A 60,948-nucleotide genomic window follows, 5' to 3' on the forward strand; every position below is an offset into this window, starting at 1 on the left:
AGCTGATGTTTACTAATGTAGGCTACCTTGAGATATATACTGTCCTACAAAGCTAATTTGTATCATGAAAGTTGACCTGAATCTGACTATTTGACATCATACTAACTTCACCATGAACTAGGCTACTGTATTATATCATATATAAAAAAATCTGTAGGTAAAAACAGCATTAGAAAAGTGGAGGAACTAGATAACAGCAGTGCCTGCCCTGTACCCATTCCCCTGTGAAACATTTTAGTTTTATCCCAGTATACGTAAGCGGGCAGTGCCAGGCTAGTATGCAGTGGTCACCGTTCAGAAAAAGTATTTCTTAAACTCAAAAAGAAAATGTGTAATCTCGCCAGACTTAATTGAGGTGCAATACTCAAAAAAAACCTAACCCTTTTGAAAAGGTGTCCCCAAATACCTTTATTTATTAATAATAATAATAGTAATAATAATAATAATAATAATAATAATAATAATAATAATAATAATAATAATAATAATAATAATAATAATCCATACAGATATCAAGGTGCATTTTATTAGATGAAGATCCAATGATATACAGTCAACATCACCATCCTCCTTTACAAAAAGACATTAAAATTCAAACATTTTCAGTAAAAAAGTAGTATTGTACAGCCAATGTGGGGTACCAGAGAGAAAGCATGACATGACCTAAATCATATTCATTCATCATCGTATGGATCATAGATAAAACACAAAACATTAACACTATTTACAGTCTGTAACACGGAGGTTGACATGAATGGTAATCCTCTTGGTGAATACAGTTAATAGAATAGAATATATTCATATATTAAGATCTTTTTGTTTACAAAATCATAATGCATTATATATATAATCACAGAGAAAGGCTATCCACAACCTTGGCTTTCAGCTATACACACACCACCTTGTTTTACAACACTTTGCCAAAGGAAAAACAAGGTTTCTTTGTTTGGTCAATTTATTGTTGATGGGTGGGTTCTTTGGTTGTGCTGGATTTAATGTTTAAACCCCCAGGTTTGGATGTTGGAGAGCATTGAACACGACTTGCCATATACAGGGCGGCTTCTCGAGCAACAAGGCAACTAATTTTTACTTTTCTCAACCCGGATCGCATTTGCTTTAATGCCAGTGCAGGAGGATCTCACAGCTCAAGTAGAATGAGATTAGATGTTGTATTACAGCACAAAGGTGTCAATGCAACTCTTTAACACACAAAATGTTCTTTTTCAACAAAAAAAAAGTGATGAGGAGAACACTTGATTTTTACTTCATGCATGTGTAGACATTGCATTTCCACAGGATCGATGCAGCTGTTATGGATTTTCTCATTCGAATAGAACAGCAACACATCAAGCCCATTAAGTAGGATCCTGGCCTTAGCAAAAAGAAAAAGTTAGCATCAAGGTAACTGAGCAATGCTTCCCATTAACGTTACCATGGATATTTCCCAAGTGTCTTTAACTCGAAGTGCCCATGAGGCATGAGGAACATGAAGTGATCTGACTAGGCAAAATATGAAAATGGAAAATGATATAAAACTGGGGCCAAAATTTAGAAGATATTAAGTTGGTGCATTAAGGAACAACAGACTAATAAGTATTTAGTACATTGTTGCATAACGTTGCCCAGTAGTGTTATCATGTTTTGTGAGGACCAGCTGGAGAAGATCAGTGTAACAGCAGTTAAACGTCAGTCATCCCAGACTGAAAGAGAGCCTAATAGTGATAGGGATTACCATTTTATACATAATGCATCTACAGTACTCAACTCTGTGGTTGTGTATATACCTCGTAGCTTCAGAAAAAGTAACACTTCTTCTTTCTTTTGCTATTTGCATTTTCCCTCGGCCCATGAAACCAGCCATGCATGACCATTTGTTTGTCCGTTTCTTCAAGTCAAACTGTTATATTAGCACTAAAGAAGGAGCTGAGTGTTTGTCTTGCTGATCACCAGCTGCAGAGCATCATCACCTCTGCTCAAACCATCTACAACGGCAGAAAGATGCTCACAGTGCTTTGCAAAAAACCTTTGGGAAATCCCAGCCAAAGTTGTTCACCTGAGACACGCTTATGTTGTGTAATTCTATCTGGTCAAGTAACAAAGGTGGACGCAGCGGCGCATCCTGGCGACACCATACATACACGGGACAGATCGGCGTATCGCTTTACGCCGCTCGTTGTATCAAAGGATGAATTTTACTTTTTCTAAACAGGGGGAGCTGTTTTGCTGCTGCGAGGGCAAATTCCTGCCAGGCTTTAGGGACAAGCTGGTGGCTGTCTGCCTATCTGTTTCTCTCTCTCTCTCTTTCTGCCCACCCTGAGCTGCATTGCTGGCAATACACAGAGTGGATCCAGGCCAAAATCCATCATAGCCACTGCATAACTGGATCGGGATCTTCCTCTCACCACCGGGTGGAGTGAGTGGCCTGGTGGGCGGCAATCCCTGCAGCCACCCCCAATCTCCCTCCCTCCCACCTCCCTCTCTCCCTCTCTCCCACCCTCCCTCTCTCCCTCCCTCCCTCGCCACAACCCAACAACACCCATGTGCTCGGGCTTCTGTGCCAAGCCTCAGCACCAGGCCTCATCACTGGTACAGCTGGCACAGCCCAGGTCAGCTGTATTTGCTATAATCATCTTAAGTCATCTCATTGAAGCTGGGGACGGAGTGAATGCCCGTTAGCTCTTCATCCAATGCCAATGAACCATGCCAGGCCGGACCAACTGGCCTCCTGCTGGCTAAATTTACAGAGTGATTTTCCCAGCAAGTATGGAGGAAGGCTTGTCACTGTTTTTTAAAGAGCTATGGAATCGTGTTTCAGTAAAAACAACAAAAAAACTCAAAGAGACGTCATGTCTTGCCTGCCTGTCACCTAGTCCTGCTAGCTGCGTACAAGCCTGCCTAGTCTGTCTCTCTGTCAAGCTGGGATGTCTGGGACCTTGATGTGTGTGTGTGTGTGTGTGTGTGTGTGTGTGTGTGTGTGTGTGTGTGTGTGTGTGTGTGTGTGTGTGTGTGTGTGTGTGCCATTGTGCATGCGTGCGTGCGTGTGTGTGTATTTGAGTGTGTGTACATCAAGCGGTGTGGTCGGGAGGGGACGGGCAGAGAGTTACAGAGGTTAATGGTAAATCAGCCAAACCAAAGTCAGACACTCACCCACCAAAAACACAACCCCCCTCCCTCCCTCCCTCGCTGCCTCCCTCCATTTGTCCAGTCAACCAGCCCATACCCTCCCCTCCCCTCTGCGGCGGCGGTGTCCCAGCTGCTCATCTGTCAGTCCCAGCCGTTGTCCTTGATCATGTGGGCTAGCTCGATGATGAACTTGCCCTCTTTATACTTCTGGCTGCTCTCAAAGGCATGCTCCTGGAGGGCGTGGCAGAGAGACAGGAGACACGGCATTACATTCAACGCTCAGATGGACAGTGAATAACCAACATGTTTATGCATTTGACAAACAGCAGGAAAAGGGTACACATTATTAGCAGCATTACAACAACAAAAAAAGACCTGCTCATGCCAGTGGCTCCAGCTGTATAGGAAAATCCTTGACTCAGTCCTGGCCTCACTGTCTCTGCTACTGGTTATGTAACTGTCAGTCACTAAACACTGCAGAGGAGCCTGCAGGACCCAAACTCTGACCGGACTGGATATTTACACCTTGTGCTGGCAGTATAACGTGTCTGTCTGTAACCACTAAGGAACAACAACACCCTAAGAAGCTCAGAGGTTGAGCCTCACAATAGCCAACACACATTTAGAGTCAGCTCTCACTCTGCATGCTGTAACATGTGTCTCTACTGTTGGATCTGTAATCAATTCATAAGAAATGCCAGAACAAGAGTCTGTGCGTCAAGGAAGCTTATTAGCTGTGTAAATATGCTTAAAAAGCTAACTTTCCTTAATCTTAATGGTGAGTTAAGTGTTATTTCATTTAAAAAGATGTTAAGGTCAAGAGTGGAATGAGTTAGAAGTGTGTATGTTTTTGATTACAACAGATGTCTCTTGTCATGTGATCACGCTCAGCTGCGGCGGCTGCTCTTTGCTAATCCCACCTCAGCTTGTTCCACTTCCACCTCCCCGTCACCAAATTTGGATTGGATTTTTCTCTGGCCCCAGTTAGAGACAATGACAACAAGCAGTGCAAAAGCCAAGCCCCAAACTTAGAAAGGTCTCTTTGGGAAGGTTAAATCACCAAATACGTGCCTGTTTCTCTATGATGCATTTTGTATTTACACAAAAAAAGAAACACAGCCTTGACTCTGGGAATCATTTTGATTCTTTTTTTGGAAAACCTGTTCAATAACCTTTTCCCTTTTCCCAAAAACAGTGTCACAAAGGAAGGCTGATACAACTGTTCCTTTCACTGTGGATTGCCTCTCCCTTGTTTTGTCTTTTGGCTATTTCGGTTCGGAGCTGAAGAGCGTCATCAGATCCCTCAGTTTAGAAGTGCAGTAGGTCAAGTCTCCAAACAGGACTTTGACGACTGCAGAAAACCAATACAGCTGCATCGGATATTAATGTCAGCCCTCCATTAAGTCCTATCTAGTGTCCCTGTGCTTGTGAATGCATGTGACCTCTGTTTTCTCCACCTTGTGGGGTCCTAACAGGAATAGAAACAACCCAGAAAAGTATCTACTTTTGAAGTGGGTTCACCAGGTGTTCTCAAGGGGTTATAGGGTGAGTAGTGTGTGTGTGTGTGTGTGTGTGTGTGTGTGTGTGTGTGTGTGTGTGTGTGTGTGTGTTAACCCCCTAAGGATACACTCAGGTGCCCTTTAGTGTAAACTCTCACTTCCATGCTGACAGGGTGACAGCTGCACATGCTGCTTGGCTCTAATTGATATATGAAGACAGCTAACATGTGTGGATCCTGTTTGGTTCACCCTGACATGGGACCTTTAATACTACCTGTACTAAATACATCCTGTACATTTGCTTAGACATGCTGTATCACAGCTTTGCAAAGACCCCAACTGTTTAGCTTGAATATTAAGGTTTTTCAGTTCAGAAAAACTCACAAGAAGTTGCTCAAAGCTAAGTGCGTATTCTTTGTTGACCCAATGAGGAATCAATGTAATTAGAATAACCCTGTCGGTGCATCTACATGAGGTAAGCCTTAGGTGATCACGCACCGATTTCATACCTACTGCTGCTGTAAGTTTAGCAGTAGAATCAACAACTGAAACATTTTGTGCGATTTTTCTGAGCCCCTGCGCCAGTGTCGGGGGGCAACAGCAGTTTGTAAACATTGCCATAGAGTGAAATACAGAGAGATTTTTGTGGAGCTGATACGCTTAATCACCTTAGTGTCAACTAATTTGGCAATAGCTTGAACGTAACCAACATTCATATACGTATATATATATATACGTATATATATATATATATATATATATATATATATATATATATATACACACACACGAAAAAGTTACTGTAGCTTTAATAAAAACAAAGATGTATTCCTCTGGTTACCATCTGTTCTGGGAAATCAGTTTCATGATTAATTTAGGACAACTGCTCTGACCCTGAGAAGGAGAGGAGGTCCAAAATATAATTAGGGTGCAAACAAAATTAGGGGGCGCTATAATAACAACCACCCAGTTTGTCGTCCACCCAACCTTGGACTCATGTTTTTGCTAGCTGCTGTGCAGTGCATCACATCAGCCAAGGACACTTACATATTTCCAGCCCAGGGTCGTCTTGCAGTTCTCACAGTAGATATCTGCCACAGCATGCAGCCCCGTGAGCAGGACTCTCTCCTCCGCTGGCCCACACCCCACGTTCACCCTGAGAGAGAGGGAAATGGGTTTTTTTATAGAGCAAGGAAGCATGAGCAAAGACAGAGAGAGAGAGAGAGAGAGAGAGAGAGAGAGAGTGAGAGAGAGAGAGAGAAAAAGTTAGACGTTCATATTGTGCAAGTTGCTCAAGTTGCACGTACTGTACAATGTGCTTGGAGTGAGTCACTACCTCCCGCCTGCTCTCGCACAGTGCATATTGATAGGGCGCCGGGCCGCCGAGCATAGATTCAAGCAGCCTAATTTTCACACTCAATTCAGATGATAATGACAGCGCTCTGAGGCACAGATTGGCTCTGTCTACTGGGACTTCAAACACAAACACAACTACAATGTGGAACGACATGCATTATTAACCAGAGAGCATGTTAGATCGTTTGTCTCCTGTCTAAGTCTGGCATGCAAGACTTGTTTTTTCCCAAAGAGCCGACTGGAAAGCGTCACATGCGAACAATCGGGTTGAAATGCGTGTTAAGACAGAATACTCACACTGAGTTGAACAGGTAGGCTCTCCCTTGGCTGCCCTGGAACGACTGGGGAGACAAGATGAGACAAAGATGAAAAGGCTGAAACAAGAATCTACCCTTATAGTGTAATGACTTCATAAAATGTTAAAAGCATGGAATTATATTGCCATTGTGCTTCAGGAAAATAAGCCTTTCCTTATTTTAAAAAAGGCCAACGTGTTCTGATCTGAGACATGCTTTTACTTTAACAGAAGCTCTTATTTTGAAACCAGTTGAGAAAACTATTTTAATACCTGCTTTTATATGGTGCACAGTCTCCCAAAAACATCCCACAAGCTACCGACAACATCCCAGTTGGCCAATGCCTGAATAGCTTCACTCCTAAAAATGCACGGATTTTTTTACAGGCCTTTATTTCCCACAACACGAAAGCTGCCATTAAAGAGACGCATTACACAGATCTATGCAGTGCAGCTTTGTTACGGCCTTTGTGCACAGGTGAGCGGTGCATTCATAATATCCAATTCAGTAACCGGCTTATAACTATAATCCTCACACAGGCAATAGTGTGCCGGCGGCTGACACAGAGGTACAGGTGTTCAGCCTGTTGTTTATTTTTTATCATTCCTCATCTGTCTCTTATTTTAAAGAAACTTCAACGCATGCCCTTCTAATTGCTGATGACAATCGTAAATAATGTCCTGTAATATTTACTGTGCTACAAACTGAAAGAGACAAAAACTATACAGTTCATGGCTTCATGGTTTCTAAAGGGAAACTTCAGCTGAAATGAAACAAAACATTGAACTCCAGTCAGCTTTTCTCTTTCAGTCTGTTATAATGAGCCGCCTGAATGCAAGTCCTATCCTAACGGTTTCCAGGGGCAACCCCTGTGCTTTAAGATAAGATGAGTGAAGTCAATGGAGCAGAGAGCCGGTTTGGCCGCCGGTTACCTTGGAGATGAGCTCGTCGTGGTTGGCCAGGTGAGCTCGGCAGTGGATGCAGCTGTAGGTTCGGTGGCAGCTGGGCAGGTACGCCTGGAAGGTCTTGGAGCGCGTCATCCGGACCATGGGCGGGGTTGGCGGGCGGTGCAAGAAGGGACTGCCAGCCCAGGTCGGCTCACAGGGGAAGCACCGCAACACACAGGTGAGGGCCGTGGTGGGTGTGGGTTGGGAGGCGAACACCTGAGCACAGGGAGGATTGCAGAGGGTGGCTAATGGTTACATGGCTGTGTAACGGCTGCTTCCTCAAACTGGTGTTGTAAACTGAGCCACAGGTGTATAATTGCTGATGGGATTACTGCCTGCCCTCCAACTTGATGGTCTGTGAAACTCTCAAAAAGTTGTGATGTAACGAAACATCATGCATTATTCAAGAGACTGCGCTCCAGGCTGAGTCACTATAAACTTCACATTTTGGTTTCAAGCTGAAAACAACGAGGAAACTCTGCTGTAGGAGATGAGATTCAAACATGGTTATAAGGCTTTCACCAGATCCAACAAGAGGCCAAAATGAGTCCTAGCTGGTCGAGAGGACAGCCAACAAAGCAGGGGCAGACAAAAAATGGATGGGGTTACTTTTTTGATAAATAGCTTCTTCTAGCATCTTCATCCGCTTATCCAGGATTGGGTCGCAGAGGAGCCCAAACTTCCCTTTCCAGGGCCACATCAACCAGCTCTGACTGGGGGATTCCAAGGCTTTCTCATGTCAACAAGGAGTTATAATCTCTCCATCTAGTCCTGGGTCTTCCCCAAGGCCTCCTCCCAGCTGGTCGTGCCAAGAACACCTCCCTAGGGAGGCGCCCAGGGGGCATCCTTACCAAATGTCCAAACTACCTCTACTGGCTCCTTTCTACGCAAAGGAGCAGTGGCTCTACTCCGAGTCTCTCATGGATGACTGAGCTGAGATCTCTAAGAGAGACGCCAGCCACCCTCCTGAGAAAACACATTTTGGCCGCTTGTAACAACGATCTAGTTCTTTCAGTCAAGACCCAGCCTTCATGGCCATAGGTGAGGATAGGAATAAAGATTGACCGGTAGATTGAGAGCTTTGCCTTCCGGCACAACACTCCTTCCGTCACAATGGTGTAGAAAAAGGGGTAAAAAGTCACCCCCACTGCTCCAATGCTCCGGCCGTTTTCCAGTTCCATTGTCCACTCACTCGCGAACAAGACTCCTGAGGTACTTGAATTCCTTTACTTGGGGTGAGGACCCCCGGTTACCTGCCGAGAACCATGGCCTCAGATTTAGAGGTGCTGATCCTCATCCCAGTAGCTTCACACTCGGCTGCCAACCGATCTGTCTGCAAAGTGCTGATGGTCACAGACCAATGATGCCCTGAGGACCACATCATCTGCAAAAAGCAGTGATCACATCCTCAACCCACCAAACTACAACCCCTTCTACACACAAATACACTTCCAAATCCTGTCCATGAATATCACAAACTGATAATTGTGACTGATAATTAGCTTTGCTTCAGTAATTGCTAAACATTGCTAAATATGTAGCTATTAAGATGAGTTATCTATCCGTTGTTTCAGGACTAATTAGAAATTATTAGTTCCCTAAAGTTCTTAGCTAAGGAGATGACTGGCAGCAAAGTTATCATTTCTGCTGAGTGCATGTTAGCATGCTGTCAGAAGCATTTAGTTCAAAGCATGGCCTCACAGAGCTGCTAGCATGGCTGTAGACTAATGGTCTTGGTCTGAGCCACATTTTCTTGCCTCTCAAATATGAGGATTTGCAGTTTACTGTATATCATTCTTACTGAATATCTTTCGCTTTCTAACTGTTGCTAAGATCATTTTAGATGTCACTTTGGACTTTGCATTTTTCTGGCATTTTATAGACCAAACAATCAACTAATTAATTAAGAAATGACATGTCAGAAAACTGTTATGAAAATAATAATTTGTTGTCGCTGTCATCTGTGGTCAAACCATTATGCCCAAACTCCACTTCAGTGCAGGACACACAAGCAGCAGAGCTAGATCACTATCTGCGTTTAAATCTACGAGGCTTCATTTATAATCTGCTTAGCCTAGTACAACTGCGAGGATCGTGCTCTGCTTGCTCTGGGATATCCAAATAAACCAAGTGCCTTAAAATACTTCTGTGAGCTGGCCTGGGAACCTTCCCAAAAAACTTGGGGGCCAGGAGTATGTTTAGATCTACTGTACAGGAGAAACAAAATGGTTCAAGGGGGACCTGTGCTCTCCACCTTGTGGAGCAGTTACAATATTTGTGGTTTTATTGCTAAATGCAACTTTAATTATGAATTCAGCACTGAGGCTCAGACAAAAATCTAATTTAGTTTTATTCCCCGGTGTCTCACTAAATCACGATAGGCTAATTGTATTGTCTACCTGCATTTTCAGCTACGTTTCCTATCCTACTATAAATCCTAATGTTTTTAATTACGTTTCTTACCTAATAAAACTAATATTTTCTACAGGACTTTGACTCTATTTGATTATGTGATAACTTCGCTAACTTTGGGTTTAACGAGTGATTTCATCACCTTCACATGATGACGCCCCATTCTGTCTCCTCTCCTTCCTGTCTGTCTTTACTGAACCATCTGGAAAAACTAATAAAATACTGAATGGGAGCAGGAGGCCTCTGTCACTTGAGGACAAACAAGAGAGGGAGGCCGCTTTACTTTACTGCTCTGCAATATGATTGTTTTTAGTGTAGGACAGAGGCTGATAAAGGCTCCAGTGCCTGATGGGAATGACTGAGGGGTGGGGGGGTATACATAAATCAGGCAGAGAGACTTGCCCTTGTTTTCCCTCCGCTGACACGGTGCCAGCGGCGTAGGATTGGGGCACAAAGACACGCTCAGTACAGTTGTCAGAGTTGACCCCTGACACAAACACACACACACACACACACACACACACACACACACACACACACACACACACACACACACACACACACACACACACACACACACACACACACACACACACACACACACACACACACACACACACACACACACACACACACACACACACACACACACACACACACACACACACGGATTGGTGTTTAACCCAAGGCTTGTTTTATCGTACCGGTCAATTCAGGAATGAGGACAAGGAAGAAGTTAAGTCATCTGAGGTTTGTTCAAAATATTAAGTCCTGTCATGCAGAATTGACACATAGACATATTGTTTATCCAATTAGAGTCATTTGCCTCTTGATCCTGTAATATTTGGCTGAGATGTTATCTTGTTTGTTTTTTATTTTTTATTATTTGAAATGTTGTATGAACTGAACAATTATTCAATTAATCCTCTCTTAAATCAGTTTTGGTCCAAGCTGCCTGATTATAGCTCAGCAATAAGGTATATTAGGTATTGTAGGTAATCTAGGAATGTAAGCACCAATCTTAAGCTTCCCATTTAATTACATCAAATTTAAGCTACTTCTTCTAAGCCTCGACCGTTGCACTAAGTGCAAGTCATTCAGTATAACAGTTGCAGCTACATGTCTACAATGTGAGTGCATGGATGGGGAATCCGTACATAAAAGCTGTCATGTTTACTCTAACCATCTGCCGCAGAAGATGCTCTGTGGGATGCCGTAGCATTTAACTAATGTATATGGCATTGTAATGTCATTACTAAATATAGACATTAAACGGTAGTGACGGATCATAGTGTAGCACTGTAGCAGCATGTTACACATATGAGTGGGGTGAGTTGTGCCAGGGGGGATGTAGTGCCACCACTTGTTTCAAGAAAACCATAGAAAAATTGGTCATGTGACCACATATTTTTGAAGAGCCATCCATTTGACTCATCTTGTAAAGAAGGGAGACACATGGAATGAGATGTAAGCACATTTAAGCTCAAGCTGTTTTTTTGCCCTTCAAAGTAAAATTTCTATGATCAAGGTTTTTTTGATTATTGTGTCTGAACAATTATAGATACGTTTGAAAACATTTGACACGTTTTGGTGCTTTAGTATGCTACACTATGAGTCTATACAGTTAGCACGATGGTAACCCTAAACTGCTGCATCATGCTAGTTTTTCCAAAATGCTGGGGTTGGGGTGATTTGTGCCAAAGGGCCTGGGGTTATTTGTGCCAGTGGCATGGTTGTACATGCTGGTCACCAAAAATAAAGTGATTGTGTACAGTAGATCAGAAAAGACTGACATAATTGATGAGAGTTCAGATGGCCAGAATGATGATGATTATGATGATGGTGAAAAGTATCTGTCTGCTGGTTACTTTCTCAGTGACCTTTCCAGGTAAAACCACCTAGACCTGCTAGTCCTTGTTTAAGAAAATGTACCTTCAATCTTTGTAAAATATTTACTTTAAATAAACTGAGTAATTTTCTAATGGATTTGTCTTGCTTGTATATAGCATTACAGTTTATGAGATATATATCAATTGCACAATTTACCCCAACATATTCTCGCTAAAGACACAACTTACCCCACACCAAGGTCAAGTAGTGCCAAAAGACCACTTTTTTTCCGAAAGCTATATTTCTTGTTTATTTCAGATCCAAAGTTATTGTTGCCAGGGATGCACCACATCCTGAAATATACGTACATATTTTAGTTGGAGACATTACTGTCAAGGCCTCACTTTAAAGGGGACATATTATGCAAAAACTCGGGTTTAAATGTATATTTCCGAGGTCTACTAGAAAAGGTTTTAATGGTTTATTGTTCAAAAAACCCACTAGTTTTCTACCATTACCCATTTCTTCATCGCCTTTTCCAGCCTCTTCTGCTCTCTATCTCAAAAGGTTGGTTTTGACATCTACACCCCTTCGCAAAAATCCTAGTCTGCTCTGACTGGTCAGATCTACATGGGCATGCATGCACTGCCCTGCTCATTTACTCTATACCAGGGGTCACCAACCTTGTTGAACTTGAGGGCTACTTCATGGGTACTGAGTCATACGAAGGGCACCCAGTTTGATACACTCTTCTGAAATAACAAATTTGCTCAGTTTGCCTTTAGTTATATCTTATTATTAATGATTAGTGATACTCATCTATGTGAAGACACTGATCATGTTAAAGATTTCTCACAATGAGTATCAACAATGACGGGAATGTGGGAAACAGCTTATTATGCTATTTTTAGAACAGGCCTGCGGGCGCCTCATATGGTCCTTGCGGGCTACCTGGTGCCCGCGGGCACTGTGTTGGTGACCCCTGCTCTATACCAACCTATATGGGCATGGCACACGCCCAGCTGTCAGTTTTGTTTACTTTTGGCCAATGCAGCATGGAGATCGATGTTACCATGTTTAGCTTCATTTCTACAGCAAATGTCAGCACACTTACCATTTCTAAACCAAAAGCTTTACAACTGAACCTGGTCAGGCAGGAGTCTGAGCTGAAAACTGTGAAAATTGCATCAAGATTTCTGGTTTCCCTGACATTATCGTCAGGTAAATACAGTTTAAATGTGTCACAGTCAATAACAGAATATAAGCTAAGTATTTATGCAAAAACCTCCTAACTTGTAACATACAACGTTTTATGTGTGTCTCTACAGGTTAAATTGGAGAATGATCTACAACCCAGTGGAGTGAAAAAGCTTTGGTTGTGAAGCCATGATGAGGTAACATGTAAACATGTACAGTAATGAGGCAGGAAAGGAATGTATCATGTCAAGATTCACTGGAAAGGCATTATCTTTTGTAAAAAAAAAAGTATAGAAATAATTAGCCAGAGCTGCAAATTATCTGACACCCTATCAATATCTAATAGATAATGTATCATTTGTATTGTGATCACTCATTTATAATAAAGTTTTACTTTTAATAAAAAATGTTATTGTGTTGCTAACTGTCACTGTTTGCTTCGTGTAGTAAAGGATTACTTGAAACTCACATTTTCATAGTCAGGATGTTGGACTAGTTTTCTGACCGATCTACATGCATTGACTTATACGATTTTTAATTCAACCCTTTATCTCTCTGAAAATTTCTTATAAAACAGTATCATTACATTTTAAAAAGACCAAAACCATACTTAAAAATAAAGCAGTTTATTCATAGCCAGTGAAATGGAAATATAAAGTGTACATATCAAACAGAAGCAAAGCCATAACTTGTATGTAACTGTCCAGTTGTTGCTGGTGGGCCCTGAAGAAGACCACCTGTCCCACCCAGTGAACAGTCTCCTCTGATGGAACAGATAGTGTGGTCCGTCAGGTCACTCATATCTGTAAAACATGACACATTCAATGTTATATCATGTAGCCTATAGCTGACATATCATACATCTGTAGTTATGGCAAAGCTACTAACTAATGAAAATATATTTTTTCTTCGATTATTAAATAAGATAGGCTAGTACTAATAGATTCAGTATAGCCCTTGCTCAAGAAGCAACGAGTTCTGAGTGATACTGTGTGCTTTTTGAAATATGGACAGGAAACAAACAGCAGCAGAGGCAACTTACAGTAGGCTATTCTTCCTGTCTATTATAGTGTACATAAACACTGGAGATGTAATAGGCCTACTGATGCATGTACCACAACTGCTTGCATAACTACACACTGTCAACAACAAACAAATACTATTCAGTTTCCAACACACCATACAGTTTCCCCGTCTGTTTTTCACACAGGAGCTGTCACGGACAGACTCACAGATCTAAACGTTAGCATAAAGCTAACGATTAAGCTAGCGGACGCTAACGCTAACTACTTAACCCAGCGGCATCTCGTTTCAGTCGGCGTTGGTTATTATAGGAGGGATAAATTAAAGCACATTATACACATTGAACTCATAAACGGACAGATTTGTTTCTAAATAGGACTACTTACGTTTCCAGAGGAGAGATGGTGTCTCTCAGTCTTCCAGGCACAATCTCCTCCACACTCCAGTATAACGGCAGATCAAACTAGATTGCCAACCTTTGCTGGGCATAGCCTAACAAAAAATGAAGTAAATCCATTCAGCCCTAGTCTGCTTCGAGGCTGGGGTGTGATGGTAGCTTGAGGATGAGCTAACACTGCAGCTTGCTTCTGCTCTGTTGTTGCATTAGCAGGTGCAGTTCCAGGTGTGTGTGGTTACCAATGGGGCGTCTTGATTTGCCAGTCAACTGCCGAGTTTCTGGCGAGCTTTCCCGTGGGAGTATTTATGTTAATGAAAACCGACCAATTTCGTCATCAGTCGGTGTTTTTTGGAACAGACCTTCAAATCCCCCCTTTTTCGAAATAAGCATCCCAGAAGAAACTGACATATTTGTCTTTTTGAAGCTTGTGTGTGCTGGTAGGGACCCCAATAACCTAAAAAGTGTGCCCAAACACCGGCAATGTTTGGTTTTTCATAATATGTCCCCTTTAAAGTCACTTTGAGTAAAAAGTGGCACAACTCACACGAGTCTCCCCTACTTGTGATTGAAAATACAACCATTAGTTCCTCCATCTCAGTTGTAGCGTCTTGCTGTTATCTTGGCAAGCTGCATATTTCTAGGGTTTTATGGAATGTTCGTCGGACAAAACAAGACATTTGAAAACCGTGGCAACTCGTGACAAGCCCTTATTGAATCTTTGTCCACATTTTATAGACCAAAAATGGACCGATTAAGAGAGAAAATTATAAGCAAAGGAACTGATGATCAAAACGTGTGTCAGTCGCAGCCCCATGTTATTGTTTTTAATTTTGCAGGCATAAAATCAACTCATCTGGACACGATATTTCTTTGACACATGACATGCAGCCCAACATGATGCCAAAACCAAAAGGGTCTTTTGGTTGATTTCTGACACACTTTTCTGAAAAAACTTGATGAGGAAAGTAGGGAAGGAAAGGGCATTAGAGAAATATTCAAAAGACAGCAGGTTCAGATAAAACAGTTGAAGTCTGGACTGTGGGGCTGTCTGGCATTTTAGAATAATCAGGACGACAATCATCTTGGTGGGTGGACATGCTTGAAAATCGTTCTGCAAGGAATCATTGTTTGTGAGGGAAGAGGATGCTGATGCGCAGCAAAAGGCTGACACAGACAGAACAGTCAATCCAGGGCTGGACAAACATCGAAAAAACACAAAAATAACTATTTTACAGCCAAAAAAGTGCACAATGAACAGATGACGAGAGGGACTGATCACAGGAGTCCAGACGGCCTCCAAAAACATTTCCAAAACTGACACCTCGGGACGAAGACTGTCCGCATAACTGTCACTGTGGCTCTCGCCCTGTTTTGTATACATATTTTCTCTGCTGCCACTCAAGGTCTGTTCACCAGTTGTGCCGTGGGTTGTTTGAGGTCACTGAGCTTTCAATCCTGGTCATTTCTGGGTGTCATCACAATGGGCTACGAGCCGCGAGTCCCAGCAGCCAAAAAGGGCCCTTGTATCCCAACAAAAAAACCTTTGTTATGTAACCCACTGATGCTGCCGCTGCTGATGTTGTATCTGACAGTGAAGGAGAGAGCAGGGGAAAGGCAGAGGCGGTGGAGGAGATACGGGGGGTAGGATGGTGTGTGTGTGTGTGTGTGTGTGGTGGGGGGGGAGGGTCAGACAGGGACAGGGAGATGGTGAGATGAGCAGAGGAAGGAAAACAAGGGAAGACGAAGCGGTGTGTGGATGAGATGCGTGTACTTTCCTGCCCACGAGTGGCACCGACACCATTGCTGTACTTCATACTCTCATCCTGCTCTCCATTCACCCAGGCCAACAGCATACAGCATCATGACATCAGTGACTGGAGGAGGAGAAGATAAACTCAGCTCTCCTCCAATCCCCCATATCGAATCTCACAGATGAAGCGATGCTCCTGCATCCCAGGTGTGTGTGTGTGTGTGTGTGTGTGTGTGTGTGTGTGTGTGTATCGTTACTGTTGTTTGATCTGAACCTCTCTCTGTATATGCACTATGAACTGTAGACTTGAGACTATCCTGCTTGTTCACATTCTGCGCGGCTATCAGATGATGATAAAGAGTGATAGCTGTTGTCTAAAGTGACAAAAAGGAGTCTCAGACCTGTGAAACACATTGTACACATCCTATGTTTATGTTCACAAGGCCTGTCTGTGAAGGATCACCTTTCATGGCCTCTCTGAACACCATGTTTCGATCCCTGTGTATCGCCCCTCACATGATCAATAAGTATCTTTGTGTAAACTAATGACAATAGATCACGAACAGGGCTAATGTTGGGACTTGAAAAAAGAATTCTTAAACTGAGTGTCCATATAGACTCACGTGGACTTTGTTTAGTATATATTTTTCTTTTTTTTGGGGGGGGGGGGGGGGCGGAGGGGCCGCATTTTAACATGATGTAGCTGACTTGTATGGGAGGGTATGACAGTAGGGCCCATCACCTGGAGTAACACACCAGTAAGTAAGTACACCACAAAGGGAAGGATTAAGGTGTGTGTGTGTGTGTGTGTGTGTGTGTGTGTGTGTGTGTGTGTGTGTGTGTGTGTGTGTGTGTGTGTGTGTGTGTGTGTGTGTGTGTGTGTGTGTGTGTGTGTGTGTGTGTGTGTGTGTGTGTGTGTGTGTGATTATTGCAATGAATCAGGCCGCACTTGATCTGGTCAGAACTTTAGCCACCACATGGGACACGGGGATGCCTCCTCAGCTCAGCAATGCTGATGCACGCTCACACATGCACGCGCGCCAGACACACACACGCACGCACACACGCACACACACACACACACACACACACACACACACTGTAAAAGCTTTAACATCTGCGATAAATTGGACAGACAAGTCGATGAGAATCAGGTGACGTGATCAGACTATCCGATCACATGAGCTCATTACTTGATAACCCGCATTGATCACCACCGCTGACGTGCAGCCCATACATCATGGCCAAGCGCGCGCACGGGGGGGTGATGGCGCATACGTGCAGGACAGCCACCACAAACAGCATGTGTCCTAATAATAACCACTAGATAATACAGCACCACTGCAGAGTGGACACTCAGCATCCCATTCACTAAGGAAACATAAGTCTAAGGCATTTTTTTTTAAAGTGACTATCATGTTATTCATGTTGGCAGTACACGAAAACAATAAACTTGCCTTTTTTAATTTTCAATTATAGCATGTTGACTTGCAATATGGGCTAAAAGTTGCCTTGGTAAGAAAGTAGGCCTATTGGACAGGATGTATAACACTAGGCTATGTCAAAACAGAAATCAGCTTCAGTATGATAACAGTGCGTAACAACAACAAATGCACCACGGTGGAAAATAACGCAGAGGAAAAATCATTTTACCTTTGAGGGGAAGAAAAAACTGAACTCCACGTAGCCTAGAAAATGTCGCACCTCCTCGTTTTCCTCGTAGAAGTGCCAATCCTAAACCCCCTTTCGCATTCTTTCCAAGGCAAATTTCCTCTTCTCTTCTGGCCCTGGTAAGTCCTGCAGAGACGCAATGTTTTGACGCGCAACGATGCCGAGCAGAGTTTAGAAGAGGCAGAGAGAGTGATGATGCAGCCAGCCGGGGCGAGAGGGTAACTGCCACACACTTCCGTGTTCGCGGGAAAACCGTCACATAAATAAGCGGCTTCTCTTATTGAATAGGACACAGTCAGTTTTTCCAGTTTTATTTCATATTATTTAATTGATGTTGTTTGATTTGACGTTTAGCAGAACTATTGAGAAACAGTGAAAGTATTTATTACCACGTCGCAATGTCAAAACAACGTTTCGCGCATGCTCAGTATTAGTTTACCGACAGAGGTATAACAATATAACTATATAGCCTGGATCTCGCTTAAGACACATCCTACTAGCATGTATTTATCTGTTTTGAATTCCATATTCATTACTATTATCTAGAGCTAGATAAAGCAGTTGTGTCGTAGTAGGCCTACGTATTTGCATTTTTACGCACAGATGCTAGCAACATTTTCTACAGTTGCAACTATCACAACAATTAAAAAAATAAAAATAAATTAAAAAACTACCACAACAATGTCAACAAGTAGGCTATACTATTAACACGACGGTGATTGGCGAATATTGCGTAGGCCGTGAACTCTCTTGAAGGCTCAGTTGAAGATCTTTGGCAAAATCACACTGGCCTGATCTTATAGTAGGCTCGTTCGACCTGTCGCCGTCTTGCTAAGACCTGCGCAATTATGACGCTCGTCTTGCTGAGCGCACTGCATTATGGTTAGACTTTTTGTCCCACTTGCACCCGTGGCTGGCTGCGGCTCGGCTGCTTGAGACTTTGAAGTCCCGCGGTATCAAGACGGACACAGACACTGGAGCAAGTCGCTGCAGTTGCTCCCCACGGGCTGCGGGAGCGAAATGTCTGATGGGAAACGTCTTGCTGACAGGCGGAGCTGAGCGCTAATTGGGAGTTTAAACCTCGTGCCTTTGATGCGTTTCCCCAATTGGTTAGGCAAAAGTCTGACATCACCGCTCAAAATTAAATTACGATCCATTCTTTTTGATTTTAATTTATGTTTAATCATTAGGCCGCCACAATATGCATTTAAGCAGAAATGTACTTAATCAGAGTTAAACCTCTGAACCCTTGACATAGAAATAATTTGGATGTGTAACTCTCCTGTATAGATATATTTAAAAGTGAACACAAACTTGAGTCACATAAGATCTTGGTGAAGTGATTTTTATACCATTAAGATTAAATCATAGGCTTATTTCAAGTGATCTAAATGGTCTGGGAATTGTATTTTACATGTAGTGTCGCAAAGCCAGACCAAACCTACAACAAGTAGTTTGTTTGTTACACATCATAATACAGTTCATCATATCCATCTCTACAATAATAATAAGGGATCTTTTCTTAGACCTTCTTTATTTAGGCCGATCATATTCGTTATGTGAAGGGAGAAATACTAAACCTCCTTTATTTGGATTTGTAAATTATTCTTGTAAATTATTCTTTATCACTTAAAAGTAGGTGTTCTAGTAAAGTAACAAGAAAGATAAAGATGTGTGGGGAATGGGGATATTAGCTTATATCTCGTTTCTTGTTTTGAAAATGCCCCTCGCTTTTAAAGTGTTTACTCGTCTTTGTGTTGTGTTCTGCTTCTAATCGGTTGTAGCATGTGTGACTCTCCTGCGAATATGTTTCTAATAGGCCTTCAAAATAAAACTAGAAAACGAACTGCATCCGCAACAAGGACGCTACTTCCGACTCGGAGCTGTCCGGCTTCAGTCAGGCATTTTCGTCACTCCCCCGACTGCACTCGGCTACTCTCGTCTACTTTCCAGACGAGCTGAAAGTTAGGTCGAACGAGCCTAATAGGTCCATGCCTGTGACAAGCCTGTGACTTGATGAATAAATGACAGCCGTTTCAGCCAATCAGCAAGCCGATGTGGCATAGCAACACTGAGCTGACGGTAGAAGCAAGTAACCAATTATCTCACTGGAATCTCACATTGTTAACTAAATTCAAGAATGTAAGAAAATAACATGAAGCAGGGTAAGAGCCCAAAGACCTGACCGTCAAAAATGTCGGTGCTGGTGTTTTACGTAACAAAAAACGTCCAGTATCCTTAACTTTTCCACTAATGGAGAAAAGTTCATATCCTTCCAGTCTACAGCGCCACCTCCTGTCTGTAGGTCTATCTAGCCTACCAAATATTTTTGGCATAGGCCTATTAGTTTCCCAAAGTGGCACATTTTGGTATAGTATACACTGCAAGTATATAGCAATTGTGTAATTGTTTATTTACAATGATAGAAGATTAACTCTTTAATAAACTAAAAGAAAATCAAATTACAAACACCACGTGTGGAAGGTTTAGGCATTCACACAAAGTGTCACAGCATATTCATACACATGAGCTTGATACATTAATTAAGGCATGCAGTACAAATCTAGACTTAGTACAGCACAGTAATCAAAATAGAGAAGATCAACTCATGTCAACTCACCTGTAGTGTGGTTGGTAGATCACAAGGCTTTCCCTCAAATGATAATGATTTTGGATTTGGATGTACAAAGTGTTACCAAAACAATGTAAAAGTATTGGTCCTAATTGAACTAACACCTCTGCAGATTTCACAATATACAATACCTTTCACCAATACTACATTCATGGCAGACCTTCACTGCGTGGTCACAAGTTTGGATTAGAAAATGTCAGTGTTATAATAATCCTAATCATCTTTACACTTTAAAACTGTGGCACCCACAGTGAGGACTTGTCAGGGAAACGCTGTCATTAATACAGTAACTCAAATTGAAGTGACTGCCATAGAGCAATTTTTTTTTATACATTTTTCCAATGTATTGCCAATACACACATTCAACACATTCATATATCCCACATATGAAGTCAATTGCTGTTTATGATCAAGTAAAAACAAATAAAAAAATATATAAAAAAGATCAATTTCATATTTTGTGCAAATTTTCTATCACCAATACGTTTATGCAATCAATAATTTTCATGTTAGCGATTGATTCAGATAAAAATCTAGGGTCCTCACCACATAATTACAAATAAACACACAACACAGCAATGCAACGTACAACCCATAGTCTTGGGGAACGTATAAAACTACTCATCATGGATGTAGCAGCGGAAGACTGTCTGCACCTTGTTATTTAAAAAAAAGTTCTGGCTGAATCAGGCACATATAGATCGATCAGTGTATAATTGCATGTGTTGCCAGTGATTGTCAGATTGTCAGAAAGCAAAAAAATAAATAAAGAAAATCTGACCTGGAAACAACGTAAAGCTGCTGATGAATTAACTTGACATCACAACATCAAACTGCATCTGCCAGTGTTTTTTTTTCTACTAGAACAACATTTTTAACTAAAATATATTCATGCCAGGAAAAGTAAAAAAAAAAAAAAAAAAAGGGGGGTAGATATCTGAGGTAGATTTTGGCAGGTCACTGGGGCTTACAATAAATGCCGTTCCGGTCCATGTATTCTTTAAGACTGGTGGGAAAATCTGTCATCACTCCCGTGGCTCCCAGGTCAAATGCCCTCTGGAAGTCCTCCTCGTCGTTCAGCACCCAAATGTACACCTGAAACCAGATGCAGGACAGTTAACAAACACACACACACACACACACACACACACACACACACACACACACACACACACACACACACACACACACACACACACACACACACACACACACACACACACACACACACACACACACACACACACACACACACACACACACACACACACACACACACACACACACACACACACACACACACACACACACACACACACGGCTCAAGAATGCTTCTGTAGTGCTTAACTCTAATTGTTAGCAGCCAGCCACTTTAGTCTATTTTTGAACGGAGTGGGGCCCTCGGATATTTCCCAGTGACAGCTCTTATAAATTTAGCATTGCACTGTGACTACAACAAACAACTCTCAGCATGCAGACTGGCTCGTAAAGATAATACACGTAAAGCAAATTCAACTTGACACAATCTGTATGCTCTTCCTACATTGGATACAGTGTTATATGCACAGACAAAAAACACTTTATTGGTAAACAGTTATGTAGCTTAGAGAAAGAGTACAAATAAAATAATCACTATGATCAATTTAGATCTACTACATATTCAATCATATGCATGTTGAGGCTTTTTTCCCCATTTGTGATGACTACGCCAAAGCTTTACCTGTATTCCCCTGGCAGTCAGATGCTTAAACAGAGCTTTCCTCATCAGTAAACTGAAAAGGAAACACATACTGAGAAAGTGCATGTGCAGCAAAGGTAGAGAGAAGTTTAGAAGTACAACTGTAAAAGCTTTACATTAATCACAGGCACATAGTACTGCTGTGTGAAAAAATGCTCCCGGTGTCGCTGTTCAACAAAGTATTAACAATTCTCAAAACCACAAATGTATAGTGAGTTGTTTTTTTATATTCTTAGTTGTTGGTTTATGTTTATTGTGTAACTTGTGTTTGTTTGTTGTTTGTATGTGTTACTGTACTGCTGCCTGTCTTTCCCAGGACACTCTTGAAAAAGAGATTTTTAATCTCAATGTGGTATTTTTCTGGTTAGAAAAAGGTTACACAAATAAAATAAAATAAAATAAAAAGCTTAAAAGAAATGAAATAAATACATTACCACAAGAGGGATTTCAAACAGTCAGACAAATGAGGGACTTACGTGTCCGCCAGCCAGGTGATGATTCGCTGAGACCGAGTTAAACTGTCTGGATCCTTAACTCTGGAGAAAAAATAAAAAACACACAAAAAGTTTAGTTTACACTTGATAAAAACAGATATACTTGACCAAAGCTATTTGTCAAGTATATCTGAACAGAACCATTTTTTGACTAAACTAATTTTTGAAAAAAAATAAAGGAAAATCAATAACTGAAGTAGCACAAATGAAACAAAAATATGTTTCATCACACTTGTCAAGCACATTAAGCACAGGATAATGATACATGTATTTACAAAAAGAGTGTTGGGGGGAGTGGGATTGTATTAAGCAACTATTTAGGACAACATACAGGCCTTAATTGAACTGTAGAAAAATAAATCTATTACTGAATAAATGTCTGCCAAGTATAAACTGCTCTGTGACCTTTGATCCTTACTCTGTGGGTAAAGGGTGTGAAGCTTTTTTCTTAATGACTCAGTTAGTTAGTGAGGTCGTCTTTCAAACGACACAGACGACACACTGATGAATATAGTGTAATGGAACCTTTAAGTTCAGTTTCTTCAAATAATAAAGTCAGGCAATAAAGAAAAGGTGAAGCCATTAATAGTTTTTGAAAACTAAGAATGGAGATCAAATTTGAACAGTTTTCAGATTGTTTTGATTTGTATTTGGATTGTGAATGTATACTTTTTAGGTAAGATTTTAGACGAGTAACAAGTTACTCTCGGACTTGAGCCACAGTAAAAAAAAATATATATTTCCTAAACCGTTTGGTGTGTTTATTTATTTTTTGTTTACTTTGAACCTAGTTTGTACAATCGTTTGCATGTGTGTGACTGTGTGTACCTACTTGGTGATAATCGAGGGCATGGGGATCTCAAGAAACTGCTCCTTGAGGGGAACAAAGGGCAGGAGGCCGGTGTAGAAGAGGCCTAAAAGCTGTAATACACGGGGTAGGCTGAACAACACTGGAATACGAGGGTTCTGCAAAACACAAACAGACATGCTGGATTAGGGGTCAACTCTTAAAAAAATAGAACATTTTATTGACAGGAAATTGATCAGAATTTGAGTCCTGTTTTTAAGTGTGTGGTACCTTATCGAATGGAAATCTATTGCCCACTGCATAGAGCTTTAAACTGAATGTTAACATACCTCTTTGTGACACTTCTTTACAATCTGGTTGCTGGAGTTCCCCCAGACGGTCAGATCCTCTCTGTCGTACTTCACCACCAGCTCAGAGACCTGCAAGGATTAAAGAGTGGTTATTACAGAAACTCCATATACTGTAATACACATGGTACAGGAATTAGAAGTGTTACATTGTAACTTAATATTGCTTATTGCCAATACATTCTTGAAGAGTGAGGAACAAAAACAGGCCTCACAGTTTTAAAGTTACAACCACATTTGGAGAGAATCTAGCCGTCTTGAAAATGATGGATCTTAGTTTCCATGTTTGCCTGTTTAAGTGCACCATTTATCACGCAATGAAGTAACCACTTATCCTGACAGACATACTCATAAGAAATTACACCTTAAAAAAAGAAAATAGAGAAAAACACTGTTTTACAAAAGAAAAGAGGAGAAGACACAAACCCACACACACACCTTCTTGATGAGTGTGTCATTGTTGACCTTGATGTCAATGTTGACGGGGGTATTTGGAAATGCATCAAAAACGTCCCTGAGCAGAGGGATGTGTTTGTCCTCTCCTCCTTCGCAGAAACACTCTGCAGACAAGGACGAGTCAAAGGTTAGATGATGGGAAGAGGGGTGGGAGTGGGGGGGGGGGGGGGGCACAGTGGCCCCGAGTGTGTTCATCATTTAAACTGTGGCTCTGTGGCGCACTTGCCAACAGCTTGTAAACTAAACTATCTGTGAAAACTAAGTCAACTAAATACATTCACTGCATACAGTAGATCTTTGTTCTTTTACATTATGTTTCCCATGAAATAAACCATTGTGTTAGTGAATGGGTCAACTTCACATGAACATGTCACATACATGCATCACTTAAAAACCCTATGGAGCACAATGAGCGCTGAGGTTGCTGATATGCTTCAATTCGTGGTGTTAACTCTGTTTGTAATTACACCAATCATGGGTATGTGACCCCCCCCCCCCCCATCTCTCTCCTAAGTTAACAAGGTTAAGACAACATACACTCCTTTCAACTGTCTGTATAGTATGTATCAGATCAACCTTCACCAGCCTGGATTCAAGGCAGGACACTCCACTATCACTGTCTGTCTGCCCTCCTGCCAGTCACAGAGGAACATTTCAAACAACATTCAATAGATAAGCAGATCGCACTCAACCAAATTAGTCTTTTCCCTGTTCTGATGCCAAGGATGCAGCACACATCTCTGCATGTCTGACATCTCTTAGCCTGATCATCATCACCTGAAGCACATTTTTGACTAGATTGACCTGTTTTTACTTTTATGAAGGCTCCATTTGCTCTGTGAACTCCATTAAGCCTAGCTCATCCATCCACTATTCTCTGCTACTGCCAAAACAACGTGCTACTCCCTTCACTTCACGAGAGGCCATTGAAAGAAGCATTCAAAGCAGTTCTGCTCATTTCATGAAGTTGATTTGATTGCAAGAAGTCTGTGGGTTGCACCTAGGTACATGGTTGAATGCATGTATTGTCAGTTGCTTTGGAAGAAAGCCTCTGCTGAATAAATGTAACGCGATGCTTACCTCTCTGAAAAGTTACGCCCAGCTTACAGAGGTATGGAGGGAGCTCCTGCAAAAGAGCACAAAGCACTCGGTGGTTAACAAAGGCAAGACAAGGCAAGAAATACAGCCGGTAGTCAGAGCCTGTAAGGTCAGGTTGGGTCCAGAGGAGAAGTGATGAGTGTCACTGAGGGATCACATTAACGACGGTCAATAAAGAAGATACAGGAACCCAGCAAGGACACGTCAAAAAAAACTAGTTCATTTGGAAATCCTTGACGCTTCTTCTTACTACAAGGCCAAAGAGCAGGACTGTTTTAAAGTTTGGCTTGGCACTATTACATTTCTTTTATAGTTATATTTTTTTTCGTACTGCAGTGCATATTGCATTACACGTTTGCTCTCTTGCACCTTATGTTATGTCTGAATGTTGCATCATTCATTTATTCTGTTTGTTTTGCACAACTTGATTGTTTTTATTAATGTACTGTACTGCAAGGTTTACAGACGGATGGCAATAAAAGTCTCTGGTATCTCTCATCTGATCTTATCTCTTGGTGTTAGTTAGAAGACGTCAGTATAATTTCTGCTGATATTACATTTTGTCTTTTAGTTGTGATCTCTGACACACTTCATATATTAGAAGTGGGGTAGGTCAGGTAAGATGTGGAAAAAACGGCAGAAGTTCAAAACGTGACACATCATATGATATGGTTTAGACCTCACCTCACATGAAAGGCACATGAAAAAGGCACATAAAAGTATTTATTTTTTTAAAGATATTTTTTGGCATTTTCAAGCTTTAATTGACAGTACAGAGTTGAAATGGGGAGACAGAGACAGAGGGGGGATGACCTGCAGTAAAGGTCCACGGGTCGGACTTGAACCGGCGACCACTGCAACGAAGGCCGGAGCCAATATGGTACGCACTCTATCCACTACGCCACCGGAGCGCCCCAGTATCTACTTTTTTTAATCACAATCTTATTCACTTATCTGAATGATTTAAATAATCATTAACATTTTCCTTTTTGCCGGTTGCTTATAAAAAGGTGTGTGTGTTGGCGCAGCTGTTTCTCTGTCACATATAGAAATGGGATGACTCAGGAGACATTGCAGAGCCATAACTCACAGCGTAGTTGGTGTCAGAGATGTATGCGTTGACACCGGTGGACCTCAGCAAGTTGGCGTCATGTGAAACCACGACCTGTTCATCTTTTGTCAGGTGGCAGTCCACCTCCAGCATGTCAGTGCCCAGATTCACAGCGCTACAAGGACACAACACATAGTACACACACACACACACACACACACACACACACACACACACACACACACACACACACACACACACACACACACACACACACACACACACACACACACACACACACACACACACACACACACACACACACACACACACACACACACACACACACACACACACACTGCATTTAGCACTGTAAATGGGAGACTCCACTGATCAATAATATCACCACTGTCACCACCAGCAGCGACGATGTTAAGTTCATACAGTTGACTTCCCCATTCCCACGGTAATAAATCATTCTGATATAACAGCAGTGCAGCAGTACATCATCTGATACTTCGAGACTAAAGAGATTTGGTCACAAACTGACCAATATCATGCTCAAATGACACACACACTGACCACAATCACATTAACAGGTAGCAGTTCTGTTTTCACACTAACCCTAACCCAATTTTCAAAGAAAAGAGCTTTGTCATTGTGACTAAGCTAAGGTGTGTACTCACTGCTTGAAAGCCGCCATGGTGTTTTCCAGGTTTTCACCTGCTCCTGCAATGCAAAAAGTAAACACTTAGTGTGGCACAGATTTTTGGTTTTTAAGTGCATTATTGTGAGAACTGGAACATTGCTATGGCATTCTAGGGCTCCCCCGAGCTGTCAAGTGACTGTGTATGTAAGTTTATTTAACACACCTATGGCAGCATAGCAAACAGTAAACAAACAACTACAATCCTGTCTGATGAAGGTACATTATTGAACACACGACTACAGTATAACCAAAACCATGCAAATACACGCAATGATCGGTAATGGTAAGTAGCCAAACACTGAAAAGAGGACCGACCTTCCTGAAAAATAATCATTTCTAAAAAGTTACAAATTCAGTGAGGAACAGAGGAGAAATTCTTGGGCACCCTTTTACTGAAGTGGGATTTCAAGAGAAAGATTAAAAAACAATGAAAGCATGAGAATTGCTGTAGCCAGAGTAAGCAACAACTCACCTCCACGGTGGGAAATGTGCTTGCTGAGAAAAGTCTCTCGCTTCTTCCGATGCAAAAGAGACGGGCATTTCAGCAGCAGGGCTGAGGTGAGGACATAGCCCGTCACTGTTGACACGATATACGCAGCGGCACACATCTCCTGTCAGTCAGCTGGAAACCAACACAAACAAATCCACACATGGTTATTATTGGATCACAACAATCTGGCTGTGTCTGCCTTTTCTCTAGACGGAGAAATGTTCAGATTGGGTTAAAAAAAAAAACTTTCAGGAGTAGTGTGTGACTGGTCTTTTAATCACTTAACAAAACAGTAATGAGAAATGGCCAAATGTGAGGTCCTCACACAAAAGATAGATAGATAGATAGATAGATAGATAGATAGATAGATAGATAGATAGATAGATAGATAGATAGATAGATAGATAGATAGATAGATAGATAGATAGATAGATAGATAGACAGGGAAATCTATGGGATGAAAAATATCTCTGTAACAGCCAAAACCCCAAATGATCATATGTATACTGTAGGTAGCCTATAGTAGTAGTATGATTCTACTGCAAATAATTGATAGATACAAGTATACTACTTGTATCTATCAATTATTTGAATCAACTAATGAGCTCTGTGTGAGATAGCCTAGCCTAGACTAGTTTTTGTCTCTCAAGTACGAGATGCCAGGCACAAAGGCTTTGTGATTCAACATGCATATTTAAGTTAGCCTTTGTGGAATCATACTTTAAAGTTTCAGTTTATTATGGCACTGTCACTCCGTCACGTCTATGTCTGTCTCAGTGTGACAGCGTGAGGTTCGGCTCGTTTTGAGCGTTGGGGAAAGTGTTCACATTCAGATCATTTAAATTAATTAGACAACATTAGGGATATATTTTCTGCACAAACGATAACACTTTTAACCAGGTCGCTGACCATAGCATACGAGCTAAACTACGCTAACGATAGCTGAGAAGAAAAAATCTTACCTCTGTCATCAAATGATGTAGTTCTCTCTTCTTTGTGTTGACTAACCCAAGCCAGTCCCAGTATGAGTTCGTGAGTGTACACAACAGCTACGTTGTGGGAAGATAAACTGACGAACTAGACTAGTCCTCAATGAGCTCTGCACCGCACAGCTGCCACTGACATGACAAAAAATCAACCTGCCGCCGCTGTCAGATCTACGCGCATGCGCTGTTCCTTGCTGCCCGCAAGGTATCAACAATGGCACTTCCGCTCGAATCTTTCATAATAAAAGCTTTGTTTCGACATTACTCAAACATTTTGGAAAAGATTTCTGCAGAAACAAACAATATTAATTCAGTTTCAGTTTTTTAGTTTGTACTATGATTAAACGCGGTTGGCAGTTTATACGTCAGTGCAACAATTTAAAAAAAAGTTTACATGTAGATGTAGTAGGCATAGATAGTAGATAGTAGGCCTGTATTTTATCAAGACTAAATGCCTCACATACGTGCATACAATGCGTTGCATACTTTTATATAGGCTACTATCTATGGTTGCATACTATCCTCCTGCACCGGTGAAAACTTACATAGGCGTATAATACAATACAAGAGTACCAGACTAAAAACTAACCATGTAGGCTACAGCTGGGTACTGTTTATAAACAGCGAGTGTAGTTAGAGTAGGGTCCTGATTTTTTTTGTTTAGGTTCTGTGTTTTGTTTCTGTTTTTTTTAATAATTTTATTTCTTATGTAGGCTAAGCTTTTTGAAGGTCATTATGTCCTTTGTGACTTATTTGTTTTTCTATTATCAATCCAGACAGAGCCGGCCCAAGCCTTCAGGGGGCCCTAAGCGAAATATGATTAGGGTGCCCCTCTCCAATGTTAGCGTTGCTGAAACTATAGACCTTTGTTAAATATCATTCACACACCAAGTTTTTTTCGCTAGTGCCTCCACTGTGCAGCTGTGCGAAAATATTAGACAGCCGAGATTCAGGCCCTCCTAAGGGGGTCCGGGGGTGTGCCCCCCCGGGAGATTTTTTTAACCTTTTTAAAGTGAAATGCATGAATCTGGTGCACTTTGAGAGGAAAATTAAGAGGCTAAATCTGAGAAATTGTGTGAACAAATAATTTGGAGACACTGGGTCAGATGAATTAGAAGCTATTGAAGAAAGACACATGGAGTTTCCATAAAAATATTAATATAAAATAAAATATTATGGAGGGTCCTCTGGGTTGGGCTTGGAGCTCTTTTTCTTTTACGGGACATATTTCTCTGTAATATAATGAATGCATTTAAATGTGAGAGGAACGAAGCAGAAGAACTCTGTTGTCCAGCTGCTGTATCTTTTTTTCCACAGACGAGGCTGAAATAGGCTATAGACTATACACAGTGCATGGGCAACTGAGGGCAGCCCCATTTCCAATTGTTTTTAAATAAACTCAATACACACTGTGCATGGATGTGAACGTGACATGATCAGATAATTTCGGATTACCTCCCAGATGAACTGATTACATTTTTAGGCTATTAATTATCTAGACCAAAACATTTTATTCCTTTTTTTGTACGATTACTACATTTGCATAATATGATGTTGACATCAAACACACAAACAAAAAAAAAATTAAAATAAATAAAAAAATTTGGAGGGGGCCCCCCTGGCGGTCGGGGGCCCTAAGCGACCGCTTAGTTCGCTTATGCCTCGGGCCGGCTCTGAATCCAGGTATCTATCTTCATATTTTACAGCATTTAATATTGAACATCATGCAGGAAATTATTATTTTATATCACAAAATTCAGTTTTCCCATTGGTTAAGATTTTAATTTGTGCAGACCAGCAAATGTTTTTTTTTAATATTTTGTTAAATCAAGCCATAGCTCAATATCACAAAGTGTATACATTTAGCCTATTTACAATCCGTACATCATATGACACTCTCTGTCCTTGAGACTTCAGGTGTTGCAGAATGAATCTGGGTTTTTTTTTTTTTTTTTTTTTTTTTACAGGTACAGGGCAGCAAATGTATTCTGAAATTTGACACGGTATTTTTGTATAAAACTATTTAAATTATTTATTTAAAAAAAAGTTGTTGTTTCTACCAATTTGTCATTTGTGCTATCAAATTACAATATAATGAATAACCAAACATTCCCCATAGACACCAGTCTGTGTGGTAAAGTGAGCTGACTGCTGATGTAGTTTGTTCATCCACCAGATGCTGCTAATGTGCTTTGAATGTTACAAACAGATTATTAAGAATTTACAATAATGGAAAAAGTAAAGCTGGTTGAATCATGGCAATGATCAAAAAAAGAAGATGTACAGTATTTGCATTATAATATAGTCAACAATAATAGTTTTTTTTAGCTGTGTTAAGTTTTTTCTGTGAGTGACAATTGTACAATGTCATAACCGGAGTATTTCCTAAGAACAATGTCCAAGTCAAAAGTCAAAGTTCACTTAATGCAATAAACCGTTCATGGAGATGTGATAAGCACCCTGGAGAGAAATATTTCAACATATTTCAACATAGCATTATGTGCAAGTCGTTTCTTGGTTAAACGAAAAAATAGCCTTTACTGGGCTGTCTTTGGTTCTGGGTTTGCTGTCGGTATGTACAAGTCAAGTGAATGATAAAGAGATCACAAAATGCCTCAAGGTTTGACACACGTTCTGGAGGAGTGGAAAGGTCTGGAAGAAGAGTATCACCAACTCCAGGTAAGAAACCAACATCTGACAGTCTCATACTAGTCACAGAGCAGTTGTGTAAATGGAGCTTGACAAAGGCCTTTTCTTGCTATTGTGTTATTCAAACCACATGAAGAAAGGTGTTTAATACATCTTGTGTTGTGCTCCAGACTGTTATCTATCCATTTGCTTTAGTTTTTGATGTAACCCCGTGGTTCTTCTCACCCAGGAAACACACAGGCTGTACTCACAGAAACTGGATGACATTTCCAAACTACAAAACAGCTGCTCTTCCTCCATTTCCAGCCAGCGCAAAAGGCTGAAGGAGTTGTCAAGACAAGTGAAAAAGTAAGTAACAGATTGAGAGAATCAAATTTGAAATGTCTTTGTATTTCGTATTCTCCTAATCAGTTTATATCCCTTTTCGAATCGTTTACATTTTATGAGTTGGTGTGACTGTGTCTCCGTTCTCTTGGACTTCAATCTCATTTAGGTGTGTGTGTTGTTGAGCCTGCAAAGACAGCAGGAGAAATGCAAGACAAAGAACATGTAGAATAAGTGAGGGACGTACAGTAAAATTTAATTTCTTGTGTTACATAAAAATGAAGAAATCTGCACCATAAGCTGGCTGGATATACAGAGAGCTGACAAAAGTAAATGAAAAAACAAAATAGGTTTAAGGTTGCCACTAGTACACCTTTAATGCTCCTTGGCATTGATTCTCCAAGCCTCTGTAAGTCTACTGGAGGGATGAATACCATTTTGATTATGTTAGTGGAGAGCGCTGCATGCAAGCCTGGACCGTTCTCTTGGTGTATGCCACACATGCACTGGCCAACTTTAGGAAAATATGGTGAAGGATGACTCATCTGACCATATCACGTTTTTTCCATATTCTCGTTGGATCAGTGCCTATGGTTTCTGCACCACTGACCTCACTGAAATGTGCATGCATCTTTGTAATGAGGGATGTATGCACTGCAGCCCGACTATAATATCCCAATGGAAGAGTGTTCTTGCTGAAGCAGTTTAATCACGTCCTGCATTGACATCCTCGGTCACCTGAGGAAGAATTGTTCTGTTTTTCCTTTCATATCTCATTGAAATCTTTCAATGTGTTTGCTGTCTAACACAATTTCTGACCCTATTTATTGACGGTTTTCCCACATATCCAAACGCAGATGTCATTTTAGTCACCATTCCTAATGAAACACCAGCCAGATGACTTGTGACTGAAGCTATGTGCCCCAACAATGAACTCTCTTTCAAAGTCACCTAGATCTTTTCCTCTTTCTATCTTGATATAAAATCAAAGTGAACTGGGCCTGCTCAGCATTTTTATACAATCCATGGAGCATGATTGGATGTTAGTTGTTTAATTTTACCATGCAGGTTACCTGTGTTGAAGCATCTGCAATTGTCATGTTTCTCGAATTATCTATTCTGGTTTCTCTTCTTTGTGACTTATTTGTTACCCGCCTCTCAGCTCCACGAACACACAAATGTGCCATGCTGTGAGAATGATTAAGACCTAAATGCACGTGTACCATCCACCAGATGCAGCAAAGGAACATCAGAAGAGGATGCTAAGAACTTGGAAGACATCAAAGACAAAATAAAGACACAACACAATGCTTTCATCGAAATGGAAGCTTTCCTTCCCAACAAAAACGGGTAATGACTGAGCACGATTTAATCAAATGAATACCCCCAGTATACAGGTTGATGTCCCTGCAGGTTTATAACATGTATTACTCTGTATACGTTATTTACTTATTATGTTTCTTATTGCAGGTTGTACCTCAGTCTCGTTCTTGGCAACGTGAATGTCACGCTTTTCAGCAAGCAGTCAAAGTAAGCAATGTGGTTCAAAGCCACAACACAATGAATATCAAGTCCATTTTTGTGAGTTGCATGGTAAACTTTGTCCAACACAGGATGCCTTATTCCCCTAAATCAAACAGAGAGATATGTCTGCCTATATCAATTAGTTTTGAAAATCCTCATACACATAGAGAACTGACTGTCACACGTTCTTGTCAGATACGCCTACAAAGATGAATATGAGAAGTTCAAGCTGTACCTCACGGTCCTCCTGCTGCTATTCTCCTTCATATGTTACTTCTTTGTGAGCTACAGGTAAGCATATGTCAGACAGTCAGTTACAATTAGTTGTATGGTATAGATAGACACTGCGTGTGCCGTATGCTGTATGTTTTTGAACCCATAGCCCTTATCTTTTGTCCCTGACTTTAGATTTCTTGATGCAATCCTCAATTTCCTGCTGGTGTGGTACTATTGCACATTAACTCTCAGGGAAAGTATCCTCATCGCCAACGGCTCCAGGTCAGCGCCATCACCATTTTCCAATAAGCTTTCCAGCAAGATAATGAAAAATAACCATATTATTCAGGAAGCAAAAATATTCTAAGCTCTCTGACCTTTCACCTTTTATATTATTAATGGCAGCTATATACCAATAATCCTATGTTTTTAAATGTCATTTCCTCAAACATATCTCCTTCTTAAAGCAAGTCATGTAAACAAATTATAAAAAAAAAAAAGTACAATATTGATGTCTGATAAAACATGTCCTACATCGTAGAATCAAAGGCTGGTGGGTTTTCCATCACTACATCTCAGCCTTTCTGTCCGGTGTAATGCTGACATGGTGAGTACCAGGAAGATAAAAATTTAACAACCTAAATAATGACAGATTAAAAAGCAATAAAAGTCAGGACATGTAAGTGATTACAATGCTCGCCAGTGACTCCTTTCTTTTGTTACAACAACATTTCAGGCCAGAAGGGACCCTGTACAAGATATTCAGGAACCAGTTCCTCGCCTACTCCTTGTACCAGAGTAAGTTTTTTTTTTTTTCTTTCTTTTCTTTTTTTTTTTTTTTTTGGGGGGCATTTTTATGCTTTATTGATAGTGCAGAGAGACAGAGGTGAAATGGGGCAGAGAGGGGAGTGACATGCAGAGAACGACCGCGGGTGGGAATCGAACCCGGGTCTGCTGCTGGGCCCGGGAGGGGGACGCCTTACCAACTGAGCTAAAGGCGCCCCCCAGAGTAAGTTTTTAAGAGAATCTTGAACTAGACATTCACAAGTTTAGCCTAATCAGCGTTTCTCTTTTTTGAACAGGTTTTGTTCAGTGTCTGCAGTGCTATTATCAGAGCGGGTGTCTGTACAGGCTTCGGGCTCTGGGAGAAAGACACAACATGGATCTGACCGTGGGTGAGGGACACACTGCTGTGACATGCCAAGGACACGCAGCACATATACCCTCGGCCAGGCATATCAAGGCTGCTTGTCGTCACTCCTGCAGCAAAGAAAAAAAAAAAAAAAAAAGACAAGACAAGGGAGTGTAAAAAATAAACTTTTTTAACTCTTGTGTACTTTGTGCTTTTTAGAGGGATTTCAGTCGTGGATGTGGAAAGGGCTGACGTTTCTTTTGCCCTTCCTGTTTTTCGGTCATGTGAGTACATTCGGTAGAACTGACCTGATTTGACCTGAACTGATCTTCTTAATGAAGTTCCTCTAACCACTGCTGAGTTTGAACATTAAACAACATCATGCCTTGTCATGGTTGAGACTGGATGACACAGAAAAAGCTGAGTTCAAAAAATGCTGATGTCATCCTAGGCTCAATATTTTATTCTGCTTATTGAAGCATTGAGACAATGTTAAGCTTTTATTTGGTGATCCGGATGAGAGATTCATTTTTATTTTTCTCCCGATTTCCAAGCGTTGTAAACTATATCCATTCACTTTTAGCAACAAAAAAAAAGGCCCTTAAGTCCTCATGTTTTGTCTTGCAGTTCTGGCAGCTCTACAACAGCCTCAGTCTCTTCAGAATGGCTCAGCTCCCAGACTGCAAAGAATGGCAGGTCAGTGCTTCATGTCAACTTTATTACTGTATCCTTCATATACCCATCATTGCCACTTCTTATTTGTACTGCATATTTACGCCACTAGAGGGCTTATAAACTGTGTTTTCTCAGAGATATTACTGACAGCCTAGTGTACTGTATATAGTTACATCAGAATATTTTAAAGTATCTTGAATACATGACCTGATCGAGATAATGCTACTGTATTAAAGGGGCATTTGCTTACTCACATGTTGCTCTGTATGTTCCTTGTGATGCCAGGTCTTGATGTGCGGCCTGTGCTTCCTCATTCTGTTCATGGGAAACTTCCTCACCACAGTCGCTGTTGTCCGTCAGAAGAAGAAGAGCATGGATCAGAAACCAAAGACTCTGTGACATGTACTACTGCTAAAAAAATAAATCAACATATCTACAAATGAATGCTATTGTCATCATTCCTGCCTTCATGAATATTACTATTTGTTGTTATGCTGTCAAATTATGATCATTCTACTGACTATTATTACAAATTATGATGTAATTATATCTGACAACTCACCATTAAAAGTTAAAAATATGCTCCACAATACCCCCATGTGAGTATCACTGTATAGGACAAACAATGTTGAACCCCCAAATAAAGTAAATCAGTATACATAATCTAAAAGACATACTAACCTTTGTGAAGCATTTTTTTTTAAACTCCTAATAATGCATGTACAGTAGGTACATACAGGGCCGCCCATAAGGGGTAGAAAGTGGGAAGGCTTTCTAGGGCCCAGCCACTTGGGGGGCCCATGGTCTTTGGAAGCCAAGAACCTAAGTAAGCTAAACTGTATTTTTAGATTTTTAGATATGTATGTCAATATCTATTCAAAGTTGGGTGTTTACACAGAGCCGCGGCTCCGCTTATGGCCATTTAAAAAGCAGTAGAAAAGCAGAAATGTTCAAAATGTTTCAGATTGAGCACAGTGGAGTGTAACTGTTTCAAACATAATCCATCCTATAAACACTTTGTGTGCCAAATGGTGACAAGATTGGGTTTTGATATTAAACAGTTTTGGCTGGATTATATTTCCTGAGTCGTTCCTGCTCACAGAAAACACATGTAGGCATACATGCTACTTGTGTCTGGGTGTCGTTGTGAAAAGTATTTGGACCCCATGAAAAAACAGGTTGGGTACCTTTTCTTCTACATTAGTTACTCTGTCATTGTCCTGAGTCTACAAAGAGGTTTAAATTCTCTCTAATGTACATTTTTGTGAAAAAGAATTTCCCTTTGGGGACTATACCTTCTAAGGCTTTGACATAAGTCTTCAGGTTGACACGGCCAGCCAGGTCTGACCAGTTTTTCACAAACCTGGCCAATTGACCAACCAGCCAGGTCATACCACAATGAAGCTGACGAGCAGCATCATCCTGTTTTAATTATTTCCGTAACCACCAATGTCCTGCTTTCTGTATTGTTTCTAAAAAATAAAAATAAAAATAGACCTTAAAAAGTTCTTAATGCAAAGAAAGAAACAAGGCACAAAGAAGTTGGAAATAATTGAAGGAACAGATTTGAGTTCAAAGATTAAGAACTTTTTTTGTAATGATTTCAGTGCTTTTGCAGTGATGAGAGGAGAATGAACTAAGCCTAAATGTTGCAACCAAACATAGGCCAACTTTATAGTTTTGAGGGTAGGTTGGTTTGGTTATTCATGTAGACAACCGCCTTTTTTCATTTGTGTGTGAAGAATTTGTTGTTTTTTAAGTGTTATTTATTTCAACAATACCACCAACAGATTTCAAATTATTTAATGTTGTGTGCAGAAATACAAAAAAGTGCAATATTTGGTGCAGTCGATTAGTGTAAATGTATCTTATACCAGAAACTAGTAGCATATAAAACGTGCAAATTGTGAAAAAACTGTTTGCTTTAGTGAATAAAGAAGAACAATGTCTCTGTGTGAACTGATTATTTTGTAGAGATCTGTTGATCTGTTAAACAATTGTGTGAGTGTAAGGGAATCAAAATAAATTGGTATGCTGGGCTAAATCAGAATTGTGCTACTATTTTAAAATAATAAGCCCTTGCTCCCCCAACTGTCCCTGCAAGTCCCTGGTTGATAAGATAGTTAGTCTCTCTACAAATACATGTATGTGTTTATTGAAAAATGTTAAGTGCTCTGAGTGAGAGAAGAGCGCTACATAAATAAAATGTATCATTATATTATTATTATTGAGGGATGTGCGCACTCACACTCATTGTTGATATGAGTAATGGGTAAGGGGGGCCCATTGACTGGAGGTTTTCAGGGGCCCAGCCATTTGTGTGGGCAGGCCTGTGTACATAACTTGTACTTATTTTTCTTGTTCTTTATCTGGTTGAGATAAAGTTGGGTGTGTACATTTTGAGATTAAAAAGTCAATACCATTCTTTCTCATTGTGTTTCTTTCTATGCTAAGCTAACAATTTATATTAAATTAAGTTAAAGTAGCAATACAATGCCTTTAAAAGTCCTGCACCGGATGTTTACTAAAGGTATTAGCAACATAGCTATCAAAAGTAACAGTTCTCATTTTGCAGATTGGCCCCTGCAGGTTTGCCTACTCTATATTATTGAATCATTGTTATTGAAGTATTAATATGTGTTTGTACCTACTTTTAGCTTCATTTTCTATTGGATAACTGCATCATATTTTATGATCTGATTTAGCAGTGTAAATAACAACTCAATATAAAAAAATACTTTGCTGTTAAATAAGAGTTCACATTTTCGTCTGAAATGTAGTGGACTACACAAAGATGGAGTACATGAATAGAACCTGGATCCCGGGATCCCAAGCCCCATCAACATTACATTTTCCTTTTGTTTCTTTACTGTTGTGCTCCTATGTAAAGCGCTTTGAGTGCGAGAAAAGCGCTATATAAATTAGATATATTATTATTATCATTACAGATTACACCTTAAGGCTGACTCGGCCTTCCTATTTTGCTACACCTGAAGTTGTTCAAGGCCGCATCAATAATATTCACACATGTTTCACAATCTAGGCTACATGTAGGCCTAATAATTTTGTCATGAGAACTTGTGTGTGTGTGTGTGTGTGTGTGTGTGTGTGTGTGTGTGTGTGTGTTCTTATTTGTCAGGGCCCCAGGACACTGCCTTTTCCGAGCTGCGAGCATGGACTAGTGGCCAACCCATTAGTACTGCATGCTGTGAATGGGAGCTTATTTTCCCATGAGCCTATAGGCAGATTTCCGCCGTCCACACCAATACAAGCGGCGAACAAGATTGTGTCTCCGCAAATTTTTTCTGGATATCAATCAAAGGCTCAAACTTATCTTTAGACCATTTACTAATAAAACTGAAGTTTTTTCATTTCAAAACGCCACCTCAAGCGTTTTATTAGCCCAACGGCTTTTAACGGCTTTCAGTTGGTTTTCGAGGGAGGAGGAGGGAGTGGGCAGCCGTGGGCAGCTGAACAGAGTCGTAGTGAAACAAATGTTTCGGTTTTCGGCCCGGTCTCCGAAAAGGGCTGTGTTTCTTTATAGGTCCATGACCATGGACATATAACATATATAAGTCAGTGCACGGCTCCATTAACTTCTCGTGTCTGAGGTTTTTCCTCATACTTAACATGAAGGACGTTGATGATTTTTAGGCATTTTGGTGACTTTTTAACTCTTACAGTCGCCGAGGGATTTGTAGACTGGTTCAACTGTTATTAGTCGCGTGAGCTCAACTCTCACGTTCCTCTGCTTGCGATCATTGCGATTCACCATATTGATCCATTTATTCAAAATATCCAAAGGCAAAGGATGGGTGCATTACGGGATCATGTTCAAAAAGTAGTTGCTCATCCAGCCTCACAATCACCTCCAGCTGTGCTGATGAGCTCTAATAATCTCTAATGTAATATGACATTTGCGCTACCCATCGGGGGGGAGGTTAGTGACTTATAGAAACTGCCCGCTAAAGGCTAAATCCTTTAGCTTACAATGCTACAGAACGAGAATGATTCTACATCCGCTACATCCGCTACCAGTCCGCCCGGTTGCCGCCCCCTCTTCCATGATAGGTCCATGGTGCCGCTACGTCATACGAAAAGGCGTGCCTGGCTCACATGAGAGCAGTATGGCCGCTTCCTTGTTGCTTCTTTGCGCCAATGAGCAGCTTTCATACGCTTTCACAGGAATGAATGGGCGCCATGTTTCAATACGGTGTCCATTTCTTTATATGTCCATGTTATTTGTACATTGAAGTGTAGCCTACTCTATAGCCCCTTTTACACAGCCAGTGAAAGCCGGGAATATGCCGGCCTTTCGGCCCTCCGCCCTGCTGTGTAAATGCGACAGTTGCGGAACGAGGGAAGAAAGGTGCGAGTGATCGTTCCGGGAATTTTACTACCTCGGGGGGTAGTAAGATTCCCGACACGATCAGTTCCGCCTCTCTGTTTAAATGCTCCAGCTTGTTGTTGCGGAACAGGGGGGCGTTTGACGTTCCATAGTCTACGTTCTAAACATGCGACCATGTTAGCAGTTGAAGGACGTGTGTTTAACATTAACCACGGCGGCCTGATGTCCCGTAAAAATCACCAAATAAAAGGAACGGTGTATAATCTAGCTGATCATAAGGTCCGTTGCTCAATCCAAACCCCCGCGCTTCATTTTGCAGAGTGTATGAGTCTATTTCTGCCCAGGAGAAGTTGTACAATGGAAAGCATAGGCTAGGCTAAGTAAGGGATAAAGTATAGCGAACGGGTCACTTGCTAGAAATAAAGACCGACAAGCTGAAGCAGGAGCCCGACGCGCAGCGGAGGGCTCTTGTTCAGCTTGAAGGTCGACCTAGTAACGGGGGAATAGTCTGCTCGCCCCGCTAGACTGTCTGCTTCAGCTGACTGAAGGCTCCGGCTCAGCTGTTAGCCACAGAGCTACTGTTTTGCTAACACATTCCGCCGCCGCTATTATTATCCTAAGTCTGAGCGTATATCCACACTTTATTTCTGTCTACAGTAACGTGACTTCACACAAGAGATCAGACAGGTATGAACTCGAGGTATTGAACTCGACACCATTGAAAATGAGGGTCACCCCTCAATTGGTCTCTCGAGGATAAATAAAAGTTAAATGAAATGAAAAAAAAATGAATGGACACGCCCATTACAGTTTTATAGCCTAAGTAGGATAAGCTAATGAGAAGCAAGAATCTGACATAGAAAACCAATATAGCCTAGGTGACAATGTATGCGATTCTTTTTTTAGTAGCCTCATGGTTTTGATCATCATTCTGAACTACCTTTTAACTTGTAGGATACTTTGTAATTGTATCCTCACTATCCACCACTGCACAGAACAGAGCATGCAGCCGCAGGCAGAAGGGTCGGACCTTTAGCCTACTATCTATGGGTCGGACATGTCCTCGGTACTGTGAACATAAGCACCTTTTCAGTGTAGTGTAGTGGGACGTGTATTAATGAGTCGGCATCCCCGTCTCAGGGATAAGCAGTCTACTGGTTGCATAATTACACCATGAACCCTAGCCTGCTGCACATCGACACTTTTTTTTAAATAGCGTTACCACGTGCACACTGTGTTGTTACGTAATGCCCTTATAGACCGGTCCACTAAACACAACTGTCCGCTGAAATCACAAATTGTACACGCTTGGTGTGAATAGTCAACAGTTTCGACAAGAGCATGCGTGTCTATGCGTTCGCAGCTTCTCGATAGCTGAAAAATAAACATATAGGTAACATTTATTTGACATTAAAAATTGTAGAATCCCCCCTGCTGCAATGGTTGAGTTGGTATGGTCCTTCATGGCGTAACGTGTTCCTTCCGCGTTGAGAACAGTGTGATCCCGACCCGACACATAGAGGGGAGGCGAAGGTAAGCACAACATCATAGCGGGATTTTAAGATGTTTTATAATGTGCTGTAGTCTGTGGCAGTCTGCGGGGTTAATGGCAACAATGTTAGACTTCGACTGAAACTAGAAACTTTAAAAGTACAGCGTAAATGTTCAGCTTTTCCAGAGAAACGTTAGCTGTGTGGATGACTGCTAACCGCAGTGTTACGCAAACTTTGGCTAACTTGTATCTTTGGAGCAAGTCCTTTCCTTGACATGTAAAGTTTACAATTATTTACATTATATTTCAAGCGTTTTGTGCCTAGCCTATATATCATGTTTGATACAACTAAGTGCTGTCTCTGAATTAACCTGTAGTCTGAGTTTGACAGGAGCATGTTTGTCCTACAGTGTTGTCACAAGGGAATGGTCAGGGCCCTTAATCCACACAAAAAAAAAACGGTCTGACCGCTATGGTTATTTTTCTACAATGGAAAAGATCTCACGAGCTGTGACTTCACTCAGTTTAAACACACTGAACGTCTGTCTTCGTGACACGTGAAACTTCATAGGCTACAAGGTGTCGGTAACCGGAGTCGCTTTCTGTTTGTTATACACCTACAACTAGTGGCTTCAAGCAAGAGAGGTTAAATGTCAGAATGAACTCAAGTAAACTTGGTCTGTGACTGATCATTGATCGTTTTAAGAACCCGGTGTTACATTCAATGAGTCTACTGGCAACTTACCAAAGGCTCACATGTTTCCAAGTAGCCTGCGCCATATGTTTGCCCCACAGCCTAGATGTCACAGTAGCCTAAGTCAGTGTTGACAGCAGAATTTTTTTTACTTAATTGGCAATGGCAAGCCCAACAAACCATTACGCATTAATTATTTATTTGAGGTTATCTTTTCTTTATCGTGCGAGGGTGCTCCCTTCCTCCTCAAATATAGGAATATCCTACCGTTTCTATCATGGATAGGCCTTGTTTTCCCTCATGTCTTATTAAAGCAAGAAGTAGGCCTTATGATTTATGGATTTAAAGTGCTTAGTAAAAGTTGCCTGTGCAGTTAGGGTTGTCTGTTTACTACCTGTAGCAGCACACTATGATCTGGAGACAGGAGTCTGGGCTGATAATTGTCCCTGCTGGGAAATCACTGAGTAGTTGGCATGGATAGGCTACTAAAGGCCTAGATCAAGAGACGGGAGACACTGATTATCAGACTGTGAAAGTGTTGTGATAGTTTGTGGCCATTACTCCTAGATGATCAGACTTAACATTAGTTGGCAATTTATTAGGTAGGCTTAGGCCTGATACATGCTTCAGAGGTAGACGTAGGATGTGTTTCCCCGGCCTTTGGCTATGTCTAGCTAAAATCAATATTATAATGATGTGTATTCTACTCTCATTGAAACAACAACACAACAACATGTGGGGCTTTTTCATGTGTTGATATTGGTTCCCGGTGTTAGGGATGAATCAAAGTTACTGTCCCGCATCAAGCCTTGCACAAATAACTTCCATTGGTTGTACAACTGTCGTCTCTTACTCTTACCTACATTTTCCCATACTGCTTCATTCCATGTTAAACACCATACATGTAACGCTTTCCCTCTTTATCTTGTTTGTTCAAGATTGTCAAACAGCTGCCACCCTAGTCTAGGCCACATCTGACTAGGGGTGTGCACGTGTACATGTGTAACCGTTTGGCAAATCATAGCCGTTTAGGAAAAATCAGTAAACGAAAATGATAGGCCTATATATAAATTATTATTTCCAGGAGTGGTGGGCGATTTGAGCTACTGTAGGCCACTAAAGCAGATGACACAACAGTGCACATTATTGTGTTTGGTTACAATATTTATTCATTTAGCATAACTATTTAACTGCTCCACCTTCAGTTTAAAAAAATTAAATCGACCTCCCCCCCACATTTTCAGTGTTTGCCTACTGACTGATAATCTCCATTCTAAAGCTCATTTTCTGATTGTATAGAATGTACCAGTACAAGCTGTTACACATGAGATAAGAGGCGGTTGGACAGTGGACACACCCCCGTATTCTAGTGCAGTACTGTGATTTGTGAAACTATCATTAAAATAATACCTTTAGGTATTACTGGAAAGGGATTTTGACCGTTTTTATCCTATAAAAGAATTACACGCCTTGAAGTAACTGTAAATTCAGTACTTTGATTTCACACGGTTGCCTTGCCAGCACTTTGTTGAGTGTGTGTACATTGCTGTTAATACAACTTTTCTATGATTGTTGCTCAGCCAGTTTAACACATATAAAACCTGATCTAATTGTTGTCACTCCTTGAGAGCACGCAACCCCTTTTGTGCTTGTTGTGAAAAGAGCTGCTGTTGTAGATGCCTGGCAGGAAAATCCCGATGCATTGAAATCAGTGGATTATAGGCTATCGTATGAAGAGCCAATTGTTCATTATGCTTCCTCAAAAGTGATCATTGTTTGGTATGGCATGTAGAATACAGTCCTGTTGCTCTGTGCAGCAGCTTTCACAGTTGTTTACTTTGTACTCATAGATGAATGGAAGGCTTGTGACTTGTCATATCATAGATGAGCTAGTTGGACCTTTTCAGGTTGAAGATGGCCTCAAAATCAACTCCCAAACCTACTGCCAGTTTCTATAAGATACTTTCTTCAAGCAGTGGTACAGGAAAAAGTCTGCATCTTTCAAGAAGACCATGATTTTTATGCAGGACAATGCTCCATCACATGCATCGAAGTACTCAATTGCATGGCTAGCCAGTAAAGGCCTTAAGGATGAAAAAATAATGACATGACCCCCTTCCTCACCTTACTTAAACCCTATTGAGAACCTGTGGGCCCTGCTTAAACGGGATATTTACAGTGAAGGAAATCAGTACACCTCTCGGAACAGTGTCTGGGAGGCTGTGGTTGCTGCTGCACAAAAAGTTGATCGTCAACAGATCAAGAAACTGACAGACTCCATGAATGGAAGGCTTGTGACAGTTATTGAAAAGAAGGGTGGCTATATTGGTCACTGATTTTTTTTTGACATGTCGGAAATTTTTATTTGTAAATTGAGTTGTTTTATTATTCTCACTTTAACAGATGAAAATAAACAAGTGAGATGGGAGATGAGATTTAGTTGCATAATAATTCTGCATACTAATAGTTGCCTAATAATAGCAAAACATATACACAATTTTTATGTGTTTTATTGATGCTTCAAAAGCCAAATGTTTGTCAGTGTTAATGTGCCCACCTGTCCTGCTGTGCTCAGGAATCTTATGTACAGATGTATGTGTAGACTATCGGAGTCATGTAACGGCATAATCACAACTCTAGTGAACCCTACAATGAGTGCGGTTAGGTTCACTTCCACATTATGGAACCATTGGCGCTTTAGCCTATATGCTAATATCTGAACACTCTTTGTGTAGTGTGGAACTGACAGCTGGAGTCTTTTTTAGTCTTTTTTATTGTTGTTTGTCTTTTTACTGTTTTTGTATTGTATTATGGACCGTTTTCTCTCTGTGTCTGGAATAAAATAAAAATAAAATAAATAAATAAATATATTCTCGTAAGAAAGACAAAACCTCACTTTTACTTTCGTAAACATTCAGGTTGAGGTTCATTAACATTTTGGATTGACCGAGAGCACTGTAGTTGTTCAATAATAAATGAATCCTCAAAAATACAACTTGCCTAATAATTGTGCACACAGTGTAAAGCTCAGCTTCACTTTATAATTTTCTAAGGACAAAATACAAAAAAAGGACAGTATTTTATGCATATTTAGTGTTGTGAAATCAATTACCGTAATGTAGTACAACTGAAACTTTGCGTGAGACTTTTTCTCAGACTATATCGAACCGTATAAAACTATCATCGTATTAGTAGATGATCAATAAAGGCCAATATACTCTTAACTGTAACTATCGATTGTTTTGTTGAGAAATATTGTTTAGATTGAGAATGGATTGTAACCGTTTCAGGACTATTTTAGTTTGTTTGTGTGTGTGGTTGACTGGTGTTATATCTGTGTTTGTTTTGTCCCCATGTAGTGTCAACATGGCAGACATGGACGCTGAGACCACCACCCACACCGAGGCTATGGTGGAGGAAGAGGAGCCTCTCTTCAGCAACCTGGACATCTTCCTCTTCACCCTCATTGTCGGCCTTGTCGTGTACTGGTTCATGTCCCGCAAGAAGCCTGAGCCCATCCCTGAATTCAAGAGGCTCGACACACCGTGAGTAACCATTATTTGACCCCTGGGTTTCAATGCATTGATTGCATCAGATTGTGAGTAAAAAGCTGCTACAAGGTAAAGCAATGAGATACAGGAAAGCTTTTTTTTGCTTTTGTTTGTAAACAAAGGACACTACTAACCTGCTGCCTGCATGCAAACAGAATTAGCCACACACATACACAACCACTCACTACCAACAACAGCATACACAGATGAACCCAGAGTTCTCATACACACCTGCACACAAGGCACCTTATATAGTTGGATGAAAGCATCTTTTTATTTTTAGCAGGTTTCAGCTATTAACATTGACTATTAACTGCCATTAGCAGTCATTTTGCAAAATGACTGAATGTCTTTCTTGCGGTTCCTAATTAAAAAGTTCAAATAAAGAATAGTGAATAGTTCTTATTTTGCCAAAGTTGGCTGTTTTACACTTGTTTGTCCTGCGGTTGCACGTGTTTGCGTTTACTTGGGCATCAAAGATCTTGTATTTTTTGCTTCACCATTGAGCTGTATTCCAGCATTAGTCCTGACTGCTGGTCTCACCTCCACCCCCAAAAAGGACCTATGGTGTGTGATATGGGCTTATTTTCAGACTTGCAACATTTGAAATTGTTGTTCTTAAATCAGAAAATGACACAAAAGTTTTGTAATTTAAATAAAATGAAATCTAGCTATTTTGTGTTTCTCAAGACACAATTTTCTCACATACGATGCAATTAATGTAAAAGCTAATAAATGCTGATCTGGGAATAAAAAAAGACATGATGTACTGCAGGCTGCAGCTAGAGGAAATGCTTTTATTTCATTGAAGTGCTTTTTCTTGGTATAGGGAGAGGCTTCTTCCATAACCAAATAGTTTATCATTGGCCTTTGCTTATAGTTCAGGGAAAAGACAAATTGTGTTATCTCTAGTGACCTGCTTTTAATTCTCATTTTATATCGGCCATTGTAAAACAACTAATAGACTGTCATCAAATGTACAAGTTGTCAGTCTGTGGACCTAATGACCTAATGTGTGTGAGAGTGCACGGCTTAAGGCTTGTAAATGTTCCACTAGCAGTGACCTTTGTTTTCTCTCCAGTGCCCTGTCTCTTCAGCTCAGTAACTGATCTGCTCTCCCTCGACCTGCCTCTTTTCTCTCCGCTCTTGTAAAGGCCTCTCCTCTTCTGATCCCTCCCCTCATCACTTATCAGTGGAGTGATGGAGGCTTGGCTTGTTTTCTGTGGACTCTCCCTCCATTGGCCACATTTTCTGGTCCCTCCCCAACCACAACACAATTTCTTTTGGTCACCAGTGTAATGCCACTGGCCAGTGGCTGGGGTCTTGTGTGGCTGTGTGAATGGAGACAGCGCTGGGAGGCTGAGATGGAGCAGATCCAGACCATTTGTGTGAAAACAAGAGGCTGAGAGACCCGTGTAGATCAGGTTCTGCTTTGGGGTAAGAGTGTGTCTGCGGAGGGAGGGAATACAGGAAGGGAACATGGAGCAACACAAGCGCCAAGCTGGTGTCCCCTCCCCTTAAAGGGAGCAGTGATTACCTAACTGTTATGAAGGGGGCGTAGTCTCCCATGTCTTTCCTGTGCTTTTGTTTTTGGCACTGAACCCATTTTCAAAGTTCCCTGGAGAGCAAACGAAGAGGGCGAGCCAAGCTCCTTTTGTGAGTCCTCTCCAAAGGTGGAAAGTTGAGGCAAAAGACAAGCAACCCTTTCTTTGCCCTGAGTTACTTTTTTTTCATTCTTCTTTCCCCTCTCCCCTGTTTTTCTTTCTGTGTTAGAGTGAGAGTGTGTGTGTGTGTGTGTGTGTGTGTGTGTGTGTGTGTGTGTGTGTGTGCGTGCGTGTGGGCTGAGCTGCTCTGCCATGAGTAGGGCCATGTCACAAATGGAATCCTTTTATGATAAATGAGGTTGCCATAGCAATGACATTCCCCTCTCTCCTCCAGTGAGATGGGGGCGGGGGATACTTCAGAAGAAAAAAAAGCTACCATTCCCAGTCCCCCCCCCCCCCCCCCCTCTTCAATGGTCCAACGAGGAGTTGCTCTGATAACCAGCCAAATTCTCAGAATGGATCTTGTAGAGTTTTTTTTTAACCCAACACCTTTACAGACCAAAGAGGAAAAGGGGCGGGGATGAGGAGGAAGGCATTTTCAGCCCCGAGAGTGTTTCAGTGTGTGTGTTTGTGTGAGTCAAAAAGTGTGGGTCTGCAGCAGCTCGGCTACATTTTATGGGAAAGTCAGTTTCCCACCATTGTGTCCTCAGCGGTTGCCAGACACTGACAGGGCTTGTAAGCTGAGTGTGTGTGTGTGTGTGTGTGTGTGGAGAACAGACGCGGCTGCTTTCAGAGAGCAGCGCACAGGAAGAGGCAGAGTTCAGATCGTGTTTGGAGCCTCTGAAGGTGAAGGCAGTGCTGTGCTCTTCCAGAGTGCTGGACTGGCTTTTGTTTTTTTTCCATGCTGTGCTTGTGGAGTGTTGACGTCCTGCTTTTGATTTTTGAGCGTGGCGGTTTCCCCCCCGGCGTGTTGCTAGTGGCAGCGGTGAGCTCCAGGGCTGCGTGCCATGGGCTGTGTCTTCTCCCTGCCAGAGGACAGGAGAGATGCTGCTGAGAGGTCAGTAAAAGTGTTTGATTTAAGGGTTCCTTTCCAATGAACCATTGGGTATTAAGCTTGTTCTTTAAATTGGCTTAAACCTTATACCGCCTTCAACTGTTTCATCCTGCTGTATAGCTTAAAAGCAGACGTCACAAATGGGAGTGTAAGTTTTTTTTGTTGACCCCCTTGTAACTGTTGAACTGCTGGCGGCTAGTTTCCAAAGTAAGCCACACACACACACTGTAATTTACTTGTTTTGAGTACAACCTGGCAAGGTGGGTGTATACAAAAAAACATACATTTTTGACTGTAGGTTATGCAACAGATTGTCCTCAAATCTCTTTTACTTGGTTTCCTCCCAGTTTTTCCACAAGCTCATTAGAAGCTGTTCAGTCGGTTTACCATGTTAGCTGTCATTGTGTCGCACATGTCCAGCCATGTGTCATTTCAATCAGTAAAACGGAACAAAGAAAGCATGAGTTTGATTTCCATTTTAATGGGAGGCATTCTTTTAAAATGTAAGTCAGAATACAAAACGAAAAAGATGTCTTTGATTGTGGCATCATGAAATCACCTCCACATTTGAATGCAGCGCCTGTGTTGCGGGACTGGGCTGACTGCTTGTTTTGGATTCCTGGGTGGATAAATGAAAGGAAAGTTATGTTTTGACAGTGCATACAGATCATCATGAGAGCTGTGGATGGTTTAAAGTTTGGCTTAATAATCATTTGAACAGTGGTTTGATGCCACGCCAGCCAGCATCGCATGAGGAAGGAAAAGATGTTGAAGATAATGAGCTATATTTGCGCGTTATTAATCAAATTGGCAGATTACTATCAATCTGCTTTGGGAAACGGAACATTTAAAAAATGAATGATTTGCCAACACATCTTTGTCAGGTTTTTCCATTGATGTGTTGTTGTCAATTTTGTGATTTTGTTTATATTTTGAGTGTTTTTTTTCTGTACAATTTATCCATTAAGACTTTTAAAAAAATTCCCAATAAATTAACTTTTTATCCAAAACGACTATGTAGCCTATAGATTGCAACTTTTGATTTGGTGTTATAATGAAATTAGACTCTCAGAATATCACTGAATTTTTTATTTTTTTTTCAGAAGGGGATATTTCTTGTTGTTAAATGCAGCACATTCATTTTGCACATGACATCAAGTTAGTTGCGTTTGTCGGCAGAGTGTTCAAAATGCTGTGAATATATTTGAAATACTATTCTCTAATGATGGTGACTGTGGTGCCGGTGAGGCTGAGGGGTCTTAGCTGATGGCCCTTCAGACTGATCCTGCTAAAGCTGTGAGGAATGCTTCAGCTTGGAGGCAAAAGGCTCGTTTCAAATGAACAGGGATCTGGAATTCACACTTTGCCTGGTAGTTGAATATGTGTTATGCCTTCATACTTTCAATAAAGCAAAATTACATATTCACTCTCCTTTTCTCTAAGGTTTCATGCTATCCCACAGCCCTGTGCTTTTCTTTGTATGGAAAATCTGAGGATATATTCATCTGGCATAGTACACTCCTGCTTGTTCGTATGTGGAGCCTTTTCAGGGCAGGCTGAATTGAAGCCGTCACCTCAGAACCTTTTGATGCTGAATGAAGCGGCGTTGCCTTGTATTTGGTTGGATAATAGATTGAGCTTCTTCCTGTGTGCCTTTATTTTTATTTTTTTAACTATCGCTGTTGTTTGCACATATTGTTTTGATCTGTTCCCATGAGCTAATTACTTCCTGGATAAATCTGAATCAAGGTTTTGCGTTACCATGTGGTGTAAGCTGTAGTGATTTAGATATATGAACCCCTTCACCCTATTTTAATATCAGACTTTCTTATGTAGGCTCATCATATGCTTGTACAAATGGTCAGTATGTCCAAATATATGGTGTTGGTGCTAAACCTTTATCTATCAGTTTACAAGTAATGTTTGAAGAAAGAGGAGTTTCGCATGATTTAAGAAGAAAAAGAAAATTCACTGAGAAAAATATACGGACCACACTTAAATCCTTTTTGATTTCTGTAAAGGGTATTAAGCTATGGAATGATCTTGATGAAGATGTCACAGGAAGTTGCAGTTTGCGCAATTTCAAAATAAAATATGTTTCAAAAATGATTGAAAATTACAGACAGACAGCTGAGCACAATGTGCTTACTAGTGAGCTGGGCACAGTGTGAATGTCACTACCATAACAATATCATAACAAGTGGCAGAGGTCGGCAGACAGACTTAACTGTTTTTGAGTGCTTTTGCAGATGTGTTTAGACTACCAGATAAGAAATTGAGAAGGCCACATCGCAGGGCTACATCACACTCTGCATTGTCACAGAAAAACTGAACTGATCAGAACTGTACTGAAAAGCTGAAGCAAGCAGATTGATCATGGAACTGCTAAGTTGGTCTCTAAATGCGATTGACCGCGTGTTTTCAACCAGACGAGCAGGAGCGGGAGAGGCACAGTGTCCAGATGGCACCTTCCTGGCCGGTTACGTACAAGACGTGAATGAGTGAAAAGTGGTTTGCCTGGCTGCATTGGACATTGAGGATGTCGAAGATGTATACATCTTCGCTGGCATGACGGTGGGGATGCTTGCTTTGGGATTTGCTTTGTATGTTCTGTATCGCAAACTGAAGAAAATCACTGATGCACAAGCCGAATGGAGAGATGGAGATGGCAGACATACAGCGTTGAAAGTTATGGATGGAACAAAAGCGGCTATTACTGCCTTTCGGGAGGAGATTGCAAAAATGGGATCCGATATTTCAGCTATCAAAGGAGACATTGCAGCTATCAAAGGAGACATCGCAGCTATCAAAGGAGACATCGCAAAAATGGCTTCAGTGGAAAGAGAGGATAACAATGAGTAATCAAAATTAATTGGGAAAATGGAAAGCATGTCTGTTGTGCAATGTCAATGAATAAGGAGACCTAAAATTGACTGTGTATTGGACTGCAGCTTCTTAAATATGTATGAATATGTGAAAGAGAAAATTGTGTATTGTGTGAAATTGTCCGACAGAATGATAAATAAATAGATGGTGGTAAAATAGCTGGTTGCAACATGCTTTGTTGTGGGACTGGTGGTCAATATGTTTATTTGACCTGGGCCTTTTCCCAGAGGATGATGTTACTTGAGTTTGTTAAACTATATTAACCTGAACTGTCAGTTATATGCTCCTGTCTCACAAGTTGTTATCCTCTTACCATTTGCTTTCAGCAATGATTTTAATGGGGCCTTTAACTGATAAGGAATCATTCCATTTCTAGTAGAATGGCCAATAAGCCTGTGAATGCATTTTCTGAAAGAAAGGGAATACCATTTTATTTTCCTAATTGAATTCATGTATGTTATGGTGAAAATGTCCTTTTTCTTTCTATCCAGAGCCCCCACCACAAGAGAAACAAGTTTCATAGAGAAAATGAAGAAAACGGTGAGTGATGTTACTTTTAACATGCACAGTGCTGTTTCTCCGTCACTCAGGACTTCTCATTACTTCAGTGTGTTCTGATTCACCGTTGTTTTCCAGCATAAATACATTCTCCATGAGCAGTTTTGTTGTTGTTTTTGTTTCCAAAAAAAATCTGTCTTTTTGATGTGCAAGTGCTCCAGTTCAAAAAGTGGATTTGTCGTGGTTTTTTCCCCCTGACCGCTTACAGCCCAAACATTCAGTAAAATGCAAAAAAAATTGCTTTGTAGATGAAAAGTATGGTGACTGTACTGGTCCCCTTGCTGATTTGACCATGTGCAGTTTTAGAAACGGAGAGTTAGAAACACTACTGTTTTAACTTAGATGGTTCTCTGTCTTCAAGCCAGCCTTGAGAAAACACTTTGGTTTTGAATCATGTGGTTTTGCAGCAAATAGTTCAGATGCCATGATGGTGGCAGAAAGGAACGTTGACCCCTGGGGCTATTTAATTTTGTTCTGTTTTTCTTTTGTTGTGAATTCTAATGGAAGCTGCATTTTAGGCATGGATAGAATATTTCAAGATTCTTACAGATGCATGTCCAGATTGAGCTGTTATCATTTGTTACAAAAGATACATGTGGAGAATTTTGTTGTTTTTGTTTTTTGTGCATTTGCTTAGACAAATGCAGCATTTTGGAGAAAATGCAGTCTAAATCGTTTTTACGTAAATTACAGAATATCTCCTGCATGTGTTGTACTTGCACACTGTGCACATGGTCTGAGTTATATAAAGCAGCCTCTGCACATGAGAAATGTGGTCGGCTTTTTGTTGTAGTTGTGGGAGAAAGCTCTTCCTTTGCACCATGTAAATGCTTTTCTGTATTTTTTTCCCCCTTTTTTTAAACTAGGGCAAGAACATCGTTGTGTTCTATGGCTCCCAGACGGGCACAGCAGAGGAATTTTCTAACAGGCTGTCCAAAGACGCTCAGCGCTACGGCATGAAAGGAATGGCAGCTGATCCAGAGGAGTATGATCTGGTAAGTTTGCATCAGTGGAACAACTCAGAAACCACAGAATAAAACTGAACAGAGGTCCATTTAAGCTGCCAGTAAATGATTTGTCATGGAAAAGGTATCACCGCAGTTCCGTAGACAGAAGAATTCGGTGCGTTACGATTTCAAGACTCCAGTCACTTTGATGATAGGAAAATACATAACCCATAGAAGCATCTAAATGAACCAAATAACGGTTTAGAACCGAATCACTTCTGAATTGAACTGCATCCCAGGGACAGAACAGCTACCGTCAAAATGTCTATGGCTATGCTATTTCAGCCCAAATAATTCAAAGTCAACTATGTAATGACCGCAGGCCTTATTCAATAACATGTTGCAACACTGCTGTGAGACCTAATATAGGCCTCAATAACGTACATTTTATATTATATGCAAGTTTTCTGACAATACTTGAAACAGCCAGTCAGTCAGACTTCCTTCAAGTTATTAGTTCTTCAGTGATCACCGTCAATGATTGGGATGTCTCACACACTCCAGGCGGAACTGTCTCGTATGTCTGAGGTTGAAAACTCCCTGGCCATATTCTGCATGGCCACCTACGGTGAAGGAGACCCCACAGATAATGCCCAGGACTTCTACGACTGGCTGCAGGAGAATGATGAAGACCTATCTGGACTAAGATACACGGTGAGTCTCTCAAAATGTTCCATGCCTACAAAAGGATGCATTTATTGTATATGAACTGCGTCGGTGTTAGTGGTGCATAGACAAGGTTGTGAACTCGGAAGGGTTCCACGGTGCTTTCAGTAGCTCATTTTAATAGGAGCAACACACACAAAGCAAAATCTATACTGTGCATGGAGTCAGTGACCGTAAACACATGGTGCTACATTAATTCTTCTCTGCACATGTTTCAGGTTAAAATCCTGTGAACTCAATTGATCCAATTTAATGCGTGACAGTTTTTCAACGTGTTCATTTTAGAGCTTGTGCACTATATTGATGAAGTAATGCAATTAAAATTTAGATATATCTTTTTCTTTTTTTGCACAAAGATTTGAATAGCTGGTTTGGATAACGGGGATGTACCGGATGGATTACTCAAACATGCTTTTAAATTGAGTTTTTTTTCGAGTTTTGTGATTTCAGTTTGCGTGTCATTCTTGCTGACATGCAGCACACAGGCTTCACCAGCATGAACTGTGAACATCCTGAAAGAAAAGGGCTTTGTGTGTGTTGTCATGTGTGCTCTGTCTGTGCGTGCGTGTCATTGTGTCACTGTTTGGGGGCAGCGCCTCTGGCCTCATTTGAGTGACGAGCTTGACTGTGGGAAATTGAGTTAAATTCTTGGGCACAGTCACCTCCTTCCTCCTAAATGTATTGTTTCTCTGATCTGTATTAGGCTGCCTACTTTACAATCACTGAGAAGTGGTCAGGGTCTCTTGAAAGACATTATTCAGTTTGGCACGTTTACATTTGTATTTTATTAGAATAAATTATTCACACAACAATAACTTTTTATCTTATTAATAATGAACAACTTTTAACAATTGATCATTTAACTCTTTCTTCAAGCTCAACTGCTTGTTTGTTTTTAATATAACTTCAGTACACTTACTGCTGGTTGCTCACCATATCCTGTTCTGCCTCCAGGTATTTGCTTTAGGTAACAAGACATATGAACATTTCAATGCAATGGGGAAATACGTTGATAAAAGGCTGGAAGAACTTGGCGCCACACGCATCTTTGACATTGGTATGGGAGATGATGATGGAAAGTAAGTGACATATTAATCATCTGAGCCAAAGAAAACTCAATATTTCTGTTGGTGAAGAGGCTTTAGTGTAGCACAGATAAGAAGATGCAGAACAACTAATAGTAGGAAGCTGCAAAACCAGGATGTCCACCTTTTATTCTGTACATACTTACGGGCTGGAAATGAACATATTTATGCCCTCAGAGGTTATTTGCTGCTTCAAACAAATATTATAAAAATCATAACTTTTTATAACGGAATATAAAAAGCCGCATCTTTGGGTCCGTCACTGTTTTTTTTATACATACTTTATATATAAATTATTAATTTTGTAAAAATGCAATTGATTCCATTGTAAACCAGAAGTCTAATTAATATAACAAGGTTGAGTTTCTTTCTCAGCTGACTGATGTTTGTCTTTCAGTCTGGAAGAGGACTTCGTTTCATGGAGAGAGCAGTTCTGGCCGGCCGTCTGTGAGCACTTTGGAGTGGAGGCCTTGGGAGATGAATCAAGGTTCATTCAGAGACAAATGTTTAAAAAAATCCTTTCAACTATGTACTGCTTTTGAATCGGCTTATTTTATCCCTAAATTGACTCCTCTTCACCCTGAAACTGAAACGTTAAACATTAACAGGAACTTATATGTTGTGTTAATGTTTAATGCACTCAAGTCAAGGTTAAGTAATGTTTCAGTTACTGTTCACACGATGCCTTTTTTCAGTAAGTTATGGTGGCCATATTTACAAGTTGGCTCCCATTCCTTTTATCAGAATTTCCACACGCAGCCCTTCAGCTGAGCTTTTACCAGGAAATGAATCAGACTGAAGTTATCCGGTGATCACCACAGTGACCATGCACTTTTGAAATGTCTATATGTTCACTATCTGATTCATTCATCCATTCAACCCATCTGAATGTGAACAAATGCAAGATACACTTTTATTACTTTTATTTAAACCTAATCGGGGCATCATCCTTTATCTAAAAACAATAGCGAGTGTGTCAACTTTACCACAATTTCCATTCATTGCACTAGGAATTTAATGTAACTTACTATGTCAAAATGAGGTTAACTTCTACTTATGTTCCCCTCACAGCATACGGCAGTACGAACTGAAGGAGTACACTGACCTGAACATGAACAAAGTGTACTCAGGAGAGATTGGCCGCCTGAAGAGTTTTGAGGTCCAAAAGCCGTAAGTACTCTAGCAGAGACGCTTTTCATATTCGGGACTGTCTGCTCAGTCATTGCTCACATTTCACCTACATGTATAAGACAGACTGCAAAGTTTACCAGAGGGCACTCTCTAGAGATATGTAGCCATCTGCCCCCTAGTGGACATTAGAAACACTGCAGCAGCCTTTTTTAAATCAATCATGTATTTAGGGGGTTATATATACAATAGAAATGTCAAATCTACCCTCTTGTGTATCTTCTGCCTCTTTTTTTAATTTTGAGTTTTTCATTGAAGTTTTGCCTTTTTTTTATAGACCCTATGATTCCAAAAACCCTTTCCTGGCTCCAGTCACGGTCAACCGCAAACTCAACAAGGCTGGTGATAGACATCTTATGCATCTAGAACTAGACATAACAGGCTCCAAGATCAGGTAAGACCGGTCTCTGATACATCCAGTTAATTGGATGACCAATGCTTTTGTTTTATCTCTAACGAAACGGAAAATTGGATTCATGTTAATTGCTTTTAAGATCAAAGTCTAAGTTTGTCACGTCCTGTCCTTTTCAGATACGAGTCAGGAGACCATGTTGCCGTCTTCCCCACAAATGATACCGCGTTGGTGAACAAGCTGGGACAAGTCCTTGGAGTGGACCTTGACGTGGTTATCTCTCTAAACAACCTTGATGGTATGGCATTGAAAGCCCCAAAGCACCTTGACTTCACTATCTCGTCCTCGCCAAAGCCTCTCACGAAAAACCTCCCTTGATATGATAAGAATGTACTAGTTATATTACTGCAATTACATGTTATTGCTATAATATTGGGTGACAGCTTTTTGTAATGAGTTTCCTGATGAACTTTGGTTGTTGTGTTATTTATAATTATGGCCTCCTCCTATAATAAGTAGCCTCCTACATGAATGCTTTTTAAGTGTCCCAAAAAATAATTGTTGACAGAGATGCAGATGCCAAAAACAATGTGTGCACTGTGCAACAATATGTTTTATTTTTTATTTTTTTTCAGAGGAGTCCAACAAGAAGCATCCTTTCCCTTGCCCCACCACCTACCGCACAGCCCTCACTCACTACCTGGACATAACTCAGCCTCCCCGCACTAACGTCCTCTATGAGCTGGCACAATACGCCTCCGACCCCAAAGACCAGGAGAATATGCGCAGGATGGCCTCTTCCGCAGCTGAGGGCAAGGTTAGTGAAGGGTGGCGGTGTTCTAACACAGCTGCGTCATTTCCCACCTCTTTCACTTCACGTAATTGTAATTATTTTTTCATGCTTCCCGTATTCAGGCACTCTACCAGGGTTGGGTGCTGGATTCCTGTAGAAACATCCTTGCCGTCCTGGAGGATATGCCATCTCTAAAGCCTCCCATTGACCACCTGTGTGAACTGCTGCCTCGTCTCCAGGCTCGCTATTATTCCATCGCCTCCTCTGGCAAGGTAATTCTCTGTCTATGTCTAACACAATGGCATGTCCTTTCTGTCACAGACGTTAAAGGCCCTGTAAACCCAAATCCAAGAAATCCTTCTAACTATATAATTAGGGGAGTTAGTTGAATGATTGTAAGCATCTGAAAAGAGTTAGGCATATTTATAAATCCAAATTAAAGATATTGTCATTTAAGTTTGATAAACTTTACAGAAATCCGGTTAAGATGAGGCCGGCTATGCTCTTGTTCTTATGACACATTAAAGGTTCAGTAAGGGGAATGGTTAGTTTAGCTAACATCCTGGCAGTGACTAGCAGTCCCCTCCCTCGTCCCCACCTCACCACATTAATGCACTGTGGTCTTCAAGCAGCGAGTTATCTAGCATCATCTCAGATCGGTAAGTGTGATAAAACATGATAAAAAACATCAAAACAGACATTGGGAAGGTTTTTTTTTACCTGCTCCGCCATTGTGGGCGCATACACATTCACCCATCTGTTGCTCTGCACGTGCACCGGCAGTGAGACGGGTGCCTGTTTGTAGCGTTCTCTCGTCTGATTGGTTATCAGTAGTGGGATCCCGAAAAGTTTAATTGCCGCTTACATGCAGAGCGGGTGACTGAGAGATCGGCTTTATGAAACGCGCACACTATATAAGTGATCACTGTATGAATAAAGAGTGATTTAACACTTATATTAACATAAATAAATCGCATACTTCACCTTTGAAGTATTTTGAACCAATCACTGCAGTTCTCTGCCTGAACGTTCTATAAAAACAGTTTTATAATATTTATGAACATTTATTTTCAATCAGATTTTTTTGTAAAAGTTTATTGAGACACCCAACTTTTATATCTTATTTTGATGTCAAAGTCGGGTGGCTTTTCATTTTTAACAAGTGGTCTTTTATCATAGGTATAAGCGGAAAAGATGTGTTGAAGTAGATAAATATATAAAAATAAAATAAATCTCCTCTGTTCTGCAGGTTCATCCCAACAGCATCCACATCTGTGCGGTAGTGGTGGAGTACACAACCAAGACCGGTCGCTACAACAAGGGAGTCGCCACCACCTGGCTGAAGAACAAGCTGGTCACCGACAACGGCCACAAGTCCATGGTTCCCATGTTCATCCGCAAGTCTCAGTTCCGCCTGCCCTTCAAAGCCACCAACCCAGTGATCATGGTCGGCCCTGGGACGGGAATCGCTCCCTTCGTGGGCTTCATCCAAGAAAGGGCCTGGCTCAAACAGCAAGGTATTTATATACACTGTGTGACACGGTGTGTGTTGCTGTTGTTTGTCTCACCTTTTACAACCTCTGGATGAAAAGAGAGACAAGGGGGCAGACCTGTGTGTGTGTGTGTGTGTGTGTGTGTGTGTGTGTGTGTGTGTGTGTGTGTGTGTGTGTGTGTGTGTGTGCGTGTGTGTGTGTATATATATATACTACACTGCCTACAAATTATATTGTACATAATAATACAGCATGTCCAAACATGTTATCTGTTGTTTTCTTTGTAGGGAAGGAGGTTGGAGAGACTGTGATGTTCTTCGGCTGCCGACATAAGAATGAGGACTATATCTACCAGGAGGAGCTGGAGCAGGCAGAGAAGGACAATGTTCTAACACAGCTGCATGTTGCCTTCTCCAGAGACCAGGAGCAAAAGGTAAGGCTTTCCTACATCACTGCTGTGAGTGTCCCCCAAACGCACACACACACACCACACATGACATATACCTGGTTGCCTGATTAAAATGTTATTCAAGCTATGTCAGTTGCAGTTTGTAGGTTTTGGGATCGTGTTCCAGTTGTTGGCTGGTCATTTTGCTGTTAATCAAATATGATTACAAAAGAAAATGTTACCATGTTCTTTAAATAGTTAAAAACCCTATTGGTAAAATAACAACAGATTAAGGAAAAACACTGGTCAACTATTGAACTAAATAACAAAATCACAGTATCCTGTATATTGCTTTCATATATTAATATACATAAATAAATAAAACTTGTTTCTTTTTCTTCTTTTTTAAACAAAGGTTTATGTGCAGCATCTCCTGAAGACACAGAAGGAAAACATCTGGAAGCTGATTCACACAGATAATGCTCATATCTACGTCTGCGGGTAATTATCACTTTTTACGTCATGTGGTCTAAAACAAAAAGAAGCCTTGTGGAGAATGTACACGTATTTAGTTGTTAAATATAAGTACAATGCATATTTGAAATGATGTACAATTATGACCTAAGGAATTTACCCTTTGTCTTTGGTGCTTTTGCCCGTCCTAGTGGCATAGTGAGAATTTGTTAACACTGCCATCAACAGCAGTCCTCGAGGAGAACATTGCTGCTGGCTGATGATCAGTGACTTGATATAAAGGCAATAACACCCAGTAGATGGAGAACCAAGAACTGGACAAATACTGAATCAAACGCAAACATCTAAAGTGATCTCTTTCCTGAATTAGGGACGCAAAGAGCATGTCGAGGGATGTGCAGACGGCCTTCCACGACATGGCAGAAGAGCTGGGAGGCATGACGAGTACGCAGGCCACAGATTACGTCAAGAAACTCATGACCAAGGGACGCTACTCACAAGATGTCTGGAGTTAAAGAGCCTCACGTAGGCCTAAGTCGCACTTCTCAAACAGTTATTTTTTTAAATGTTTTTTTTTTTTTTTTTTACTTTTACATTTAACATCTTGTTTTTATCATGACTCAACATAAAACCTTTATAACACTGCTACAGAAAGATGAGGCAAACCCTACCTCAGCTTGTTTAGTCAATAAAGCCAGAACTCTCAATCTGTATTTCCTATGCTAGAACACCAGCACATGTCTGCTGGATGTCCTCACTTGAGCCGTGGTCTCAGACCAAACAACATTTACCGAGTTCATTTCGCAGACACCGTGAACGTCTGACAGAAATTAATTCATTCGTGTAAGCGCGTTTTTTTTACCTGCAACCCTGGGCGCTTAACAAATTGCGGAGGTCACATCATAGCAAATCATTATGCATCATATCTCCAAGTTGAGGGTTCTTGTAGCATTATGAAAACACAGAAAAGTTGAGGAGTATTTTCTCTAAGAGCTAGTGTTTTTCTGAAAGTACATAAAATACATCAAATGTTTTTGAAAAACATGTAAAAACTCTGAGGAAGTAGTTTGGTTGGACAAACTGGCAGTATATGTTTTGTTTACCTGAGTGCTATAAGAAGGGATCTTCGAATTATTCTTACCATAAGTTCCTTTTTGGTTAATCAGTTACGGTAATTTTGAGAGTATCAAAAAGTGGTGCAAAGAAGATCATTTATAGAAATAAACATGAGATTATGTAAATTGTATTTCCCACCAAAGCCTGTCTTTGGAACATTATGAATCTGTACGTATCCTGTAATATTTGTAAAGTTTTTCAACACTCGAAATGGCCTTGAATCCAGATTTGTCCTCCCCAATGACAAACATTTATTTTCTATGCACCTGACGGGAGAGGAATATGAAATGTGTTTGTCATGTGATAGAAACACTCGGACTTATGACACCCCTGATTGATTGTTATCTGTATATTTTCTTTATTTTGTCCAATCACATACTGTATGCATCCCTGCATGGATAAGATGACCAGACATAATTATAACATTTGCTTTTCTCAGCATCTGTCAGTCGGTTCTCTTCCCAGTACTTAAGTGTACATATGGGGAGTTTTGAGGAGCACAGCAAACCAGTTTAAAGTGCAGCCTGTGCCTTTTTTAACACTGCCTTATGTACCAAGTTGGCATTAAACTCTTGACGCTTCGCCGTCTTTTAAACCGTTTTGTTTTTCTTCTATGCTTTCTTTGTGATTTAAAAAAAGTTACTTGATGCATTTCTCCTTCCACTTTATGATGTACTAATTTGGTTTTATCCATGTATGCATTTTTTAATGAATAAAAAAAGTAATTTGTCGAGTTGCTAACTTTTTTTGTTGTGATTAATAAATGTTACACTGTATGTGGTTTATTAAGTATGTAATGCAAGTGATCGACAAAATGCACACTTGTATTAATCATAATCTGCTTTATGCAAACTAGACCCAGACGTAGACAGCAGTATCCTACACAGCACTCGTGATTGTAACACAGTATTAGTATATTCTGCAGAATGTTAGCTGTAGCAAATTTGTATCTTTATCAGCCGTTTGTCATCTTGCATTGGCTTTCAGCTCTGTCACTATTTTTAAGAGATTTAAATCACACAGGGCTGCAATTTGTTTTTATTTTAATTAAATAAGCTGCTGCTCCCATAATGAGTGACATACCAGCAGCAGCCTCCTCCAAGAAGCAAGCACATTACGATATGTGTAAAAGTTAACTGAACTACAAGCAGAATCTGCCACCAGCACCAACATGGTAAACCCTGTTCTGGGTTATAAAAAACAAAGATATACTTGCAAATTGCCATTACAGGGGAATAAAATACCGGTAAAACTTGATGAGGTGATTATTAAACCATTTAAACCTTTTGTGTGAACACTTTCCCGTTAGACCTTTTGAATGGCTGACGGACTTGTTATAGCAAGGAGAGCATAGGTTAAACATACATTGTTAATTATCAATCGATCTTTATTTGAGGTGCAAAATCACCATGCAGCATGGATCCAGTAC

At 40.8% G+C, this 60,948-nt stretch overlaps 4 protein-coding genes across 6 annotated transcripts; 2 read left to right on the forward strand and 2 right to left on the reverse strand.

Annotated features, from left to right (window-relative positions):
• Window positions 1–3,236: 3,236 nt before the first annotated feature.
• Window positions 3,237–17,616, reverse strand: ypel2b (yippee-like 2b). The gene is made up of 5 exons (XM_080025006.1): window positions 17,484–17,616; window positions 7,207–7,437; window positions 6,276–6,319; window positions 5,670–5,778; window positions 3,237–3,354 (listed from the first exon to the last, which is right to left on the reverse strand). Exons 2-5 carry the CDS (start codon window positions 7,321–7,323, stop codon window positions 3,265–3,267), a joined length of 360 nt encoding a protein of 119 aa, XP_079881132.1. The 5' UTR covers window positions 7,324–7,437; window positions 17,484–17,616; the 3' UTR covers window positions 3,237–3,264.
• A 2,380-nt stretch (window positions 17,617–19,996) lies between these two features.
• gdpd1 (glycerophosphodiester phosphodiesterase domain containing 1) lies at window positions 19,997–28,443 on the reverse strand. Of its 2 annotated transcripts, none has more exons than XM_080053544.1 (11): window positions 28,287–28,443; window positions 27,307–27,456; window positions 26,812–26,854; window positions 26,165–26,300; window positions 25,057–25,102; window positions 23,959–24,080; window positions 23,503–23,592; window positions 23,198–23,331; window positions 22,348–22,407; window positions 21,854–21,905; window positions 19,997–21,228 (listed from the first exon to the last, which is right to left on the reverse strand). In XM_080053544.1, the coding sequence occupies exons 2-11, from the start codon at window positions 27,440–27,442 to the stop codon at window positions 21,091–21,093; spliced, it is 957 nt and encodes a 318-aa protein (XP_079909670.1). In that variant the 5' UTR covers window positions 27,443–27,456; window positions 28,287–28,443; the 3' UTR covers window positions 19,997–21,090. The 2 variants fall into 2 exon arrangements, with proteins under 2 accessions (XP_079909670.1, XP_079909669.1); XM_080053543.1 differs by having other exon boundaries at window positions 23,947–24,080.
• Window positions 28,444–30,920: 2,477 nt separating this feature from the next.
• On the forward strand, window positions 30,921–35,229 carry tmem120ab (transmembrane protein 120Ab; the record flags this gene model as incomplete). The annotated part of the gene is made up of 12 exons (XM_080025005.1): window positions 30,921–30,989; window positions 31,189–31,307; window positions 32,517–32,633; window positions 32,754–32,813; window positions 33,003–33,098; window positions 33,216–33,305; window positions 33,565–33,630; window positions 33,760–33,821; window positions 34,106–34,198; window positions 34,375–34,439; window positions 34,783–34,851; window positions 35,116–35,229. The coding sequence occupies 12 exons, from the start codon at window positions 30,921–30,923 to the stop codon at window positions 35,227–35,229; spliced, it is 1,020 nt and encodes a 339-aa protein (XP_079881131.1).
• Window positions 35,230–40,687: 5,458 nt separating this feature from the next.
• porb (P450 (cytochrome) oxidoreductase b) lies at window positions 40,688–60,249 on the forward strand. Of its 2 annotated transcripts, XM_080025094.1 has the most exons (16): window positions 40,688–40,711; window positions 44,724–44,909; window positions 50,891–50,939; window positions 51,824–51,952; window positions 52,469–52,618; window positions 53,585–53,709; window positions 54,113–54,202; window positions 54,787–54,885; window positions 55,181–55,297; window positions 55,435–55,553; window positions 55,891–56,072; window positions 56,171–56,320; window positions 57,298–57,565; window positions 57,829–57,974; window positions 58,345–58,430; window positions 58,774–60,249. In XM_080025094.1, the coding sequence occupies exons 2-16, from the start codon at window positions 44,731–44,733 to the stop codon at window positions 58,916–58,918; spliced, it is 2,034 nt and encodes a 677-aa protein (XP_079881220.1). In that variant the 5' UTR covers window positions 40,688–40,711; window positions 44,724–44,730; the 3' UTR covers window positions 58,919–60,249. The 2 variants fall into 2 exon arrangements, with proteins under 2 accessions (XP_079881220.1, XP_079881221.1); XM_080025095.1 differs by lacking the exons at window positions 40,688–40,711; window positions 44,724–44,909 and adding an exon at window positions 47,222–47,516.
• The last annotated feature ends 699 nt before the right edge of the window (window positions 60,250–60,948 follow it).

Source organism: Ammodytes marinus, assembly GCF_949987685.1.
Source record: "Ammodytes marinus genome assembly, chromosome: 3".
In the NCBI taxonomy this organism is placed as follows: Eukaryota; Metazoa; Chordata; class Actinopteri; order Uranoscopiformes; family Ammodytidae; genus Ammodytes; species Ammodytes marinus.

Bases quoted from the DNA above. Each gene is read 5' to 3' on its own strand.
- ypel2b (XM_080025006.1), bottom strand. From the start codon at position 7,323: ATGGTCCGGATGACGCGCTCCAAGACCTTCCAGGCGTACCTGCCCAGC. The intron at 6,320-7,206 runs GTAACCGGCGGC...TTGTCTCCCCAG, and splicing joins ACGACGAGCTCATCTCCAAG to TCGTTCCAGGGCAGCCAAGG. The intron at 5,779-6,275 runs GTGAGTATTCTG...CCTCTCTCTCAG, and splicing joins GCCTACCTGTTCAACTCAGT to GGTGAACGTGGGGTGTGGGC.
- gdpd1 (XM_080053543.1), bottom strand. From the start codon at position 27,442: ATGTGTGCCGCTGCGTATATCGTGTCAACAGTGACGGGCTATGTCCTC. The intron at 26,855-27,306 runs GTGAGTTGTTGC...TTTGCATTGCAG, and splicing joins GCACATTTCCCACCGTGGAG to GAGCAGGTGAAAACCTGGAA. The intron at 21,229-21,853 runs GTAAAGCTTTGG...ATCTGGTTTCAG, and splicing joins TGACTGCCAGGGGAATACAG to GTGTACATTTGGGTGCTGAA.
- porb (XM_080025094.1), top strand. From the start codon at position 44,731: ATGGCAGACATGGACGCTGAGACCACCACCCACACCGAGGCTATGGTG. The intron at 55,554-55,890 runs GTATGGCATTGA...ATTTTTTTTCAG, and splicing joins CTCTCTAAACAACCTTGATG to AGGAGTCCAACAAGAAGCAT. The intron at 56,321-57,297 runs GTAATTCTCTGT...TCTGTTCTGCAG, and splicing joins CCATCGCCTCCTCTGGCAAG to GTTCATCCCAACAGCATCCA.